Here is a 72,089-nt window from a genome sequence, read left to right as displayed (position 1 = left end):
ATAGAAAACTATTCCATTGACTCCACAGGAAAATGGAGTGGTTGAACGCATGAACAAGACTATAATGGAGCATACAAGGAGCATGAGGTTTCATGTTGGGTTTTCCTTAAACATGTGGGTGGAGGCTATCAATAATACTATATATTTGATTAATAGAGGTCCCTCTACTCCTTTGGGTTGAGGTATTCTAGAGGAAGAATGGACTGGTAAGAAGGTGAGTTATTCTCTTCTTAGAACCTTTGTTTGTGAAGAATTTTCTCATATAGATTCTAAAAATAGAACCAAGCTAGAAGCTCAGTCAAAGAACTATTTATTTGTTGGATATGGCATTAATGAATTTGGTTATAAGCTTTGGGATTTTGAAAATTGTAAAATTGTAAGAAGCAGGGATGTCATATTCAATGAGAAAGTATTGTACAAAGATTTGTTGTAGCAACATGAGAAGAAAGAATATGATTATGTAGTGTTGGATGATACACCAAAAGATGATGTTCCAACAATTCTTCATGATGTGCAAAAATCACAACAAAAAATACCACACACACTAGTGAATGTTAGATGATCAACAAGGCTAATTAAACTGCTAGAATAATTTTTTCCCTCTTTGTATTCTATTTTACTTACTAATGGGGGTGAACTTGAATGTTATGATGAAGCTATGTAGGTGGATACTAAGATTCAATGAGAGTCTACAATGAAAGATGAAATAGACTCTTTGTTGAAAAATAAGACATGGGATTTATGCAAGTTACTTGCAAGTAAAATGGCTTTACAAAATAAGTGGGTTTACAAGTTGAAAGAAAAGGAAGATGATAACCAAAGATTTAAAGCTAGGTTAGTTGTAAAAGGATTTGCATAGAAATAAGGCGTTGGTCTAATTTTTTACATAACTAACTTCCCTAAAATAATGGAAGCTATGAATGAGAAGAAACGATTCTTTATTGATTCTTATCTTAATAAGGCCAGAGAGGTCATGAGGAGGTTGGCTTTCACTCCTAATTTAGGAGCTAGTCAGATAATTGTACAAAAGAAGCTTGGTTACACTATAATTCAAAATAAAAGGGCTCCTATAGATAAGAGCAAGCAAATAATGGGATCCACTTGTGCAACCCAAGAGGTAGAAGTTAATGAAAGAAGAGAGGCCTCAAGTTGAGGAATATTCACCCACTCAATCCCCTTTAAGGATTGGAGAAGAACAACTCACTGGTGAGCAGATTGAATAGATGGGATGACAGGGAGGTATATTTATTACTCAAGTGGAATTAGATGAGGGAAATCCTCTAGAACCTCCCTTACCAAGTTTGGATCTAACAATAGCAGACTATAGAGGTAGGGAATTGGACCCTATATTAGAATAGGCAAGTCATCAATTTTTGGCTGATGACTGCTTCGTGAGATCTAGGGCTTTCTAGCAGTTTGCATGGAGGGAAAACGTGGATATTTTTGAAGAGAGATGCAAAGGCTTAAAAATAGAGCATCCATAAATGGATAAAGCTTCCATCCAGAAACAAACAAAAGAAGAAATGATGAAAGAATTTTAGAATATAAGCCCTGAGGAGGGGAGGCAAATGGTAAATGCATCTAACATTTTGTTGTTACCAAATTGGGACATAACATTGATGCCTTAGTTTTCAATTCTATGTCAAATAAATGGAACTTTCAAAATAACAATAAAAAGGATTTCAAGGGTACTACATTTGTTGAGGATCAAGCTACATTGGTTAGTTGGTCATTAACAAGAGGATCTAGAGCCACACCATCAAAATTAGATGAGTCTGGATTAATGGGAAATATAATTGTAAGAAGGGTTGCTGATACCTCACATGTGCAGGCTACACACTAGAATGTGGATTCATCCAAATTTCTTTTGGCCACTGCTAGGAAGGAAGAACAGGCTATGTTTGAGTTATAGAATAAATATGAGACAATTCTTGAGGCCTATAATAAGGATGTAAAAAGGATATTTGAGCTTGAAGACAAGCTAATGGGGAATTCCACTAAGCCAAGAATAACATACCCCCGTCCTCCAGTGGAACCTTTTAAATCCACCCCCATTGTAGAAATACTAGACACACCTCAAAGGCTAGAATATTACACAGCTGAGGATTTTGAGGAAGAGAAAAGCAAGTTATGGTTCTTACATGTAGAGTTAAATATGCAATATGAGGATAAGCTGAGAAAGGCTCTAATGTATTTAGTAGATAAAATTGAATGGCCCTTGTTCTATGATCAGTTGGCAAGAGTGACAAGTATATGGGAGGAACTGAAAACTCACAATGAAACTCTCAAGCCTATTGTTAATAAGTGGGGAAAAAGGAAGAAAGAAATCACCCTTTTATGTTATTCAGTTATAAGGTCTTCCCATGACCCTATTGAAAAAATGTATGATGTTGCTAATGACTTGTCAGATTTTGATAACAGGAGAATTGCCTTGCAATTGAAAATTATTTCTTATTTAAGCAAGTATAAGAATAAAAAATTTGATTTGTTTCCTTGTGCCTTGCATAGAAAGAATAAATTAAAAAATAAGGATGCATGGAGTAAAGAATTAGATGACCTATTCTACACAAGGATAAATAAAGTTGTAAATGAAAAGGGGCATGCCTAGTGGGCCATCACAACAGAGGAATTAGTTAAAGTCCAATTATTTTTTGATTCTTTGAGGCAAGAATTTGTTGGTTTTGAAAATGAGGCTAACTATGTATTAAAGAAGCAAGATGATATCCTAAAATTTAGTTGGCTTGATGATGCACAATTTAACACCTGGATGGTAGATATTGCTTCTCGTGAGCAATTAGAAGAGGGTGGTAAAAATGATGATGAAGAACAGAAATGTGAGGTGCAAATCATTGACACATCAACATCATACATAAAAAATTTAGAGGGTGAAAAATTAATATTGCCTACTCAAGAGGAAAGCAGTAAAAATCCACGGGAAAAATTTGATTTGGAGGCACCACAAGATAGCCCTTCATTGGCTAGTTTGGTAGCCATGTTTCTAAATATCCAGAATAATAAGGCACAAATTAAAAGTTGATGATTTGCATCAGTAACAGAAATGGGCCTACCCAAAGAAATTTGGACGCACTTGGCATTTTGTTGTACTCATTTTTGTCTCTTGTTATGGCATTTTGTTTCTTGTTTTGGAAGGACACTTGTGAATCACAATTTCCCTTTGCTTGTTGCAACTCATATTATATAAATGAGTTTTCAAGGCATTGTGATGGCCTAAAAAAATTGATGTATTTTTTGAAGTATCAAGAAATAGTACAGCCAGTCCTTATTCTCATGTAGTGTTTTTAGATACTTTCAAGCGTAATTGTTGATACAGATATATGACATAACTAGTGATTTTATGAGTTTCGTTAAGACTTTATTTGCTGATGTATTAATCATTTGAAAAAGGACAATGCAAAGGGATGTGTACAATGTTACTGTGTCATTAGTCTCTATCTCCATTTCATGAACTTGTCTATTTTGAGATCATTTGAATTAGGTTCATATGATTGAATGCAGTCTAGATAGACTGTGTATTGATTCTCTTGTTGCTATTAATTCAATGAATTATATAAATGCTTTACTAGAATAGTAGAATTGATAAGTTTATGATAAGGATATTGTGTAAGAATTGAAATGGATGATTGCTATTGATAAAATTCATTCATAAGTTGTTTGAATTAGGTCTCCCACCAATACATAAATCTCAGCCCAAATGGATAAGGCATTGGTAATGAAATTCAGTGGTAATTGAGAGTTGATCTATTTTTGCATGTCAAGTCTATTTTAAATAGGAAAAAACTCATAAAGATTATTTTAAGGTCATAATGCTGGTTAGCACTCACTTACATAATATTCCTGAGCATTAAGTATCTACCAATAGTTGGAATATATGAAAGTTTTAGGAGATTTGAGACCAGATCTGCTTAAAGGGATGTGTATAATTTCGAAAAGATAAGAGAATTGGAAAGAGTGTGCACACATTTGAAAGATAAATGATGAGAATCAGAATGAAACTAAGATGATTTCCACACAATTTTACAATTGGATTATCCCTAGGTACACCCACCTTGGTCTAGCAGAGCCAAAAGAGTAAGAAACCATCATGGGTTTTGTTGAAGTTGGCTCCAAGTGATTTACACATATAATTGTTCATAAAATCTGGCTAATTTTTAGGTTATGTGGGTATTGTCAATTGAGTATTGAGCATTTTTTTGTTCAGTAGTTTCAAACACCAACAAAATGGAGACTCTATTGGAGAACTAGTATTATCATCACCAAGTGTGTCATTTAGGATCTTTATCTCCCTTGGGAAGAGTCTAAGGTAAGTGTTTCATGTTGAATTTACCCGTTGATTTAGAAATTGTGCACATTTTGTCAGAACCTATTAGTTAAGCATTTTTCATTATATCCAATGATTTTTCCATTCAAATAAGAGTGGGTGGCGACTCAAAAGGTTTAACTAGTGTCAATACTTACAAGTTTTTTCTCTCAATGATGACAAATAATAAGAAAAATACACAAGAAAATATGAAGCAAAATCCTGGAAACAAGCTACAAACTGATCTTCCTCCTAGGAGAAGGCAAAAATGGGCTATGAAAGGAGATCAAATACAAAAAGGAAGTTATTCTCAAGAGAAAATAATAAGGAAAGACAACCCTTATCATCTTGTTGCTGATAAGAAACATTTCTAAAAGGTCCTAGATCTCACCCAGGTTTGTCTGATGATGAATTCTATAATACTCTTGAAATGATCCATCAAGAAAAGATTGTACAACCCCATGCACTTGGTTTAGGTGATAGAAATAGTACAAATATGTGCTAACATGGTACAAACCCTTTCATGTCAGATTATTCACCTAAAAAGGTGAGACCCAAATACTTGGAGCTTGAAAGTTTTAATGAAGATAGAATGACTGGTTCTGAATTTACTATTCTTGATCATAATGGGATGCAAATCTTGAGAAAGAGGTGTGCTGAGCAAGAAGCTATTGATATGGGGATTTGGAAGGTAAGGGAAGAAGTGATTACAAAGAACTATGAAGAAAAACAAGAATTACTAAGGTGAATTGCTACTCTAAAAAAGAAAAATGAGATAGCAGCTAGTGTTGGGCAACCTAAGATTGTTGGTCAAGTTAAGCGACTTAGATTACAAGAGAAAAAATTATTATAGAATCAAGACATGAACCACGAGGGTCCTGTAATACAATAGATCAAGAGTTATAAGGCTCTAGAAGCTAGGAGAGATATATGACATGTTGTTGATTTTCAAGATAAAGGAAAATAGAAGGAAGTTGGTATTAGGATCAATGAACTAGTACAAGTTGTCCAAATTCATGATTATGTGTCACCTTCAAATATTGAGCTAGAAAAGAAAAGAAAAGAGAGATGCTTTAGCTAAGAAATTGGAGATTGTAGAAAATGAGGCTGCTATAGCTAAGATGAATAATAAGATCAAGTTCTTAGAAATTACTAAGAAGCAATCTGCAGTTATGCCTAAGGGTAATGTAGATGGCGGATATGATAAGGCAGATCAAGATACCACTCAGGTACCTCTTCCTTTTTTATCTTCTTTTTCACAAAAGATAGATTTGAATAAGCCTCTTGGTGATGCTATTACTAGCAATGCTAATGATAATGTCAAAAGAAATGTTCCCTACCATCCTAGGATTTATATGCAAAGAAGACCTTTCCATTTAGAAGGCTATAGGAAAATATGTTTTTATGGAATTCCTAGTTTCCCTAATCCTATCCCATAAGAGATGAGAAAAAGATTGCCTAAATTTTCTAGAAATGATGAGTGACTATGAGGTTGAAGTAGAAGATGTTATAATGAAGTTGTTTGTTTAGTCATTTACTGAAGATGCTAGGGAATGGTTTAAAAGACTTCCAAAATTGTCTATTATGGATTGGAAGGATATTGAATATTGTTTCAAGGAACAATATGGTGACAAGTTAAATCAGAGTTACATTTTGACTGAATTTAATAACATCAATAGATTTCCAAATGAATCTGTCACTGAGTTCAACAATTGGTTCCGAAAAAGGATGTATAAGCTAATGCAAGCCATGCAAGTTGATGACAAGGTATGCCTGATCACTTATTTGAATGCTTTTGATGGTAAAGTAGCATATCAGCTTAGGGACAAGGAGCTTAGAACTTTAAGAGAATCCTTTCAGGTTTCTGTTAACATTGAAAATAATCTGAGAATTTTAGGTAGATTAGAAAATAAAAGGGATGACCCTAGATTGTTTGGTAATAAGGGAAATAGGAGAGAGGACCATAAAGTTGTAAGTGGGAAGAAACAGGAGCCTAGTGAGATAACTCAAGTTCTTAATCCCATAAATAGTTTAAATCTTCCTCAAGTAAAGAAAGATAGGAATCCCAATGAAAATAGGATCCCTTATCAATCTAACTTCAATAAATAGAATAGATTGTAGAATTTCCCATACAATACTACTTGGAAGGATGTTAGCCTAGTGCTCCCCCTCCTAAGAACAACATAAATAAAGTGACCCCTTATCCTTTATCAAAAAATTCTATGAAGTTGGTAGATGACCCTAAGTGTATTGTTGAGCCTATTTGGTGTTTTGCATGTCAGTTACCTCATTCTCCTAAATCCTGTGTAGTAACTATATCATGTCTAGGGAATCAAAATATAGTGGAAAACTGTCAGGAACAGGAGGAAACTAATGATGATGTAGGATGTAACATGTTTGATTCACATTATTCTAACAATGAAGGTTGTGATAGAGATGTAAATGATCAGAGGCGGTTTCAGAGTGTCAATCAACAAGTAGTATTTTTTGATTAAAGTGATGTTGAGGACAATGTGTGTAACATGGTAGGTTCAAAGAAAGAAGTGACCCTAAGAAAAAGCTCTAGAGAAGAAATTGACCAAATTACTACTAATATGGCAGCTCAGGTTTTGACTAGAAGCATGGTTCAAGGAAATGAGAGGAATAAGATAGCTAGTATTTTCATAAAAGGAACCAACCATAAGAAAGGGGAAATTGTAAAACCTAAAGAATCCCCTGCTATGAAGGTTAAATTTGCAAATAAAAAATGGGAACCAAAGAAAGGGGGCAACCTTGAGGATATAGATCTCTCAAATAATGTCTCCAAGAGAAGAAATGGGAAGATATCACAGAATGTCACTAAGCAAGATAAGAGTCATCATAATGCCTTGAACACCTTGGGTAAGCATGATGAAAAAGGGAATATGAATAATGATAACCTTTCTAATTCTTCTATAGATATGTTTGCTATTTTGTCTCAGATTAATATTAAGGTTCTTCTATCTGAGTTATGGAGAATCCTAGAGCATCAAGATAAAGCCATAGCATGGTTGGGAAATACTAATGTAAAGGTATGTCAAGAATGTAATGAAAATCATGTTCCTAAAAGAGTGAAAAAGGAAAAGGTTAAGGAATAGGAGATTGAAGTGGTTGTGTCTTAGATTCCTCAGATGTATTTGGATAACTCTGTCAATAAATGCTTGGGGAATGTTGAGCCATTTTTCTTAAGTATCCTAGTGAATGGTAAGACATTAAAGAATTGTATGATTGATTTTGGTGCTTCTAGTACTATTATGCCTTTTGAGATAATGAAACAATTAGGTCTGAAGGTTGACACTACTCAAGGAAGATGTTGTGCTATGGATAAAAGGGAAGTCACAGCCATAGGCACTATTTGTGCCCTGCCTTATAGATTGATAGCCTGTCCAAATAAAGAACTCACTATGAGTGTGTTGGTTGTTGACATACCACCTCAATATGGTATGTTATTATCTATAAAATGGAGTGCTACCATGGGAGGAAGTTTTCAATGTGACCTATCATTTTCTACTTCCAATATTGATGGAAATTTTGTAAAGATCAATAGAGAGCCAAAAAGCATATATATGATAGTAGAAGAAGTTGAGGACGATATGGAAAATTTTGTGGATACAAATGTTAATACATTCAGAGCTAAGGTCCTAACTCTGAAGAAAAGCAAGCAAAAATCTTAGATAGAAATGGAGGTCGATACAAAGAAAGATAAAGGTGACTTATGGGCCATGTTCTTTGATGGTGCTTATTGCAAAGATGGAGCAAGTGCAGGTATTTTACTAATTTCTCTTGTTGGGGTAAATTACAAATTTTCTTTCACATTAGATTTCCCCTATACTAATAACATAGTAGAATATGAGGTCTTATTGTTTGGACTTTGACTAGCTCATAAGCATGGGATAAAATGTATACATGTAATCAAGGATTCTAAGTTAGTTGTATCCCAAGTGAGAAATGTTTATGTGTCAAAGAATAAAAGGTTAAAATAGTATAGAAATGTAGTATGGGACATAATTGAGTGCTTTGATGCATTTGGGATAATTTGGAAGGATGGATCTAACAATAACATGGTAGATTTGCTGGCAAATATAGCAGTAAAACCTGATGATATCACATTTGCTGGTATATCTAAAATTGAAACTCAGATCAGGACAATGTCCAAAATTGGCAAGTATTTGAAGATGACATGGACATTTTGAGATTTTTTAATTGTGAAAATATGTTGTCAGGACAAGAAATTGATTGTGCAGCTCATGTGGAGAATATAAATGGAAAAGATACTATTTTTGGGAAAGAAGTTGTGCAATTAAAAACCAATAATATCCCAAAGGTTTTGGTAGCCTTAGAGACTATTTTTTATGATCGAGATAGATCATAAATTGATTTTAGTAAATATGATGCCAAAGAGTTAGAAGAAATGAATCTAGGAACTAAGGAAACACCTAGGAGAGTATATATTGGTAGAAAATTGTCTCCTAAAATTAGGCAAAATTTGATAGATTTGTTAAGGAAATATAGGCATGTATTTGCATGGTCATATGATGACCTAAAAGCTTACAAAGAGGATCTATTCTAGCATGAGATTCCTTTGAAGCCAGATGCAAAGCCTTTTAGGCAAAAACAAAGACCAATAAATCCAACTTTGGCCCCAAAGATGCAAGAAGAATTAATCAAATTAAGGGATGCTGGGATTATAAAACCTATTAAACATTCTTCTTGGGTATTCGACTTGGTCCCTTTCAGAAAGAAAAATGGAGATATAAGGCTATGTGTTGATTTCAGGAATTTAAATATATCTTCATCAAAAGATAATTATGGTTTGCCAAACATGGAGGCTATGTTGCAAAAGGTTACTAGTTTAGAACTCATGTCTATGATGGATGGATTCTTAGGTTACAATCAGGTGGTTGTCAAAGAATTAGAACAATATAAGACTACTTTGACTACTCCTTGGGGGACTTATGTATATGTTAGGATGCATTTTGGGCTTACTAATGCTAGGGCTACTTTTCAACGTGCAATGGATGTGGCATTTGTTGACATTATTGACAAATTTCTTGCTGTGTATCAAGATGATTTAACTGCCTACTCAAAAGATGAGAATGACCATTGCACACATTTGGAGAAGGTATTCATTAGGGCTCTCAAATATGGCATTTCTTTAAACCCCAAAAAGTGTCATTTTGATGTAACTAAAGGAAGATTATTGGGACACTTAGTTGGCAAACATGGAGTGAGGATTGACCCTAAAAGGGTAAAAGCCATAGATAAGATACAGAAACCAAAGAGTGTTAAAGGTATTCAGTAATTCTTTGGCCAAATAAATTTTCTTAGAAGATTTGTAACTAATTTTGCAGAAGTTACCAAGCCTATTTCAAGGATGTTGAAGAAAGGGTCTAAGATAAAGTGGGATGGTGAGCCTAGTACTGCATTCAATAAAATTAAGCAAGCCATCAGGGATGCTCCTGTTCTCAGAGCACCAGATTATGATAAACCAATGCATATTTTTTTCTTTTACTTCTCTTCACACTGTTGCTGCAGTATTTTTACAAAGAAATGAGGAGGATTATGAGTAACTGATTGCATTCTTTAGAAAATCATTGCAAGTAGCTAAGATAAAGTATGATATTAATGAAAAATAGGCATATGCATTGGTCAAAGGAGTGAATGCCTTTAGATGTTATTTAATGGGGGCTATAGTTATTATTTTTGTCCCTACTGCTGTTGTGAAAGACATTTTCTCACAACAAGAGGTATCTAGCAGCAGGTGTAGGTGGATCAACAGAATACAAGAATACAATATTGAAATCCAGATTACTAGATTGGTCAGAGGTCAAGGTTTGGCCAAGTTGATGACAGAAGAAAATCTAGAGGCAAACCAAATTAATCAACTGGATGATAATTGTAGAGAAGATCTATGTGATATGGACACCTCTGATTGGTACAAGGATGTAATCTATTATTTGCAAACTACGAAATCTCCATCAGAGTTAACTGATAACCAAAAGAGATCCCTTAAGTTGCATGCTGTAGGATATGCTATAGTCCAAGGACAGTTGTGGTGGAGAAGCATGGAAGGAGTCCTCTTGAAGTGTGTGGATGAAACTGAGTCTAAAAGAATTTTGAAAGATATGCATGAAGGTGTATGTGGTGGTCACTATATGGCTAAAACTACCACTCATAAGATTCTAAGGGTTGGGTTTTGGTGGCCAATACTCTTTAAAAATTCTCATAACTTTGTGAAATTATGTAATACTTGTCAAAGATTCAGTCAAAAGTTGAAGTTTTCCGGTTGAGGTGCAAGCACCCTTCCAACAATGGGGAATTGATTTTATAGGAAAAATCACAAATAAGTCCAGTGGAGGTCATTCTTGGATCTTGGTGGCTACTAATTATTTCACCAAGTGGGTTGAGGCAATCCCTACTAGGAATGCAACAAGGTGGTGATTAATTTCATCCTGAATAATACTATAATTAGGTTTGGATGTCCTCATAAGATTGTGACTAATAATGCCATGTGCTTTAGATCAGAGGAATATAAAGATTTTCGTAAAAAGTATGGGATTACAGAATATACATCATCACCATATCATCCTCAAGGTAATGGTTAGGCTGAATCTAGTAATAAGAGTATATTGAAAATCATCAAGAGGATTTTAGGGGGAAAAAGGAAGGCTTGGGATTCAAAGTTACTATTAGCCCTATGGGCTGATAGGGTTACTGTGAAAAGGCTATTGGATGTGCCCCATTTGATTTGGTTTATGGCATACAAGCTAGACTCCCTTAGAATAACTTAAAAGAAATGTACAAGTTTATTCAGCTTTATGAAAATGAAATTGTTGATGACATGTAACTTAGAATGGATGACATCTTGCAATTAGAAGAAACAAGGAGAGAATCTTCTATTTAGAATGCAAAGAAGCAGTCACAAATGAAATATTTTTATGATAAAAGGACCACTGATAGAAAATTTGAAGTAGGTGACATGGTACTAATGTGGAATGCTAGAATGGAAGATAAAGGGAAGCATGGTAAATTTGATCCAATTTGGCTGGGTCCATATAGCATTCATGATACAAATGGAGAAGATTCGTATTTCTTGTGAGATTTAACTGGAGACATCCTTGAATTGCTAGTTCATGGATAATTCTTGAAGAGATACTTTTCTTAAAGTATCCTTTTTCCATGAACAATATTTTTGGGGTTCTTATGTTTTCTTGTACATTGTGTATATTTTGTAAATCCCTATAATTTTCTTTGTATAGTTTGGTTCCTTTTTCTATTTTTTATGTTTTGTACTCTCTGAAGAAGTTGTCATTTTTGTATCAAGTTTGTGGTTTGCTTTCCCAAAGATTTTGAATTCTTGCATAGACTCAATTAGTCTATCATCCCCAGACAGAGCCATTGTTGGTCTGAATTTTTTACATAACTAACTTCTCTTGAAATCATGGTATAAAAATTAGATGTGAGTCCTTTTGTTTGATCTTGGGGTTTTAGATTTTGGTCTCATACTTTTGGTACCTTTCAAAATCTGTGTAAAGCCCTAGGTCTTGCCCTTTTATTTTACCTTGGCACAAAATTTTAAAAAAAAGGGAGGAAAATCGAATATTCTTTTCTCGCTTGCTTTGAGGTCATTGTTGAGTCCTTTTGAAAAGTTTATCCCATCGTTGGATTTTATTTGAATCCATGATTATCACATACTCACTATAAAAAGTTGCGAGGTTGTTTCCTATAGTGATGTAGTGACCACTAGAGAACTATATTGTGGTTTCCTAAATAGCTTTATTGAAAACAAGGAAACAACTACAACTACCAAGATTATGTACACACGATGGCCCCAGGCCATCAAACTTCAACCAAACTATTTACCTCTATCATAAACATAATTATCATATGAACTTTCATGAGGTAAACTAAAATTTCTTCTCCTATTAGTTTCACCAATCATATTATCATCATATAACAAATCACTTGGCAAAAAAAAATCATCACTCTTACTTTCATAATGCATATAAAAACTTGCTTCATTCTCAACTGTTAGCTCAATATGAAAATATTGATCAGCATGCTCATGAATATTGGTGTCAAACTGAAACTCATCATTACTGACTGATTCATGCATGTTGAATACCAGAAATGCAAAGTGCTCATTCTCAACTTCATAGAAAAAGTTATAAATATCATGCATTTTTAACTCACCTTGACTTTGCATTTCCTCAAGTTTTGCTGGCTGAATTTCAAATGAGCAATCAGATTTGTATTCACACATAACATCATCATCACAATCTAAAAATATTTCATAACCTTTTGATGTATTCTCATAATTGAAGTGTTGATTGGCTTTTACCTCATTTGAATCATCATAGAACTTACCCTGAGGTGTCAGTTTCTCTTCAAAGACAACTCCATTGGACACTTCATCTTCACACTCACCAAATAAAACATCATTAGAAGATTCGACATCAAAAATAGAAGAACAATAATCTGATATGTTACAGTAGGATGACAGTGTATCACAATTTGCATCTAACCCCGCCAAACCTGAAACCTCCATGTCATCTTCAAACAATGGGTTAATGACTCCATGCAGTGATCCTTTTTGAACATTAGGACAAAACATGGGTTTCTCATCCTCACAAGCATCATCGCATAAAACATTATTATAGACTTGAAATTCACTACCCACCCTATCCTTGTGGAAACTTTCAGCGTATGAAGAAAAGTTAGAACTGTATGAAGACTCCTTTTCTATTTCTTCTACCAAACATGTATTGTTAATAGTTACACTCTCTTCATTAGCTTATTAAGGATAACCATTATGAACAAACTATGATTCATTCCTAAACACCTCACTACATGTTGGATTTTTATTGTCTAATGTAAAATCATTTGACAACCCTTTGCTGTAGTCTTCAAATTCACTATCATTAACTGAACTCAACATTTTTTTATCTTCATAACTTGAGGACAAATCACTCTTAAAATCTTCATTGGCTAACTAATTTGTATGATGCAAAAAATGAGATGCACTTTCCTTTTTAGAATTAGAGGAAGAATTCATACCTTTAGCTTCAGATGAATGTTCACTACCATCATTGCTTTCTTCTTCCCAATCAAAATCAAATTCATATGAAGGTGAACATACAGTGTCTTTTTCCTCACTATGATTCGAGCAACCACTCTCATCATCTCCTTCATATGATGCTTCTTCATTGTACATCAGATAAACAACTTCATTGTCATCATTTGGAAGATGACTTATAGCTTCTTCATACCCACATTGATGTTCATATCTTTCTAATTCATTATTAACATAATGCAATTCAATTCTTGCCTATCTGACTGATTAAAAGAATACATCTTACCATTTACTGCTGAAACATTATCAACATGTGCATTATGTTCTTTTGATTGTGGCTGAGATGACTATGATTCATGCTCTTCACTTTGTGTTAACTCTCCATGGCATGTCGTATCAAAAAAATCAAACTCATGATTAGAGAGATGACTTTCAGCCTTCTCACTTGCACAAGACTAAGATCTAGGTTCATCAACTTCAAAATTGGAAACATTAGTAACATCATCATACACATAACTGTCATGAGAAGAACTTTCTATTGTAGCTAATGTTTGATCTGTAAAATCAACATGTCACTGAAACCTATCAAAGTTTGAAATATTATTCACTACTATAGCATCATGAAAATGTGTGTTTCTATTTGCAACTAGACTAACCTTTCTCATACACACATTCTGATTTGAATTCTCAATCTAATTATAACTTACAACAGGGGTGTTGACATTTTGTTTTGAAACTAAAACATCAACACTATGTTCCACTTTTCTTTCAAACACATTATATCGACAATCATTCAAGGAAAAATGACCTCTAGTCAATCCATACTTCATATTATTCTCAATATCCCTAGCGGTCATAAAAGCCTAATATAATGTCTGTGGTTCTTTATCCCTTAATAGATAATTCATTTTCTTGTCAAATGCATCAAAATACACTGCTAAACACATTTGATCACTGGGTCTATAACTCTCAAGGATTTCATTCAAGACCTTTGCAAATTTGATATTAAATTGAGGAACAAGTTCATCATCTTCAATGTGAATCTTCAAGAACTTATCATAGGAATCAGATATTCTTACCCGTTCCCCAAATTTCTCCATGAAGGCAGAATGAAACTCACTCCAGGATGAAATAGAAAGTGTTGGTAAAAATGAAAACCAATCTCTAGCATCTCCTTCCAAGGTTTGAATAAATAACTTCATGTGAACGTCTTCATGAGAAATCTCATAGTCACCCACCAAATCACTGAATATTTGAATATGATGACTAGCTGAAACAATATGGTCTCCTCTAAACTTAGGCAATTTATTTCAAAAATCATTAGGAATGACATTCAAGAAACCATGAATACCATCAAAGCATAATGGCATATACCTCTTGGTAGAAATAGGTCTCGAAACTTTATTGACAAGCTGCATAGTTGATGAAATGAATCTTGACATCCTTTAAACTTACAAAACTCATTCACACTAATTCTGATTTGTAATTTGCAGTAGATCTATACAACCTTCTACCAAATAAACTTCAAACATACTTCAAAATATGAAAATAATTTCACTGAATCTACCTCTCACAAAGTATATTGAGATGTGTTACACCATTCTCCTATTTAATGTCGAATCCATTTGATGGAGAAACTTTTGTGAATCTTTACTTTCATGTAAATAAAATCACATGAGAATGGAAAATACCTTTTAATATGGATGCCTGCAACTACTTCAATGCTGCAAATAATAGCTGATTCAAATCTTAACCAGATTTATTAACACTTGCATTGCATCTTGTTTGATTCTTTTATCTAGTGTCAAGAACTTGAAATGAATTCTTCAAATCTGCCTTCCCACTATTGTTCCCTTCATAATACCTTCACACTTATGAAGCACTGGTGTAGAGATTTTACTTTGAGTCGCCACTCACTTAGTGAGAAAAGATTAACCAACTTGCAAAACAAAACAAGATGGTCCAAAACTTACAACTGGTATTTGAAAACTGTATTCAACAATAGGGGAATTCCACATTCTTGACAAACTAAAAGAACATAACATTAACTCTAAATTTCGATAGCAACTTATCAAAACTTCAAGTGACTTTGATATTACAAATTGTTCAATTTAGTTAAACTTCTGCTGTCAATGAATAAGAACACTGGGGGACATGAAACTTCAACAAGGAAATAAGAAAAAGCTCTTGCTATATATTTTCTATATCCGATCTATTTCATCCCAGAGATATTTGATTCTTTCTGTATGCACAGCCCCCAGCAGAGTCACCATTTTGTTGGTGTTTGAAAATGTTGGAGGGTTTTCAATTATCCCAATGAGAACATGACATATCTAGGGGTAGCTAACTCCCATTTTCAACATGCCATTTCAGACATTGGGCCAACCATAAGGCATGACCCTTCTTCTACTTCAGGCTTTGCTAAACCTAGGTGGGTGGACCTCAAATTCAATCGATACAGTACCACTGCAAAGACATATCCCTAAATCTATTAAGCAGATTTTACCCTTATTTTTCCTAAAGACTTATGAAATGACATGGACCTATAGTAGCTAAATGCATATTTATGACATTCATAAGTTGAGTGAGGGTTAAACATTTAGGTCCTTCAACATGAAAGGGAAAGAACATTTGATTAATAATGTTGAATTCAGCAAAACCTCAGATATGCAGCAGTAAGACCTAATGAACCTTTAATTGATTAGTGCCTTAACCATTGGAAAAATTCATGAATCATAAACATACATATGAATATCTAAGACATATGTGCATCTTCAGATATTTGATCTATCTATTCAACTTGTAAATAAACATCTATGTTTAGTTTAAATCTCATTCTTACTTGATATCCTCCTTAATAAATTTGCAACGCTGTTGATTTCTATGAAGCATTTACACAATTCCTTGAATTATCAGAAACAATGAAACAACATACAGTCTTAAGGGACTGCAACTATGACCTAGGCTCTTTGTTCAAAGGTCATAAAACATTAGAACTCACTAAGAATGGAGATGAGATTCAACTGAAACTCAATCATCTGTTGTTCTTTGTATTATTCCCTTAAAATTATACAATCATATGCATAAAATGAAAGACATGAAACAACCTAATAGATTTGAACTATCTGTGTATTCCTTCCTACTGCTATTCATACAAGAAAGAAAATGCTAAAGAATGAAGGTGGAATCACAGTTCTGGATCCAAAGAAATGGTCTCACAGTGAAAAAACTAGAACCCCCACAATGAGAAAGAATGAGAGATATATAGGAAGAAGGAAATTTTGGATTGAATTTGTACTTCACATCTATCCACATGAAATTCCCTCTCCTAGCATGAAAAGACTCTCTCTAATCTCTCTCTTCAATTGAAAATCAAATCCCATCATTATGGCTCTACAAGGCAAAAATATTTGAGATATTTGATTCACCATCGTAACTGATTTCTGATGTTAAAGATGAGTTCACGATAAAAGGTGAAAAACCAGTTACAAAGTGACTTCAAGAAGCTCATACAACCTTTTCAGATTGTTTTTCTCCACATTTAGGCTCCAAAAAGTCATCAAATCTACCCTCTAACAAACTTTGATCATTGATGATCAAATTTTCCTATTCTGTTGCCACTGCCCCAAATTTTAAAAATTGACCTGTAGCATGAACCGATAAACACTTGTGCAAGAACTGACCTCAAATTCAAAAAAATTGGATTCTCCTAGTTCCTGTGGTATATTGGAGTGCCCATTTCAGTGAAAAAATGCCCTAGAAATGGCTGTTTGAAAATCAGACCTCCATTCATGGCTCCATGGCATTTTGCAAAAATTTAAACTTTTACCAAAGTTTAAACCATAATAAAGTTCAAATTTTATTTAAAATTTCTACTCTGCACGTGAAAGTCCAAGAAGAATAAAATAAGCTTTTATTTGAGACCTCTGAATTTATCTTGCCTTTTCCATCTGGGTCAAACTTAGTTTGGCTAGCCTATGACATGTGTCAACATGAGATTCATCCACCCTACCACTGTGTTAGTCGCCATGTTATCTTTCCTACATCTTTCTTATAGTGAATTAATGAAAACCCTTAGATCTACCACGTGGCAAGATTTGGTGAATCTTTAGACCTGCTCACCATATCACAACTTGCCTTAGGATCTGTGCCACGTGGCACCTCATGGTTGGTCGGGAACTCCACATCACTGCCACATCATCCCCACCACATCAAGTCACTATCTTGCTATGGCTAACTAGTGAGCATCTTTGCTTGGCGAGATAGCGACAATCATCAGATCGTCCACGTGACACCATCTTGTAGCCTGAATTCCATGTTAGCATCTCAGTCACTGCACATTATCTGGATACCACTTGTCATTCAATAGTTCACTGATGGCACTACAATGGGACACATGCTGCTTATTATTTCCTCGCCATTTTTATGAATTTTTCGGCTAGTCGCTATGTCACTAGCCAAAATTTCTTGGATTTTTCAGCTAGCAACATAGTGACTAGTTGGATCTCTTAACACTTCTGGTGCCATTGTTTTCTTATGAGTTCATTTGTCCAAAACTTATTCATTCCATCCACTTGGCTGGATGAGTGGGCCCTCACCTGTGCAAGGCTTCAAAAGCCTTTTCTTATTAGCACTACCTTTATCTAATGCAAAAGTATTTAAAGACTTCAAAGTTTCTGCCCATGGTGATTGTGGGATAAAGTCCCACTATTACCCTTTTGCTATCTGCACCTTTTATTTTCAAAACTACCCCATATATCTCAATCTACATGGTCAACGATGCTTCAAACACAAATTTGATTATCAGCACATGACACTAAAGCACGCCTGTAACAAAAAAAAATTAGGCCCTACCACTTCACACTCTCTGTATTTGTAAACTCCCATCCTTGCATGGGCCTCTACCCTTATCAGTGATGGGTCTCCTTGTGCTCAATCCACAGTGCTTGTGGCTCTGAGCGTCTAATACTTGCGTGGCTTATTCTTCTTGTTTGCAAGTTTGATTATGCATTTTGGCATGGTCCTCTTTATTGATTCATAGTTTCTTTTGCTTCTTATCTGTACAGGGTTCTTTTATGTCCATGCATGGATGAATTTTGATGTGGAGCTGCCTTCTTTAAATGGCATAAATCTCTTTGGTTTAGGCGTGAATGTTGTCTTCAACAGCAGTTTGGATACATGGAGTTCCTTCCTTTTTTAAAACATTTTCCCTCAAATAGCTTCTTGCCAACATTTCTTTGCAAACTACGATGACCTCTTTATTCTCATTCGCAATCATCTACTCAACATTCTTATTAATATTATTACTTGCTTCATTATTTTTTACTTCCCCCAATTGCTCTTTGGATTCTTTTGCTGATCCATCAGTATTCTCTGGTGTCTTTTCAGCCTCCTGGATGACAATTCTATCATTTCCTTTGATCACCTTATCTATTAGATGTCCTGGGTTGTCTTCAAACATCTGAGAACCATTTAATTTCTCCTTCACTTCTAAGTTGCTACCCATAACAAGCACAATCACTCTCTATGTTGGCACCAAAGATGAGGACATCATCATCTAGACTCCAATTAAACAGAATGCCACAAAAACAACAATTGCTATTGTAGATAAACAAGAAAAATAATATTTTTCCTTCCTTGCATTCTTCCCAAATTCCATTTCTTAGAGATGATAGAAACAAATGGCTTAAACCAATTCTCTTGATGGGCCTTAGATCAAATAGACTTTTGTTTTGCTATCTTGTTCTACCTTTTCTTTGATGTTGGCAACATCAAACCATAGTGTTGTTGCATTCTAACAGACATAAGTTGATTGCCATGAAAATCCACTCACCTTTGTTGCCAAAATTACCTTATTACAAGGTTGAGATTTGAGCCATGTCCCAATAAATTGATCTATTCTTCCTTGTGTGCTTCTGCCCATTGGAACTGGTGGAATTAGTCGGGCCCCAAAGTGGGTCCGACTAAAAAAAATTATTTTCCGAACACCTGAACTTTTAAACTGACCCATTCATCATTTAATATTATCAAAATCAAATTTGATTACTGAATTATCCTTAAAGGCTCATTTTATCACTTTTTGCCAACTATCAAATTTCATGCTAGGAGGTCTATTGGCTGCCTTTAAAAACTGATCCGAACAACTGACCAGGCCTTGAGATTGAACAAACTAATTCTCTATTCCTCATTCTTGCACCCTGTCAAATCTCATCTCATGAAGAATTCCCAGTCAAAAAATATTGATTGTCAAAGTTGCCTTCTCAGATTTTCCTACAAGAAAACATGTCAGAAAACAACAAATTGGGTTCAAGTTTGGCCTTGAAAATTGGGCAAATGGACACTTGGGAAGCCAAAATCTGGGGCGTTGATTCTCTGTCATGAAGATAGTATGAATATGTGATTTGGGCTTATTATGAATAACAAGATGCAAAAGGCAATCAGTCAAAGTGGGCTACTTAGATTTTGCAAACGGGGAATAATGACAGAAAGCAATTTTTGCAAATGGAATGGACCTGGGAAAGTGTGCAAATGGATTCGTCAAGACTTAAAACTTGACACACTTGGAGTATTTTCAAAGGACAGCACAGGGGTACAATCCATTTGATCTTACCAATCATGGATATCAAGATATAACATCACAAACAGGGGTTCCAACAAATCTACAAATGTTGACACCAGTTAAAAGTTATAAATTGTGTTTGGAATCATGTTTGAAAACTGATCAAATGGATTCTTCATAAGCTAAAACTTGAAACATAACAAGTCCCTGACATCTACAATGCAACACAAAAGGAAATTTCTCATTTCGATTAACTGGTCAAAAGTTACAACACTTCAAAAAGGGCTTCCTAGAATTAAGAATCAATTTCAAAGGCATGAAAACAGTAACTAACCAACTTTGAGGGATTCAAAACCTAGTCAAACAGACTTGAAATGACTCAAAATCGGAAACATAAGTTCTCGGGTATGGACACTAAATACTCCCAAAGCAGAAAGTCATGAAACATTTCTAGGTGCGATATATTCAATTGCAAACATGGCCTCCTATCACTATTTAACACTTAAATGAAAATGCAAGATTGACAATTTCTCAAAGCAAGACTTTGCCAAATGACTCGAAATGATGATTTAACTTCATGGAATGCTTAGGAAGATTGAATAAAAGGTGTTAGAAACATTGAACACCTCTAGGGGCTTACAAGTACAGCCGAGAATATTTGTATTTATAGGGCTCAATTTCTTCAATGCTGCTAAAAATTGACCATGCAATTTTTAGCACCAACAGGACCCACCATTGTTCTCTTAAGAGTTGTTTCGAATGTTTGCCACACAATCAAAGAAAAATTAGTGGTTATCACTATCTTTCTATAGAAAGATACTCGAAAGTTACGCATAGCGAGGTAGCGACTTGATGGCATATGTCCCCAGTCATCAATGGGCCCCGATCGAAATGCCAACATTGAAGAAAAGGTATAGATGGAAGCAGTTTATTGGTTTGACTGCCAACATGCTGAGAAGAAATGTGAGTCACCCTAGTTTTCATTCCTAGATTGTACGATTTTTCAAGGATCAACGAAAAAAATTTAAAATGAAGTGTGATGCCACTCTATTTTTCTACTCTACGCATTTATGATGAATGAAAGCTTCACATATAGGAGAAATAGAGTATAATATAGGAGATTTCATTAGTTCCAGTCTCACACAAACAAAGATTTCACATTTTCTAAGCACAAGAGCCTGTTGATCATATTGTGTTTAGCCTGGCATGAACGTGAACCAATTCCTCATATGTTCGAAAGCAATTACAGAGGTTCAAAGAAGAACAAGTCTGGAAAGTCAAGTAAGTACTCATATACAACCTCTGTAGCATTTCAGTTCCTATTATTACAATCAAGATGCCTCATAAGAAAACATTTTCTAGGCAAATTAATTATATGGATATAAATGTCCATGATGATTTGCTAGAATTACTCCCAGAATCCACCACCGAGCCTACACAAGTTAAAAGGTTAATCTCCTTAAACCCTAGGCTTAAGATTGTTGATGGCCTATATGACAAGGGGAACTGGATTAGGGATGTGACAACTACTCAAACTGGTCTTGTCTATTTTAAAAAGTGGTTTTCAGAGAGGAATTTGTTTGCCCTGCATGCTAATGTCTAGAATTTTGATTTGGGGATGCTAGTAGTCCTCATGTCTTGCCTTACCAAGTACCTTTGAAGGTAGGAATGACTGAAGTTTTGTGGCAATTAGGAGGAGTAGAAGAAATGTTTTTGTTGAAAAGGCAACTAGGGTCGATTTTCCCTACCTACACAGTGGCCCATCAATTTGTTATTACCAAAGGGGGTTGGCTCTTTTTGCATAAAAATTTGGATCAGTATATGATGGTTGTCTCCCATCCCCATTTTTGTGATTCTGAGGGATTTCTTAGTCAAACTTCGAGGCATAGAATTAAGCTAGGATAGGTCAAACATGATTCATATTATCCAAAGGACATTATAAGGAATGAATTCTCATTGTAGGAGCAGGAAACTAAAAAAAAATGGAGAGTCTATTCTCGGGTCCTAGAATTCATTCATTGTTTTGATTAGAAATATAGTCTTTTAGATAATGCTAATACAGAGGCTGAAAAAATAAATAAGCTCATGAATAACTTCCCTAAAATAATGGAAGCTATGAATGAGAAGAAACAATTCTTTATTGATTCTTATCTTGATAAGGTCATAGAGGTCAAGAGGAGGTTGGTTTTCACTCCTAATTTAGGAGCTGGTCAGATAATTGTACAAAAGAAGCCTGGTTACACTATAATTCAAAATAAAAGGGCTCCTATAGATAAGGGCAAGAAAATAATGGGATCCACTAGTGCAACCCAAGAGGAGAGACCTAATGAACCTAGTCCCAAGAGGAAAAATGTAATGAAAGAAGAGAGGCCTCAAGTTGAGGACTATTCAGCCACTCAATCCCCTTTGAGGATTGGAGAAGAATAGCGCACTGGCGAGTAGATTGAACAGATGGGATCATAGGGAGGTATATTTATTACTCAAGTGGAATTAGATGAGGGTAATCCTCTAGAACCTCCCCTACCAAGTTTGGATCTAACAATAGCAAACTATAGAGGTAGGGAATTGGACCCTATATTAGAACATGCAAGTCATCAATTTTTGGCTGATGAAAGCTTTGTGAGATCTAGGGATTTCTAGTAGTTATCTTGAAGGGCAATGATGGATATTTTTGAAGAGAGATGCAAAAGCTTAAAAATAGAGCATCCAGAAATGGATTAAGCTTCCCTCTAGAAACAAACAAAAGAAGAAATGATGAAAGAATTTTAGAATATAAGCCCTGAGGAGGGGAGGAAAATGGTAAACGCATCTAACATTTTTTTGTTACCAAATTAGGATATTGTTGATGCCTTAGTTTTCAATTCTATGTCAAATAAATTGAACTTGCAAGATCACAATAAAAAGGATTTCAGGGGCACTGCATTTGTTGAGGATCAAGCTACATTGGTTAGTTGGTCATTAACAAGAGTATCTAGAGCCACACCATCAAAATTAGATGAGTATGCATTGATGGGAAATATAATTGTAAGAAGGGTTGCTGATACCTCACATGTGCAGTCTGCACACTAGAATGTGAATTCATCTAAATTTCTTTTGGCCACTGCTAGGAAGGAAGAATAGGCTATGTTTGAGTTACAGAATAAATATGAGATAATTCTCAAGGCCTATAATAAGGAGATAAAAAGGAGAATTTAGCTTGAAGAAAAGCTAATGGGGAAGTCCACCAAGCCAAGAATAACATACACTCATCCTCCAATGGAACCTTTTAAATCCACCCCCCTTGTAGAAATACTAGACACACCTCAAAGGCCAGAATATTACACAGCTAAGGATTTTGAGGAAGAGAAAAGCAAGTTATGGGCCTTACATGTAGAGTTAAATATGCAATATGAGGATAAGCTTAGAAAGGCTCTAATGTATTTAGTAGTTAAAATTGAATGGCCCTTGTTCTATGATTAGTTGGCAAGAGTGACAAGTGTGTGGGAGGAACTGTAAACCCATGATGGAACCCTCAAGCCTATTGTTAATAAGTGTGGAAAAAGGGAGAAAGAAATCACCCTTTTATGTTATTCAGTTATAAGGTCTTCCCATGACCCTATTAAAAAAATGTATGATGTTGCTAATGACTTGTCAAATTTTGATAATAGGAGAATTGCCTTGCAACTCAAAATTATTTCTTATTTAAGCAAGTATAAGAATCAAAAATTTGATTTGTTTCCTTGTGCCTTGGATAGAAAGAATAAATTGAAAACTAAGGATGAATGGAGTAAAGAATTAGATGACCTATTTTGTACAAGGATAAATAAAGTTGTAAATGAAAAGGGGCATGCCTAGTGGGCCATCACGACAAAGGAATTGGTTAAAGTCCAATTTTTATTTTATTTTTTGAGGCAAGAATTTGTTGGTTTTGAAAATGAGGCTAACTATGTATTAAAGAAGCAAGATGATATCCTGCAATTTAGTTGGCCTGATGATGCACAATTTAACACTTGGATGGTAGATATTGCTTCTGGTGAGTAGTTAGAAGAGGGTGGTATGGATAATAATGAAGAATAGAAAGGTGAGGTGAAGATCATTGACACATCAACATCAGACCTGAAAATTTTAGAGGGTGAAAAAGTAATATTGCCTGCTCAAGAGGAAAGCAGTAAAAATCCATGGGAAAAAAATGATTTGGAGGTACCACATGATAGCCCTTCATTGGCTAGTTTGGTAGATACGTATTCTAAAGATCTGGAATAATCAGGGACAAATTAAAAGTTGTTGATTTGCAGCATTAACAGAAATGGGCCTACACAAAGAAATTTTGATGCACTTGGCATTTTGTTGTACTCATTTTTGTCTCTTGTTATGGTATTTTGTTTCTTGATTTCGAAGGATACTTGTCAATCACAATTGCCCTTTTCTTGTTGCAACTCATATTATATAAATGAGTTTTGAAGGCATTGTGATGGCTCGAAAAGACTAATGTATTTTTTGAAGTGTCAAGAAATAGTACAGTTGGTCCTTATTCTCATGTAGTATTTTTAGATACTTTCAAGTGTAATTATTTATATAGATATATGACATAACCAGTGATTTTATGAGTTTTTTTAAGACTTTATTTGTTGATGTATTAGTGATTTGAAAAAGGAAAATGCAAAGAGATGTTTACAATGTTACTATGTCATCAGTCTCTACCTCCATTTCATGAACTTTTCTATTTTAATATCATTTAAATTAGGTTCATATGATTGAATGCAGACTAGATAGACTGTGTATTGATTCTCTTGTTGCTTTTAATTTGATGAATTATATAAATGCTTTACTAGAGCAATAGAATTGATAATATTATGAGAAGGATATTGTGTAAGAATTGAAATGGATGATTGCTATTGATAAAATCCATCCATAAGTTGTTTGAATTAGGTCTCTCAGCAATACATAAATCTTAGCCCAAATGGATAAGGCATTGGTAATGAAATTTAGTTGTAATTGAGAGTTGATCTATTTCTGCATCTCAAGTCTATTTTAAAAAGGAAAAAAGTCTCAAAGATTATTTTAAGGTCATAATGCTGGTCAACACTCACTTACATAATATTCTTGAGTATTAAGTAGCTTCCAATAGCTAGAATATATATATGAAAGTTTTAGGAGAATTGAGACTAGATATGCTTAAAGGGATGTGTATAATTTTGAAAAGATAAGAGAATTGGAAAGAGTGTGCATGTATTTGAAAGATAAATGATGAGAATCAAAATGAAACTAAGATGATTTCCACATAATTTTACAATTGGATTATCCCTAGGTATACCCACCTTGGTTTGGCAAAACCAAAAGAGTAGGAAATCGTCATGGGTTTTTTTGAAGTTGGGTCCAAGTGATTTACACATATAATTGTTCATAAAATCTAGCTAATTTTTAGGTTATGTGGGTATTATCAATTGAGCATTGAGCATTTTTTGTTCAGTAGTTTCAAACACCAACATAAGGCATTGATTTTGATGAGATATTTTCTCTTGTTGTTAAAATAACTTCTATCCATACTATTTTAAGTATTGTGACTACTGAAGAATTACATTTAGAGTAGCTTGATGTTAAAAAAACCTTCCTTCATGGTGATTTGGATGAAGATATATATTGCACAGCCATAGGTATTTGTGATTAGGGGTAAGGAGAACATAGTGTACAAATTGAAGAAAAGTTTATATGGCTTGAAGCAAGCACCTCCACAATGGTATCTAAAATTTGATAATTTTATGCATGAGCATGGATATAGTAGGTGTCATTTAGATGATTGTGTTTACTTTAAGAGTTTGGATGATGATAGCTACATTATTTTATGTTTATATGTTGACAATATGCTTGTAGTTGGGTAAAACGCTAGTTAGCACATACATTTTCTACAAAGGATTTGGGGGTAGAAAAATAAATCCTTTGTATGAAGATTTGTAAAGATAGGAAGAATAGAAAATTCATGCTATCTCAGGCTAATTATGTTGAGAAGGTGTTGCAACATTTCTCTATGGAGAATGCTAAAGTTGTCAGCACACATTTACATGGTCATTTGAAGTTGACTAAGGAGATGTGTCCCAAGACATAAGAAGAGAAGGATAAGATGTTCAATGTACCCTATTCTTTAGTGTTATGAAGTTTGATGTATGCTATGGTATGTACAAGGCTAGATATTGCACATGTCGTGGGAGTTGTTAGCAGGTATATGAGTCATCCAGGCTTTGAGCATTGGAATGTAATCAAATGGATTCTTAGATATTTGAGAGGAACATCTAGTAAGTGTTTACACTTTGGGTGCTCTACTACTGATTTATAGGGTTATGTTGACCTAGATTTGGTAGGGGATATTGATACTAGGTAGAGTACTATAGGTTATGTATTTACTGTTGGTGGGACAGTAGTGAACTGAGTTTCTAGGTTATAGAAGGTTAATGCATTATCCACTATAGAGGCAGAGTATGTTACTGCTACAAAGGTAGCTAAGGAGATGATAAGTCTTTAGTTCTTCTTGGAAGAATTGGGACACCCTCAGAAGGATAATTATTTGTTTATACATAGTTAGAGTGTCATTCATCTTGCAAATAATTTGGCTCTGCATTCAAAGACAAAACACATACAATTGTGGTACCATTTCATTCGATCCATTTTGGATGATGGACAGTTAAAGCTAGACAAGATACATACAAATGGAAATCCAATAGATATGTTTACAAAGGTCATGACAAGGGAGAATCTAAATTCCTCTTTAGCTTTGGTTGGTCTTCTAGACTGAATAGGAATAAAGAACAACAAAGTCCAATGTGGTTTGATCCAATGGGAGCCCCATGTGGTTGCAATATTGCTAACAAATCAATCTCCAAGTGGGAGATTGTTAGTTTGTGGTGACTGATTAGGGAAGTACTTTATATCATAAATTCTTTGGGGCTCAAGGCATCACCCCATAAATTTTTTTTTTGGGCCCTATTTTATTAGGATTTTGGGCCAACATGTAATTATTAATTATAAACGTAAAGCGGTAAAAATACTTGTATAAAAAGCCTTAGGGTTAGGGATTATTTCAATGTGGGTGATGTGAAAATTGGTTCTTGTAGTGGTATTGAGCTATGAGGGATTACAGATTGTAATCAGGTTGTCATCACTAGATCTTAATAATATTGGACTTGTTGTTTGGTGGACATAGCCCAAGGATTGGGTGAACCATGTTAAATCTTGGTGTCTTGTGTTCTTTTTTGTGTGATCTATTATTTTTTGATATGCTTTATATTTACATGTAATTGTTATTTCTATCCATGATTTAATCCTAATAGAAGGAAGTGTTTAAATTTGTTGAGAAGAAATGGTTAACTCATGTCATAGGTTTCCCCAATGTATTCAAAACAGAGTGGATTAAAATTTTTTTGAGTGGAATTCATGATAACTTTGTATGGTTAGAAAATGGGCTAGTAAAAATTACTAAGAATATTGTTCATAGAATAACAAGATATCCAACCCTAGATCAGCCAAAGACCATGAGAATTGAATCAAAGTAAATAATTGAATAAATAATAGGGGTTGTGTGGAATAAAAGAGGTATAACAATTGATACTATCACATATCCTCTAATAGCTTAATATTAAGGGTCATGCCACACAAGTTTTATCAATCTAATAGATTAAACAATGTACCCTGCATTGTAGTTGATATAGGTTACAAAATTGTGAAGAAGGATCATACTTATGATCTTGCCAAGTTGCAGATACAATAACTAATTAAGAGTTTTGGAGCTATAAGGAAGACCAAGAATTCACAGTGTAAATTTGGATCTATTCTTGTATGTATTTTCTTTTATGTGTAGAATACATTCCCTACATTTGGCAAGGTTGCATGGAAGGTGAACACACCTATTGTAGTTCAAATAGGTTAATTCATTGAGTGATTAGGTAAAAACTTTGAATATATCATGACAAGTTAGTTTGAAGATTTCAAACAAACAATGAATAAAAGACTAAGGATACCAGTCTCACTAGTGGAGAAATATTTTAATGATGTTTGTTTCCTAGTTGATATTAATTTCACATATGTACAAGTAGTGATTCCCAAGGTGAGATGGCTAAGGCCATTTGGATATGAAATAAATGTTGATGAGGCCTTTGTAGCAATCACATTATTACTTGCAAAAGAAATGGACAAAGAAGCAACAACATTTTGAAATTATGACTTGGACAAATCAAAGATCACTATGGAATTGAAGACTGCTTCAGTGATCAAGAAGAAGAAAAAAGTGGTAAAGAAATTAAAAGAAAGATTTGGTGAAGGAGCCAAGGAATAAGAAGAGGAAGATAATGAAGAAGAAGAGGATACACAAGCTCAAGCACCATCAAAATTGACACAAGGTCAAGGAGAAGACCAGTAAGAAGAGGTAGTAGAAATTGTAGAAGAAGTGGACAAAAAAGCAACAACATTTGGAAATTATGACTTGGTCAAATCAAAGATTACTATGGAATTGAAGACTACTTTAGTGATCAAGAAGAAGAAAAAAATGATAAAGAAGACTAGTAAGAAGAGGTAGTACAAATTGTAGAAGGTGTTGAGGAAGAAGAAGCCAATGAAGCACCTACAACTATTGAGAAGAAAAAGAGGAAAGCAAAGACTCCAGCAATGAACAAACCAAAGAAGGTTGTCAAACCTAATCAGCCCAAACCTACAACACCTACCAAAAAGGCTAGTACTAGAGTCACTGCAAAAAAGGCTAAAGAAGTAGCCAAGCTTAAGGAAAAGAAAGTTGAAACCCAGAAAAGATCAAGGAGGAAATATGTAACACAAGATGAGTCTAATGAAGAGAACACTGAATCAGATGACAACATCCAATTTCAAATGGTGAGTCATAGTCCCTCTTCATATTTAGATAGTTTGTGTGAGAACATTAAAAAAAATGTTGATTTATCAGGTTCCTCTCATATTGAGTTTTAAAATCTTGGTAAGATTGAGAAGAACCAAGTTGAAGAGGTAGTATAAGCCATGATGGTTATATTCAAAAAGGCTCATCTAGATCTTGCCAACTCCATACTTAAAATTTTATATGATAGAGTTAAGAAAAATGGCATTATTTTTTAAACACTGAAAGAAAAATTAGGGAGACATCCCTTGCTCAAGTTATGCCAGAACTTAGTAAGGCTGAAATTTCTAAAGCTATTAATAAGTCTATTGTAAGATTTGTGCAAAAATATAGGGCATTCAACATCTTGCAAAATAATAGAGGATTTTGTATAGAAGTCCAAACAAATATGGAAGATAACATATGGACTATCAATATCTAGGGAAGCCAAGTAGACATCTATTGAGGTAGGGGAGGATGAAGAAGATAACAATGAACAAGGAACAATAGAGGGAGGCATAGATATGAATATTGACAACCAGACATCAGCTAAGGAAGAACAACAAATAGAACAGAGTATCCAAGATACACAAATATTGAGTGCCAATCCTCTAGAGGAGACAAGTGTAAACACTAAAATTGTCAAAGTAAAGGATTTTTCTAAGATTATTGCTTAGAACATAAATCCACTTATAGAGGATGATTTAAAAAAGATACTTGTCTAGTCCACTCTCTAGGACAAATTATGTGACAACCCTATACTAGTGAGTGTAGATGAAATTTAAAAGATAGAAACAATAACTATAGGGGAGGAAGTGAAAACACAAGAAACATATTTAATCACTCCTCAAATCATAAGTGAAACCTTCACAACCTTTAGTGGTATATCAAAGGAAGGAGACAAAAAAATTCACTATCAGTACACATATGCAAGACACTCCAATCTTAGAGAATGTCCAAGAAACTAAAAAAGATAAGGATGAGACAATTGTAGAAGACAAGATAGAAACACCAAAAAATAATGGGACTCAAGTCCAAATAGGTTAGGTAGATACACCTACACCTGTAGCACAAGATCAAGATGCAATTGGAACTAAAAAGGAAGAAAAGGACAAGATAGAAGAGACAAGTTTGACACCCAAGCTAAAGGAGCTACTAGTTATCCAAGCACTGGTGACATTACCAGAATTTGGTACTCCTGTTAGTAAATCTCTTCAAAGGCTAAGCATAAATGCTACACCATTGCAATTCTCAAGGCTGATTCCTAGATCATCTAAGGCAGAAGAGGTAACAACTTATGGAGATGTTAGCCTAGATGAAGAGATTGTGTTTCCTAAATTTGATTATGTAGCAATCACAGTTGAGTAGATGGGTATATTATAACTAGCCCTAGAAAAGAAGAAACATCAAGAACTTCTCAAAAGAGAGCATAGGTAGAAGCAAGCTTTGATTGACATCAAAGAGATTTTCCTAGATGCATTTAACTTGCCAACTCCAGATGAAACCAAGCCAATCATTGAACAATTAACAAATATACTGGAAAGAGTTAGTGACATAGACCTAGATACTAATGTAAAATTACTAGAATGGTATGAAAGGAAGTTTCAAAATAAGGTAAATGATAAGATATCAAGTGATATTGCACTAATACAAGTTGATCTAAAAACCAAGATAGATAGTGTGAAGAAGGTACTAGAGAATATTTTGTCTTTGTACACAAAACTATGTAATCCTACACTCTTCACACAAGAAGCAAGGAATCACATTCTAAGTTTGGAGAACCATATGTAGACATCTGGTGCTACTTTTCCCAAGTCTCTAGCTCAAAGTGAGAAACATTTTAGATACCTATTGCAATCCAAGATCTAGTTAGCATCATTATAAGTAGATGAAGCCAACATAAGGGCTAAATTGATCAACATCTAGTTGACATTGACTCCTCAAATGGAGATTTTACATAAGGAACTAGGCTATGTAGAAACACTTATGAAGAAAGACCCCAATCTTTCTAATTTGGATGGCCTAGTCTACCTTGTTGCTAAGTTGGCCATCCAAATCAAGTCTTTGGAGGTTGCTTGTGGTAATTGGGATACCATTCTTAATATTATACTTGAGGTCCATAAACCTTATCTGGACAAATACACTATTAGTGTATAACCCATTGACATAAGTGTCAAAAAGGGGGAGTAAGAGAAATGAGGCAACAAGAAAGCCCAACAAAGAAGATACCTATACTAAAAATGGGAGTAAGAATAGAGTAAGAGAAAAAAAATGCAAACATCAGTTCAGATAAGCACAGAAAAAGAGTACCAGTTAATGCAAATCTACTCAACAGGAGAATTTTTTTGATATAGAATATAGAATAGGACTGAACATTTAACTTAGGCGGAGTTATGAAATTTTGTGGTATAATTTATGTATTGCAAAATTTGATATTTTTAAATTTTGTACAGAGTCTGAATAAATATCTATGTTATTCTTTAAGGATAAGATCATTAATGCATGACCAAGTATTTTTGACACTCATGTCAAAGAAGGAGATTGTTAGTCTCAAATTGGTTTTGATAAGTGAGTGTCTATACACTTAACTCATTTACTTAGTTCATGCTGAGTCACTCATGTGCCAAGCGATTTAAGTGTCAAGCATATAGTATGTGTTGAGTGATTCATTTGATGAGCAAGCAGTGGATACCAAGTCATTCAATTGCCAAGTGACAGCATTGAAGTCACACCTATTGTCAAGCACCAGGGACTTCAGATGCTGAGTAACACAATTTTGACATAGTTGTTTGCATTGGCACAAACTACTGTAAAAACCACTTTTGAGCTGACTTAAGGATTGATTTACAATCTTTTGTTGATAAAGATGAATCTTAAGTGGGAATCCATATGTATTACATGCATCCAATCAAGAAAAGGGAAGGTTTAAGTGGCAATATGGGTGAATCACAATTGTTGTTTCATACCTAACAATAAGTCACCTAATTCTTCTTAAGGAGGAAAAACCCTAAACTTTTTATGAATGATTAGAGAGAGAATGAGAGTTTACTTTCAGAAATAGGACATTCATGGTGACCAAGGTATTATGATTTGAGTTACATTGCAAAATTAGTTAAAAGGAGAATAGAGGAAGGAAATAGTGAACAACAAAGAGACATCTAATAAAAAAGGATCAAGTACACGTTAGTATGGAGGTATTCTGACATCAATCAATAGAGTGCTAATCGCAAGATCATTGTTGAGACATTCTAATAGGTGAATTAGTTAAATCTCTTAATAGAGTAGTCCTAATAGGCTGTATTAAAATCCTCTAACAAGGTGCTTACTTAATTGTGAGTTGAAGTCCTCTAATTAGGCACACTTCTAATAGGGTGTTGAAATCCTTTAATAGGGTAAGACCTAAAAATCTTTGTAAGCTTTTAATAGGCAAAAAATTTCATAGGGTAGGTCATGTTTTATGATAAAAAATTGTACCTTTCATTGGATACACTTTATTACTATGTTAGTGAAGAGTTGTGGGTGTCATCCCCACCCCAATTTTACCTTCCCATTAGAGGGTTTCTAGGTAATCATATCTTGTTTCATACATTTGTGAATACTTACTTGTTTACATACTTTAGATGTATCTACTTTATATGGTATTTTAGTTTAATTGTTAAATGGTGAGATGGATGTATGGTGAATGTGTTAATGGGTAAAAGTTTTGAGCACTAATTCACCCCCACCCCCACCCCCCTCTCAAATTTTACCTTTCCTATTGTAATTCCAACAAATATGATGGAAGGATGTGATCAATCTTACCTAACCCTAAGATCTACAATGATTTTTATGAGGAAAAAGATCAAAATTACCTGTTTAAGGAGGCATAAGAGATGTTTTCAAAGGGGGGTTCATTGTTGATAGGGAATCTTAAGGAGAAGTTATGAAGAGAAGAATAGTATAGGTGAAATCTAAAGAGTTTGGTGAAATATGATTTCTTGAGGAGGTGCCAAGTAGATTAGTGATGGAGATGTGACAGGATGTCAGTCAATGAACCAATAGATAAGCAAATGGAGATCTAAATTTGCAAAGTGAGTTATACTTTATTTGATCAAACCTATTGTCACATTCTAACCATTGTTGTAGTCAAAATCCTTTAATAAAGATTTACCTAATAGTCATTTTGTAAAACCTTTAATCAAGGTGACATCATAATGGAATGATCCAAAGTCCTCTAACAAGGCCACTCCTAACAGGGTGATGAAATCCTTAAACAAGGTCACATTTAATGGTGTGGTGTATAAACTTTAATAGGTTCACATTTAACAGTGTGTTGTAAAACCTTTAATAGGGTTGGATCTTAACCAAGCTCACTTCTGATGAATAAAAAATTGGTAGCATGTTACTTGGTGGTTTTTCCCAAATTGAGTTTCCACATTAATTCCTAGTATCAAAGTTTTATCTACATGTGTGGATGTTTCTTTTAAGCATTTTATTTTATAGTTATTTATTTTAATAGTAGTTGGCACATATAGGAAACAAAGAGTTAAATAATTACATGAAAATTTTATTTCATGATGATGTGCTATATGGCAGAGATGTTTTGTGAGATTAATTAAGTTGTTTGAGATTGCTAAAAGTTAAGTTGATACATCTAGACTGGGGATAATTGATTCACCTCCCACTCCCCCCCATTTATTATAAACCATTATAACAATTGGTATCAGTGCATTTTTGGTTTTAAGGAAAGTTTGAAGGGACTTGTAGCTAAAGATCAAGATGTACAAGAGAGTTATTCCAAAGATGAACTAGGATAACTTCCTAGCATGGAAAATACTTATGAGATTGCACTTATCTAGTATTAGAGGCTCTACATCATATTGCTAGATAATGAATACATTGAGGTTCCTAGACCTATTAGAGTTGAGAAAATAAAAGAGAAGCATGAGCACAATCAAATGATGATTGAACTTGCAGCAACCCTAAGTTATGTTGAGTTTGATGATTTGAAGGAATATACTTCTACAAAGAAAAAGTGGGATAAGTTGGAAAAAATCCATGGAGGAGACAAAAATGTATTAAGGAAAATTGCAAAAAGCTTTAGAGGAAATTTTGATCACATCGAAATGAAAGAAGGTGAAACTATTGCATAGCATTGTCAACAAATCAAAGAAGTGGTGAATTTCATTAGAGGAGCTAAAGGAAATATATCTTATGAGACTATGATAAGCAAGGCACTGAGGACATTAATTTCTATCTATTCAATAGGAGTATCTCTAATTCAAGAACTGAGATGTACACCTGGTAATGATCTAACCTTGGATAGTCTAATTAGTAGACTCATTGCATTTGAATTGTCAAATTTTGATAATTATTCCCCCTACTAGTGTTCCATTTGGATTTAAGGAACAACTGACCCTTGATGAATCTAAGAAAAAGAAATAAGGAAATTATGTAGAAAGTGATAGTGAATCTGACGATGATCTTGATGAGCTTGAAGTTATATTGGCTAGAAGACTTCCTAGAGGAAAAGACAAATTCAAAGATAAAATTCCTCTTATCTATTTTACATGTAAAAAAGTTGGTCATATTAAAACAAGGTTTCCTAAAAGAGATGACAAAGAGGAGAGAAAAAATTTCAAGTATAAGTGAAGGAGAGACTATAGAGATGGTCAAGGTAACAAAGATTACAAATATTACTAGCATAATGGTAAGAAATCTTGTTACATTAGTGAAGAACATGGTTCTGATACTAATTCTAATGATCATAATGAAGAATTTTATGTTGCAATGAAAGATGATTCCAATGAAGATGAGAAAATTGCATTAATTTCACATATAAGTAAGAATGATAAATAGATAATTGATAGTGTTTTCTCACATCATATGACTAGTGGTACAAGTAAATTTGAGAAGCTAGAACATTATAATGGAAGTATTCTTAATTTTAGAAATGTTGCACCATGGTATGTGAAAGGTAAATAATCAATTAAATTGAATGATAAGATCAAATGTGATAGAATATATTGGATTTATGGTTTGAAGTATAACTTGTTGATTGTCACACAAATGATAATTTTGGGCTACAAAATTGATTTCTAAAACAAGAAGGCAAAGATCTATGGTGCTACTAGTGAACTAGTTGGAAGTGGAAAAAAAGCAAGAGGTAACTTGTTCTATCTATTGTTAACATCATAATGTTTTTGACACTTGAGTGCCAACACACTTAATCATATTCCACATTGGATGCTGAGTACATCATGCATGCCGAGTGATCTTCATGTACCGAGTAGTTTTCAGATGCCGAGTGAAAATCAGATACCGAGTAAAGATCAGTTACCGAGTGAAGTATAAGTGTCAAGCAATATAAGGTGTTGAGTAATACAATTTTTTTAAGGTGCCGGGCTATCCAGGAAATAGCATGTGCCGAGTATCATAAATACTTCAGGAGCCGAGTAATTCAGTAGATCAGCATAAAAGTTTGTAATTGTACAAACTATGATGCAAACAGTTTTTACAGCTGACATAAGGTAAATCTTGAAGGATTTAATGATGAGATCGAATCTTTTATTTTTCCTATGTAATTTGCATTTAGACAATAAGAAAAAATGCTAAAGGCATGCAACCAATCAGCAAAAGATAAGTATTAAGCGGAAAATGAAGATTGAATATGGATCGTAGATCCATACCTAACCCTAAATCTTCAAATGTCTTTATAAGGAAGACAAAACTTCATTGTAAAATGCAAGAGATGAGAGGTATGAGAAGATACACAAGGGTTCACAAGGAATTCTATTTTCAGAAGTGAGGATTATCAGATCATAAAAGGATCCAGATCAGAGAAAGCAGAACAAGTGCCTGCAATCAGCAATCAAGGATTGTAATCAGTCAGGTTTATTGTACCTAATACTTTCTAGCAATTGTATTAGAATAAAAATCCTATGGTGATAGGTTAGCTTAACAGCTATTTCGATAAATCCTTTAACTAGGTGATAAAATCCTTTAATAGGGTAACACTTCATGTTAAGTGTTTGAAAGCCTCTAACCAGTTCACTATTGACACAGTGTAAAGCCTTTAATAGGGAAAACCATCAAAAGTGGTTGAACAATATTGCTGCAGTAATTTTTGTGGGTATCATCCCCACCCCAGTTTTACCTTCTTATTCTTGGAGGGTTTCTAGGTTACCAAATTCCAGTGTTAAGTGTTATTGATGCATGTGTTTTGTTACATGTTTATTTGATGTATTTACATGCACGCAACGTACTTTCAGTTAAAAGTTTTATTGGCTAAAGTATGACACTTATGATTAACACCCCCCTCTCATAAGTAGTCTTTCCATATTTGAATATTCCAACATGTATACCTATCTTAAGATACTTCTTTATTTGCAAAAATTGAGTTTTGGTAATGGTATAAGAGGTTATGTCACGTCAATTTTGATAATTTGGTAACCATTAGTAAGATGAAACGAGTCAAAGGGTTACCAAGATTAAGAAAAATTAATAAAGTGATGCGAAAGCAATGTCAAATGGGTAAAATGACAAAGTCTAGTTTCAAGAGCAAGACTTATTCTTCTAATAATATTTTGGAATTGGTTCATACTAACTTGTGTGGCCCTATAAGAGTGAAAAGCTATTTTGGTGAAAAATATTTCATTATGTTTGTTGATGACTTTTCTAGAATGATGACTATGACATTTGATAAAGGAAAATCTAATACATTTCAAATGTTTAAGTTTTATTTGGACAGAGTTGAAAAGGAAATGGGAAAGATTCTAAAATGTTTGAGATCAAATAGAGGAGGTGAATTGATATTAGACAAGTTCAACATATTCTGTGATGACAAAGGAATCAAGAAAAAAATGAGTGCACCAAGGACTCTGTCATAAAATGGTGTAGTTGAAAGTAGAAATAGATCAATAATGGATTGTGCAAGAACTTTGATGATGGTGAAGAGTGTTTCACATAAATATTAGTGAGAAGTTGTAAGTACTACACTCTATACTCTAAATCGAGTACAAGTGAAGAAAGGTACAAAAAAAACACCTTTTGAACTTTGGTATGGATATGCACCTAATGTGAATTATTTTAAAGTCTTTGGAAGCAAGTATTACATATTAAAAGATGCAAGAAAAGGTAAACTTGATGCAAAAAGTGACGAAGGCATATTTATAGGTTATTCCACTAAAAGAAAAGTCTATAAGTGTTTTAATTCTAACACTAACAAGATTGTAAAAATTGCAAATGTTAGAGTTGATGGATTTGTAGAAAATAATGAAGAAGAATGAAAGAAAGAACCTAAAGACTATAGAAATTTTTTCTATATCTATAAATGTGAACCTAGCACCTTACCTAAACTAGAGAAGTTGGTTACTGAGCATAAGCAACCAGGAACTATTGAGGTTCTGTAGAAGAGTTTTTCTGAACATCAACAAACTATTGAGCATCAAGATATAGGAGTTGAGTCATCGACAAACACTGTCGACCATCAAATAGAAGAAGTTGAGTTGTAGCTAGAGATAGTTGAAGAAGAAGAGAAAGTTGAATCTAGTGAACAAAAACAAGAAGAAATAAGACCAAAATCAGTATTGGGCAAGTATGTGAGAATGCATCATGCACCATAATAAATCATTGGAGAAAAATATTCAAGAGTTATGACAAGAAGAAGACTGGAGGATGATACATGCATATTGTATGAATTTGAACCTAAATCAATCAAAGATGCTTTAGAAAATGAAGATTGGATCAAAGAAATGAATGAAGGAATTGAGAAAATTGAAAAGAACAAGACATGGAAATTAGTACCTAGATCAAAGGACAAGAATGTGATTAGAACTAAGTGGGTTTTCATAAAAAAAGGTGAATGAGAAAGGTGAAGTTACAAGGAACAAGGAAATACTAGTTTGTAAGGGATATGGACAAGAAGGAGTTGACTATGGTGAAACTTTTGCCCTAGTTGCAAGGTTGAAAAGACTGAGAACTCTTCTTACATATGTTGCTTACAAAGGATTCAAAGTATATCAAAAGGATGTAAAATCTACATTTCTGAATGGAATTTTGGAAGAAGAAGTTTACATTGAACAATCTAAAGGATTTTTTGATCCAAGAAAAAATAATATGGAATGTAAGTTACATAAAGCTTTATATGGTTTAAAGAAATCCCCTAGAGCATGGTATGAAAGTTTACACAATTATATGGTAAGAATTGGTTTTGCAAGAACTAATGACAATAGCAATTTGTATTTGAAAAATGAATCTAAAAACAAGATATTACTAGCTGAAATTTTTGTTAATGATATCATATTTGGAGGAAAGGATTCATTGTGAAAATCATTTCCTAATTAAATGAAGAAGGAATTTGAGATGTCAATATTTGGAGAAATAAAATTATTTTTTGAATTGCAAGTTTACTAGATGAATAAAGGCATTTACATTAATCAACCCAAATATGTGAAGGAAATATTAAAGAATTTTAGAATGGAAGACTCAAGATTAGTTGGAACACCTATGGTGATTGGACACAAGTTGTCAAAAAAGATGATTCAGCTGAGATGAATCAAATACTATACAAGTCAATACTTGGAAAAGTAGAGTATGTTGTAAAAAGAAGACTTGACATCACAATAGAAGTTGGAATTGTTGATAGATTCTTTGTTAGTCATAGATAAAATTAAATGATAGCACTGAAAAGGATACTAAGATACTTCAAAGGAATAGATGACTATGGGCTATGGTACAAGAAAAGTGACAAGTTTGAATTGAAGGTCTACACAGATGCTAATTGGGAAGGCAATATTGGTGATAGAAAAAGTACAAGTGGAGGAGATTTCTTTTTAGGAAGGAAATTGATTTTGTGGACAAGAAAGAAACACAACTATATTTTACAATCTATAGTGGAGGTTGAAAATTTTATTGCAATAGTAAATTGTTCAAATATTGTGTGGATCAATTAATTGCTGAAAGGTGTGAAGGAGGAGATAACTAAACTTGTGATATATTGTGATAACACAAGTTCTATAACCATATCAAAGAACCCTATGATGCATAAAAAGAATAAGCATATTGAGATTAAGTGTCATTACTTAAGAGAGCTGGTACAAGATGAAGAAGTAAGATTAGATATGTATACACAAAAGAATAGATAGCTATCATATTCAAAAAGGAACTACCTAGGGATTCTTTTGAGTATCTAAGAGGTAAGTTAGGGGTCATCCTCCTACCTAAAGAAAACTGAGAAGAGATCTTGCATTGCATCAATTGTTATATTCAAAATATCTTATAGATTGATGCAGGATATCACACTTTAGGAGCCACCTAAGGGTGTGAAAAGCAAGACACTAAACTATAAGAAAATGAAGCTGCAAAGAGTTAATGTCGGAGTAATATTTTATATCAGTCATAATAGTGGCATAAGGATATTTTGTATGATAGTGAAAAGAGAGAAGATGCATGTGAATAGTTGATGTCTTTGGAATTATTGTCAAAGAGAGATATGTATGACAATTACCATTCATATCTTGAAGAAGATATTAGGGAGATATATAGAAGTTACCATACAAGCTACATATAAAGAGGGAGATATATGATGCTAGAGGTGTTGAAGTTATCAAAGAGAAAGAATGTTCAAATAAAGAGCATGATAAGAGGTATTGTAATATATATATATGATAGAGATGTAGTATGTGCTAAAATAATAGAGGGAGCATCCTGACATTACATGGATGAGAATTAGAATGCAACTAATAAAGAGAGAACAAACATAAAGGGAGATGATAGTACAATTATTGATTTTTTTTGGATTTCATGGTAACTAGAGGTATTTATATCAATTCCAAAAAGGGAGATTGTTAGAAACTACAATTGGAACAATGGTTATATTGTAATCAATGTCAAACCTACAAGTAAGACATTGTTTGACCACTGGAGAAAGATTTACTAACATTGTAGAGTGACATATCTATTGATTGATGAAGAGTATATGAAAAGAAGAGATAACAAGGTGAGCTAGTGATGTTGATGAGTGATGAGAAGTTAAGTATTATGGAATTACAATGGCCACTTGATAAGTTAATCCTTGAAAAGATAATGTGTTGTTTAATCTATACATGAAGTAAAATAGACAATTGAAATTGATGTATAAGTGAAATGACAAGAGTTAAATTTAACTCTAAGCATGATTGGGTATCGATATTGGTTGGCCAATAAAGGAGATGGAACAAAATATTAAGGAACTTATGTAGAATCCAAAAAAAATAGCTCAAACTAAGTGTTAGTTATTGTCGAGAAAGTTGATGAAGAAAGGCTAGTAGCAACTAAGCATGGTAATGGTTGAGTGATTTAGTTGATGTTGAGTCAAACATAATAATGTATGTCGAGCTATACAGTGATGACCAAGTAGAAGAACATAGTTATTTCAAGTGCTATAAATAGTTATTGTTTGTAAAGAATTAATTTTGAGGCCAACACAATTGGAATTTTGAAGTAGTCAAAGCTAGAGAAAGATAAATATTGATGCGCTAGAGTATTTAATGCACAAGGAAAGTTTGTTATATGATCAAATGGAAAGGATTTGATTATAATTTTCTAGAAGTATTAAGAAATGATAAGGAGAACAAAATGATGGAAGGATTTGATGAATATGACCTAACCTTAAGATATATGGTGATGTTTAAGAAGAAAAAAATCAAAATTACATATTTAATGAGGCATAAGAGATGTTTCCAAAATTTGGTTCATTGTTGATTGGTCATCTTAAGGAGAAGTTGTGAAGAAAAGACTAGCAGAGGTGAAGTGTGAAGAGTTTGGTGAAGTATGATTGCTTGAGGAGGTGCCAAGAAAATTAGTGATGGAGATGTGAATGGAGGCCAGTCAATGAACTAGTAGATGAGTGAATGGAGATCTAAATTTTCCAAGTGAGTTGTACTTTATAGATCAAACCTACTATTATATTCTAACCATTGTGGTAGTCAAAATCCTTTAATCAAGGTTGACCTAACAGTCATTTTGTAAACTCTTTGATCAAGGTGACATTCTAATAGAATGATCCAAAGTATTTTAACAAGGCCACTCATAAAATGGTGATAAAATTATTTAACAGGGTCACATTTAACAGTGTTTTATATAACCTTTAACACAATTGGCTCTTAACCAAGCTTACTTCAAAAGAGTGAAAAATTGGTAGCATGTTACTTGGTGGTTTTTCACAAATTGGGTTTCCACATTAAATCCTAGTGTTAAGATGTTATTTATATGCATGGATATTTATTTATGCATACTATTTTTACAATTGTTTATTTTATTGGTAGTCAACACATATAGGAAATTTAGAGAGTTAAGTAATTGCATGAAAATTTTATTTCATAATGATATGTTATATGGACAGAGATGTTTTATGAGATTGATTAAGTTTTTTAAGATTGTTAAAAGTTAAATTGATACATCTAGACCTGAGGATAACTAATTCACCTACCCCCCTCTCAATTATTTTAAATCATTATAACAAGTAGTGGGTCCTAATTAAGGTTAGAATTAGTATTAGGAATTTGCTAAAGTTAGGGTTAGTATTACATTAGATCTAAGGTTAAGGTTAGGCTATGTACATACGTTATTATTTTAGGATAAATCTTGGGGTTATGGTCAAGGCTGAAATAGGGTTAGAGTTAGTATTAGGGTATAACTAGGGCCAGAGTAAGGGTTAGCATTGTAATTAAGGGTTAATATTAGAACCAAGGTTAGTATTGGTATTCTAAATTATTATTAATGTGTGGGGTTAGAAATAGGTTTAGGGTTCTAAATAGGTTAACATTATAGTTCAAAAATTTTGGTTGTAATTATTGTAGGTTTTGATTAGGTTTAGGGTTTCAAGATTCAACTAAGGTTATGGTTAACATTATGTTGAATTTAGGTTAAGGGTTGTAGTCCAATTGATTTTATAATTAGTATTAAGGATGGCTTGATATTTAGGTTGAAAAAATTTAAATTTCAATCAAGGTTATGATTAGTGTGTATTTAGGGTTAAGTTAGAAGAAGGGTTTTTAGTATAATTACTTGGCCATTATTAGAAACATAAAAATGAAGTTATAGTATGGCTACTATTTTAACTATCATGTATAACTATAGATTAACAAAATTAATTTAAAAAAAATTTAAAATTAAATTTTAACATTTATATTAATAAAACTAAATGAAGAAATTAAAAAAAACAAAACAAAATATTAAAATATATATAACCTACCTGAGCTTAACCAAATAACCCTTGTAGACCATCATTGCTCCTCCTCTAGCCCCCTTTGTGCAAAGCAAGGATCTAAAAGGGCCCTTTGCAGATTTATACACCAAGGGATACCTAATTGAGTACCTCCTAACATGAAAGTGCCAATTGGTGCCCATGTGGGCTCAGCCAAGTATTATACAACCATGATCCCAAAGTGTAACAACCATTCATGCATTTACCCAAGAATACTTTAGCCCTTGGGGGCTTGGTATGATTTTCACATTATTTTCAAATCTATGATTTGTTGTTTCATATTCAAACATTGACATACATTCAAGCACATATTTAAATTGCATTTGCATGCTAGGTTTTTACTATCTGGGGTTAGATCTTGGCACATTACATTATATTTAAATAGCCCTTGTATTCACGATCCACATTCTATATTTACAAGGACTGCACACTTAATTTTCCTAATGGTTATTCATGGAGGTGGAAATCACCAAAAAAATGGGTTGACTAAGGAAAACCCTTATATAGTCACTCACATACACACACTTTTCTATATTTATAAGATTTAGGGTATATATTTGAGCAAAAATCCAAGCACACTTTTGTATCTATATTTTATTTGTATTTTTGACACTGTTATGTCTAGGTCCAAGTTGACTTGTACCATGATGCTATAATGTTTGTTTCTATGTTATATCTAGAAGGCCAAATTATTATTTGAAAATACCATCATGAGTTCCCAATCTCAGGTAGAGGTTGATGTCAATATTTACCTAGGGTTAAGGTTGAGATTAACCTTAACTTTATAGATTGTCCTATTTAAATAGTAGAACATATAGTTAACTAGTTCATATTTGCAATTTTTTGATGTCTTATCTCAAGAATTAAGTCATTTTGTGGCTTCGACCAATAAAAAATTAGTCCTTGACATATTTTCTCCACATATTTTTGTAGGCATACACATTATATCCCTATTCTTTGCATCTTCTTTTCTAGATCAAATGTCCATATATCCCTGTTTTGAATTATACCCCTCTGTTGTAGTGGGAATCAATACAAAGTTTATAAACGTGTAAAATTTGAGGTGTTGTGCTTTCATACTATCTTCTTAAGTGGAATTATTTAGATCTAAATTCTGAGTGGGGATTCCTCTTGATTCTATTTCAAGTGCATATGTAGCTCCATTTACACATCACAAAATTATACATTGTTAATTAATGACATATTCTTCTCATTGGAAGAAGGTACGCCCTTGTTCTCTTTTTCTTATGATGTTATTAGAGTCCTATGCTACCATCAGAAGGAGAGGGGAGTATATGTCACCTCCTTACATATTATGCAACTATTTTTTAGTACTTACACTAATTTTATATTGATCCCTTTGGAGGTAATACTTTCCTTAGGACTACTGATTTTTATGGACGAACATAGAAATGCTTTCATAATACTGATCAGATAAGCCACCCCTCTGTATAGAAATTTTTAAGCCACCCCTAAGCATGATATTTTTACAAGTCATCCTTGTGCATAAATATTGCAAGGAAGAATTGACTATCATAACACAACATACTAAACCATTAATTATCCTTGTAATGACCTACCTAGAGATCCTTGGAACAAGGATAAATATAAGCTAAGATACAAAATTCTTGAATAAGTATGAATTTACATGGAATAAAACATATGAGGATAATTAAGATCACAATGGAAGACTAACCAAACATCCTGACACCAACAGATCTCCAAATGCCACTATTGACCAAAATGACTGACATCGAAAGATGCATAACTAAATCTAAATTAGAACATTTAAAATTCAAAATGTGATACCAAAGGATTGAAGAGCACCTAAGAAGGTATCTAAAACACTTCACGAAAAGTTTAAGTCTTACCCAAAGCTTCCTAGTGTCCACCTAGACAGGTTTTTACAAAAACCAAACAATACTTTAAATCAGCACTAGGCAATACTTTCCAGTATCATGCGATATTTCTCAAGAAGGATGGTAACACTCTTAGGGTTTGGGTGACACTTCTCTTAAGGGAATATGATACTTTTCATGTATCCTATGATACTTCTTCAATGGGGTGTGATACTAGAAAGTATTGCACAACATTTCTCTAAGAGACTTGCCACACAATTAAGGAACACATGATAGAATTCTAATGGGTGTGTGATACAATATTGTATCACCCCATGCTAACACATGGTCACCCAAGAAATGCAAGAAAAAATCCTAAGGATAAACAATAGGTTTAAATTAAGTTTAGAACCTCCACACTAGGGAGTACCAGATCAATAATTTGAGGCATAAACACTCAAACACAATTTTGAAAGATGGAAACAACATCCAACCATGTAAAAAGTAGAAAAGGGAAAGTACAAAAGGAAACATACTAAAACAACATCACATAAAAATAAATAACATTGCAATGAATAGTACAACCAAACTAAGTACACGGTTCCTCCTAACCATAATGAAATAATAAGACAATCATGGGCCATAGTCATCCCCCATGCATAATATCCTAAGCAATCAAATAGATCATCGGTACTATTAGAAGAAGGATGTCACTACTAAAACATGCTACAACATAAGCATAAGGAAATCTAACATGCTAAAAGTAAAGCATAAGATAATCCTACGAATATAGATAACATCATCTATTGTATGCTCATCATAAAAATAAGGAAATGCATCAATAAGTAACATCATCTAAACATGATATACAAGCATCCCAATGAAAGCATAAATCACAAGAAAGCGTACTCTGGAACCCAAAGCACCAAGTGAAAACAACTAGCAATGATTGCACTAAGACAAAAGACCATCTCTATACATCGGCCCCTAGTAGTGGTATACATAGCTATGCCTCCCAACCACATGAAACCCACAGGCCCACTCACGGTGTGCTGATGGAGATAATGATCCATCACAAACACACACAAAACATCCATGGCTAATACACATGCCAGGTAGTATGATGATTGAGACTAAGACATAAACAATGCATAAACTATAGGTCTTGGTCAAACACTCAATCAGCTACTAAGTATGGGTTAACATCATGGAGAGTCGCTTGGCATCAAAAAGCCCAAGCTCAGATCGTGTGTCCTCAAACTTAAATGGGTTCTCACACTGTGTCAAACTTAATCGAGTGTTCACACATTTTATTATGTTAAGGTTTATTACCACCTAGTGTTTTCTTTAGTTATCACTTAATTAAAACTTCAGCATGCCAACCCTTGAGAAATAGGTAGTGGGTTATAGAAAAGAAGCCCCCTCCATATGCTACCCTACCCTACCCATGGTCATCCAATGATGAGTACCTGTACACATGTAAATTCCCAACCTAACCCCATCAATCATAACTTCTAGAAGTACCATAGAAGATTGGGACTTGCAAGTCACCCGAAAAATGTACTTGTGTGAGCACACCACCATCATGAAGATCATAACACAAGGAATGGATGAGAACACAAAGAAAAAATTCACTCAACTGAAAATAGACTCAAGAGGATAGATGCAACACACATTCCAATGCAACATAAAAGTGCAATAACGGTTTGACTGAGATCCAAATGAATAATCTTGGTCTACGACCAAGCTTATGAAAAGTAAACCTAAGAAAATAGGGTGACACAAAATGATGTAAAAACCCTTAAAATTGGAAAACTTTGAAATTAAAACCCATTTGACCTTTGGGTACAAAAACACTGAAAATCTAAAAATAATTGAGTTCAGACACTGTATGTGAAAATAGCTGACATAACGATGCAGAACCCCAAACCCCCTTTCCAAAAATAGGGAAAATGTTCATGCCTAACCAATTGGGTAAAACCAACAAACAAACCTAAGAAAATAGGGTGACACACAAAATGATGTAAAAACGCTTAAAATTGGAAAACTTTGAAATTAAAACCCATTTGACCTTTGGGTACAAAAACACTAAAAATCTAAAAATAATTGAGTTCAGACACCGTATATGAAAATTGCCGGCATAACGATGCAGAACCCCAAACCCCCTTTCCAAAAATAGGGAAAATGTTCATGCCTAACCAATTGGGCAAAACCAACAAACAGAAATGAAGGGGAACACTAGTTCTCAGCCTCTTAATAAATGACTACTAAAAATAGAAGTTCAAATAGAGTAGAAACAATAAAATGGGAAGGCCCTATCTGACAGCAAAAGGGGTAGAATCTAAAACCTACACAATAAAATAAATAACTTGTTGATACTATCGAAGATCACAAAAAAGAAAGGTCTCCCCAAGCTAGATCCAACAAGATTAATCTCGTAAAAATCTTGCAGCTCCTAGAATGAACAAAAATCAAATCCTTCAGAAGAGGACTTTTGAAAATCTCTCCAAATTTCTATTTTGAAAAAGTGAGAAGTGAATAATAAAATCACTTTTCCAATACTTATTCACTTTTTGAGTGAATAGTCAATTAGGGCAAATAGCTAGTTAGACTAGCTAGACTTCAAATCAACTCAAATGAAAATAGGCTATTCCTCGTAAAGGAAATTCACCTAAGGAAAAGTTGCCAGAAATTAAACTTGAGAAGATTTAAAGCCCAATAACCCAAAATCACATAAATCACTAAACAACTTTCACGACAATGCAAACCTCTAAATGCACAGACATGCTCATTGGTCTAATCACATAATGCAGTTGAGTTCAAATTTACTAATCATTGAAAGATTTTAATTTAAACAATAAAAATAAGGATACGTTGACCATAAAGGGATGACATTAGTAAAATATGAATAGTTGAATCACTAACTCCATGTGTCACTGCCATGGATATAATTCCTGCACACTAAAACACACAATCAAGTGCAATTGCATATAAAATCATAGCTGAAGAAAAAAGCATTAAATACTTAATTAATCCATTTACATCACTCACATTCACATAAAGCAAAAAGAGACAAGAATGACATAAATCACCATAGCATAAAACCCATCACATAACATAATTAGAAAGTATGTCCAAATACTAGATAATCAGATATCATCATAGATCTACTATCATCTTAAAATGAAATCAACATGAAAATATGATAAACTAAACAACATAGCAATAAAGCATCTATGGTACTAAACCAAAGTATAACATTTGACCCTTGGGTCATCTCAAAGTACATAAAATAAGAGTATCAAGTATCTCTCAAATCAAAATAGACAAGATATAGACTAAAAACATGAGAGGCACCACAATCCTTCCCTTTTTCTTTTGGAGGAGTGAAACTATCATAAGAAAAATTGATAGACTTTTTACTCTTCTCCTCTTGTTCTTCTTTTCCATGAATCATGAAGCACAACACAACTTTATAGGCTCTTGGATTCATGGTCTCTCTCTTCCCTTTGACGCTCTCATAGCTTTGATAGTGGGTAAAATCATCGAGTGTTATTCCTTTTGGATAATCTTTCTTTTCCATATAATCATTTATTCTCTTTCAATAGCTTTCTAAACATGATACTATTTATTGATATGGTTTCTTGATTGAGTTCTCATCTACTGATTGATTTGGAGATTTATTTTTTATTCCAATCCCTTTTATTTGTGTCTTTTGTCTATTTGATGATTGTTTTTGTTAGAATGTGTGAGGAAGTGTTTGAATTGGTTCTCATTGATGTCAAAACCCTTCATAATAATACCATATGATACTAGTGAGTGCTATGTTTTTAGGAGAATAAAGAAGATTTAGGAAAGAAGAGGTCTCACACTTCTTGGTATGTCGAAGGTGGACCAATGTATTTGTCACACAACATTCATGATAGTATCCTACCAGTAGAAATAGTTAAATTTTTGTATCAATATTTTGGTCTTAGTTGTGATGTTCAAATGACTTCAAAAAATGCAACATGAATTGTAATATCTTAAGTCCAACCTATTTAAGGGTTTTATTGTAGCCTGGTCTCTTATGTATATCATAGATTTAGGACCACATATATGAATTAGATGTAATTGTAATATAAGTTGCATTAATGTTATCACACATTTTGTGTAAAGATAACATATGTAAGATTGGATATGAATATAAATAAAGAAGAAAATTTTATGTTTGAATTAAGGGAGCATGGTGAAATGTTCTAATGTGTGTCATAGTGAGAAATCAAGGTGGATCAATGATATGCATGATAGTTTTCGTATCTTGTGTGCAAAGTTTTTATAGTGGTATTAGTGTGATGTGATTCGTGATAGTAGAGAATAACTTTTGGAATATGTGTGCATGTTCAAATGCAATCTCAATATTTCATTTATTATTTATATCTATTTTAAAAAGGGCAGTTATCCCAGCTAGCAATGAGTTTTATTGTACAAGAAGTAAGACATTTGCAATGAGAATTTATCTAGTAGTGAGCCTATTGTATTAAATCACCTTTTAGTGTCACTTTAATAGGTTTTTTCACATTTTATAAGAATTACCTATCTATGGTTTTACACTTAAAATCTAGTCTTCTCTATATTTTTATTCCTATGCATTTTTTGATTACACTTATTATGAATGTTTGATGTGCTAATTGATTCAAGTGTTTACTTAAGTGTTGACTTAAGTGCTAGTTATTAGAATTGTTTATGTGTTGACTTAAAAAGATCAAGAAGTTTTAAATAGATATGTGGGAATAATTGATTCAACCCCCTCTTAGTTATTCAGTGTTCTCAATTGTTTCCATTTTTCATTCCCTTTGTGCATGATGTCTAAGTTTAGACACATTATTTTGGGAGTTGTGTCCTTAAACTTAGTGATGTCTTATTTCATTTCCTTTTTCCCATGGTCATCTCTCTCATTTATTCCTCTTCTCCTTATCTCTCATCTTTTGTATCACAAGTTCATGATATTTCTTATACTCCCACTAAAGTTTGGATTAAATATATTGCCCTAAATTATTAACACTTAATTAGTGCATTATTTTAGGATAATTTAGCACCCAGTTTATGGTATTTTGTATAACATGACTTCATCCAATACTTAATAGACACATAAATTCAAGTAAGGGTCATTTATCATTTTAATATTGTTTAAAATAAAGATAAGCCCTTATTTCTTAGTGTGCTCCTCTAGTATTTCCTCCAATCACATTATTCATATCATCACCCATATCTTATAGTACTATTTATTGCCTTTGTTTTTTGTCCAAACCTCATAACTGATTGTATCTTATAATCCTACATCGTCTAATTTCCTAGAACCCATGGTCTTAATTTGATCCCTAATTGAGTGATACATAACATTCAAAACATTATGTACCTAAGAAAATAGCATTCCAAATGTTACATATCTCAAAGATTGAGCCAAAATTTAAATACATTATTATCTTAGTGATTTAGTGGGGATTATGGTTATAGTTGGCATTCTTGCAATATAACCTTTGAGATATTGCAAGAGTTGTATAAATAATCCAATTCTCATTTGTTAATTAATCGACCAAAATTATCATCAAGTATCCATTATCAAGAATTCATAGCCAAGCTATCAAGCAAAAGAAAATAATATCAAGCTCAAGAGAAACCAAAAAATCCAATATAGGGAAAAAATTCATTTGGAACATTTTGAGCATGTGTACAAGTCATTTCTAGAACTTCTTATACTTAGAATTTTTGGCCCATTTTTATCATAGGTCATTTATGTTGTTAAGTTCTTATGTTGAGTCATTTCTAGTTCTTTGTTATTCTCTATATGCCAGTATTTCCTAATTTATAAATATTTTCTATTTATCCATATATCTTTCATACTTGTTTCAAGATGCACTTTTTTATTCCCCCTTGCACATTTATAGTAAAGGATTATTGACCAATTCAATGCTTAGAACATACCTATATTATAGGGGCATCTTCCTTCTAAATGTGTAAATTTGAAAAGCACGGGTAATCTACCTCTTTTTAGTGCTCTTCATTTCATAATGTACAATTATAATGAAAATACATTAATTGAATATCAATATCAAGTATAGGATAAGAAATATGAGAATTCAAATTCTTAAATATACTATCATGTGGTAAACCTATAATGATGGGTAACATCTTTTTTTTCCTAAACATACACTAAATTGTGCATTTTAAGAAAAAAAATCCACTTTTGTATGCATATTATCATTAAATGGTTACAAATTTGAAGAGGAAGTAAATTAAAGTCGTTTGGCAGTTTCTATGTAGATTCTAAATTATTTATTTATTTTTAATTGATTTGATTCATTTTTTCCCCCTCAAAAATTAGCATGTTACTGAAAACCTAATTTTTAAAGAGTGACATTGTTTATGACATGCATAATTTTCTCTCTCAAATAGATATCAATTTGATTTATTTGAATTTAGTTTTCTAACATCCATATCAAAATCATGGAATTGGTTTTATGTCTTTATCCTTAGTATTTCATATTTTAGTAATGTTTGAATTTGACATAAACATTGTTTTTTAACAATGCAACCTATTGTGCATTTTTTCGATTTCAAAATTTATTTTTTGTACAAAAAGAGTACTCTAATATAGAGATTTTGGTTATTTTTTAGAATTTGTATTCTCTTATTTATCATATTTTCATGAATGTCCAATACAAAGGTTATTTTAAATAGTAAACTTATATTCAATTGATGTTTGTGTGTGTGTGTGTGTGTGTAATTCAAAATTTATCAAACCTATTATAATTAGAAATCTCATTCTAAATACTTAAATCATGCAAAATGACTTGTCTTCATTGTTCCATCTAAACATGCTAATTGAGCCTGATATTTTTGAAAACAAGAGAAAGTTTCTATCCTTTGAGAAAAAGGCCAAATCAATTACTTTTGATTGAAAGTATCAACTATAAAAATTACTTTCAATTGAAAGTATCCATTTTAAACAAAAAGTAGTTTCTATAATAAATCCAAGGATAAATATACCGAAGTTAATAAATTTACCTAGGTACTTTCAATCAAAAGTGGTGCAAAGGCACCTAAGTAGGCTCATGGAAAGACCTAGGGATCCTATGATATTTTTTCTTGTACTTATTCTAGCCACGCCACTAGTTCAATAATAGGGATGGTCTATTCATAGGGTGAGGTAGGTTAAGGCGAGAAAGCCTTTTAAGGAATAAGTTGCTCACAGTTGCTCAATGAGGTCAAATTGAGAATATTTTTGTTTAGTAGGGTAGAGTAGTCACATGAGTATTTATAGAACCTTCTTACATTTTTTTCATCCATTTGATGCTCTTGGAAAGGTTTGGCAACCTTTGGATCAACTTTGAGGGTCAAACACTAAAAAATGCAAAAAATTCTCAAAAATTGTCAATGTTGTCATTGACAACTTTTTGTTGCATTCGATAAATTTTTTAGTTAGAGCCTTGTAACTATCTAAAATAGTTAGGGGATACTTGGGATGGGTTTATAAGGCCATCCTCTACCTTATTTTAGGGTTGGAATTTTGAGCAAATTGTAGGTGTAGGGACTGAATAGCAAGTTCATAGTTATAGTTTTATGCTTTTGAGATTTTTTGGCACTTTAATGGATTAGATTTGGAACTACTATGTTTGGAAGTGTTAGAAGAGGTTGATTTTTTATTCTATATAGATTTATTTTGTGATTTTATAAAGTTTTAGGTTCTTGAATAAATCATTTTGTATTCTATTTATTTATTGTCCTAAAGCAACTGACTGAGAAAAATGGGTCATAACTCCCTCTACACCGTAGGATCTATACAACCTCTTGGGATTAGACATATTGTACAATAAAGGAGGGCCCTTGGTAAGAAAAAAATTAATTGTATGGTGATTCAAAAGGAGAGCTAGAGAGCATAACTAGGGGTCACAATCGAGTGGAGAGGTGTTAGAGTGATTGAAGTTTGATGGTACTTCAATAAAAACTTGGTAAGTTTTAGGAGGATGTGTAATGAATCCTCAATTTCAACGGGAGGCATTGGTGGAAGCTCTATGGAAGGAAACACATTTTTCTCATTAGGCAGCTAGCTAAACCCTTAAAACCCTTAGTTGTAAGTTAAATTTGTGGCCATGCTATACAAACAGGTTGAGAACCCTAGACCACCGAAATCTTTGAGTTCTCTAAAAATGGTGTCTGGATCAATGGTTCAGTTGACCCCTTGTTAAGGAGTTTTATCAAGATATTTGGGATTTTTTTCATTAGGAGGGATAATTTTTTGTAGCCCTATTTCATTCAATTTGTGAAATCTTGCATGATTTTTGGAACTTGATTAGGGTTTCAAGTTTGTTTGTGGTTGTGAACCTTGAAGGAAATCAAAATGCCTTCTTAGGTGACCATTCATCCATTTGGTAAGTCATATGAGTACTTGGGGTTGGTTGTAATGTTGAAGAGTTAATGTTCTTACATTAGCATGCACTAGTTGAAAAGACTAGGACCTCCTTGTTAGGATCCTAAGGAGAATAGAGTAACTAGTAACCCTATTAGGTCTAGAGAAAGACCTAAGGTATCCTTAGAAGTAGCTAGCATGGGAGCAAGAATAGTTTTCACATTAGAGTGGTATCATTGAAAATAAAGACTTGGGAAGGAGGTGTATGTCTACATCTACTAGAGAGTTAGTGGGTGAGTCAAGTATTGTGACTAATACAAAGCTAGCTAAGGAAGTTGATGAACAAAAAGAGAAGAATAGACTCCTTAAAGTATCCCTGGAATAGATGAAGACAAATTTGGATTAAGTTGTTGATGTAACTAAAGGAAGAAGAGGATAATGATAAGTGTAAGGATATAGTAGAAGAAGATGTTGTCCTTGAACTAGACTATGTCTTGAATGAGGAACATTTCTTGAAAGCTATAACAATCCTAGGTGGAAAAGCTTTGGAAGGTGTGCCACTATTTAGTGGAAATATGCACATAGATGTAGTGATGGATTGGTTTGATAGCATGGAGAACCATTTTGAGTGTGAAGGGGTGTCAGAGGCACAAAAGGTAAAAGTGGCTAAGTCAAGACTCAAAGGCTCAGTTTTACCTTGGTGGAAATATTTCCAAGATGAGAGGATTAGCATGGGCAAGAAGCCTATAGACAATTGGAATTCCATGGTCACCAAATTGAAGGATAATTTCCTACCTAAGGATTTTGAAATCCAAATTCACAAGAGAAGACAAGGACTAAAACAAAAAGAATTAGACGTGGCCTCTTATACAGAGGAGTTTCAGAGGTTATGCCTTAGATCCAAGAAACAAGAGGAAGAGCCAATAAAGGTGGCTACGTATTTGGGTGGTTTGAAGTGGAATGTTTGAGAGGAGCTTAGCTTGTGGACACCTACTACTTTTCAAAGGTTTCATTAGCTAGACCTAAAGGTGGAGGAGAAGAATAAGAAGAAAGGAGATTCCAACTTCAAAGATAGAAGCAAGGGCAGAAATTAGAGAGGACAAATAGGAGGTTACCAAGGTAGAGGTAATGAGCAAAGAAACTACTGATAGAGAAAGCCATTGAAATAATTTCTAGATGAGGTTGTAGTGGAGGGAGAGGAAACCAAGGAGGTTCTAATAAAGGTAGAGGATCAAGTAGAATAAACTACTTTTCTAGCATGAAGTGCTATAACTGTGGTCAACTAGTCCATCCAACATATAGATTCCCTGAGAAGCCCTCTTTTTCAAACCATGAAAAAAGAGTGGCATATGCACAAGAGGATAAATCTAGCTACAAGGAGAATGAAGTGGATCACATAGAGTCTAAGAAAGGTGAGAACCTCATGTTCAGGAGGATACTAATCAAGCAACCTACTCCCGATGAACCTAAGCATAGGAGGGCTCTATTTAGGATTTGCAAGGTAGTGGTAGATTTAGGCTCTACTGATAATATAGTATCAAAGGAGGAAGTTGAGAAGCTTAAGCTAGCTAAAATACCCCATGTGAATCCATAAAAGGTAACTTGGCTCAACAAAGGTCAAAGTATACTAGTGAATGAGCAAACTTGGGTTGACTTCTCCATAGCAGGGTACAGGGATAGGCTATTGAGTGACATCTTACCTATGGATTTTTTCCATCTACTATTAGGTATACCTTATAAATATGATAGAGAGGTAGTAAATAATCAACTCAATAGCATTCAAGAAAGGATGCAAAACTTTAAAAATCTAATCTTTGTTGAAGGGAGTAGAACCATAGTCAAAGGTGTGTAGTCAATTGCTATGTAGTGGGAAAGGATTTGTTAAGGATATTAAGAATGGAGAGATCCAAGGCTATTTAGTGATACTAAATTTCAAGAGAGAATACAAGATATTCAAGGACCCTTTTCCTACAGAGGTTCAAGAATTGCTTGAAAAATACAAAGATATCATGAGTTATGGCACTCCTTCTACCCTACCTTGTAGAAGAGTCATAAGCCATCAAATAGAATATGTTCCTAGTGTATCCTTACCAAAAAAAGAAGTATACAAACCCGCTCCAGGCCAAAATCTAGAAGTGGCAAGATAGGTGCAAGAATTGATGGACAAAGATATGATGAAGAAGAGCATAAGCCCATGTGTGGTCCCTATTGTACTAGCATCCAAAAGGGGAAGAAAATGGAGACTATGTACAAACTCAAGGGCCATAAATAGGATCACAATCAGGTATAGATTTCCCATACCTAGGATTGAGGATCTCATGGATTATCTTGGAGGGGTAATGTACTTCACAAAGTTAGACTTGAAGAGTGGACACCACCAAATCAATATTAAGGAGGGAGATGAATGGAAGATAGAATTTAAAATAATAGATAGGTTATATAAATGGCTTGTGAATCTATTTGGTCTCTATAATGGTCCTAGCACATTCATGAGGTTCATGAATGAAGTTCTTAAAGATTTCACTAGAAGGTTTTTCATGGTGTATGTGGATGACATACTCATTTTTAGAAAGACCAAGGAAGTACACATCAAACATGTGGAAGTAGTATTATAGAGACTTCATGAGGATAAGCTTGTTATAAACCTTGAGAAGTGTGACTTCTTTAAGCAAGAGTTGATGTACTTGGGTTTTGTGGTGTCTAAGGGATCCTTGAAGATGGATCAAGACATAGTTGCTACTATCCTCCATTGGACACCACCTACTACATGTACTTAGGTAATAATTTTTCATGGTCTAGCTCAATTATATAGGAAATTTATTAGGGATTTTAGTGGCATATGTGCACCTTTTCTAGATGTCATAAAGGGTGGGATCTAGTATAAGTTCAAGTGGACTTTAGAAGAAGAGAAGTCTTTTGAAATGTTAAAGAAGCAAGTAGCTACCCAACCTATTTTGTAACTACCTAGTTTTGATAAAATTTTCACCATAGAGTGTGACACAAGTGGCCTAGCAGTAGGTGGATTTTTGAGTCAATAAGGTAGGCCAATAGCCTTCTTTAGTGAAAAGCTAAATGAAGCCAAAAATATGTATTCATCCTATTCTATAGGATTATATGCCCTAGTTTAGTCTCTTAGGAAGTGGAGACACTACCTTTTTCCAAAAGAATTTTTTGTATTACAGATAATCAAGCTCTTAGTTACATCAAGACTCAAGAAAATTTTAATAATAGGCACTTGAAGTGGATGGAGCACTTGCAAGCTTTCACCATCACAATTAAGCATAAGAAAGGGCAGATGAACAAGGTGGAAGATGTATTGAGTAGGAGATTGTTGATAATCCATGAGGTTCAATTGCATAGCATTGGAATAGAGAGCTTCAGGAGTCTCTATACAAAGGATGAAGACTTTGTAGAGGCATTTAAGGTATGTTTTGATTTTGAGAACCATTTCCATAGTAAGTTCTTTGAATTTACCTTGCAAAATGATTTACTATTTAATGGTAATCAATTATGTGTACTAAGGGGATCAATAAGGGAGAACTTAATACAAGAAAAACACAATGGAAGATTAGGTAGACACTTTGGTGTGAGCAAAACCCTAGAACTAGTCCAAAGGTTCTATTATTGGCCTGAACTAGTCAAAGATGTGACTAGGTATATAGAGCAATGCATGGTATGTATGAAAGAGAAAGGAGGAATGAGTTATGTAGGTATTTATCAACACTTACCAGTCCCAAATAGGCCATTGGAGTGTGTGATCATGGACTTCATAGTAGGTATGCCTAAGATAAAATAGGGCTATGGTAGTATCTATGTAGTTGTTGAAAAATTGAGCAAGATGGGGCACTTCATTCCATGCAAAACTACTAATGATGTAAGCCATATTGTCCATGTATTCTTCAAAAATGTTGTGAGGATTCATGGACTTCCATTAAGCATAGTTTCAGATGGGGATGTAAAATTCATGAGTCATTTTTGGAAGACTTTGTGGAGAAGACTTCGTACTAATCTTTCTTTTGGATCAGCCTACCATCCCCAAATAGATGGTCAAACTAAAGTGGTCAATAGGGTACTAGGTAATCTCTTAAGGTTCCTAACTAAGGAGTATGGGAAAACATTGGATGTCATTATTCCCCAGGAAGAATATGCTTACAATGATAGTAGGAATAGAACCATAGGAAAATTTCCATTTGAAATTGTGTATGGAATGCATCCAAGGGGTATGTGAGAGTTTAGGGATCTTAGAGGAATAGAACATAGAAGTGGACATGCTAAAAAATTTGCACAAACAATGAAATAAATCCAAGAACAAGCCAAGAAGACTATCCAAGACAATACATAGAAATTGAAGGCCAAGGTGGATGAAAGAAGGAAATACTTCAATTTTTTATTGGTGAATATGTTATGGTGCATTTGAAAAAATCTAGATTGCAAAAAGGTATACCAACCAAGCTACAAATGAAAAATTGTGGGACCTTGCAAAATCTTGGCCAAATATGGAACCAATGCCTATAAAATTAATTTACCATAAAATTTGGGCACATCTCCTATTTTTAATATACAATATTTGGTTGAATTCAAGGGTACACTACCTCAGAGCAGTCATGGGGTCAAAATTGATCTAGAGCCTATAGTAGTGCCTTCCTCTAGCAAGTTAGAAGCTGAACAAGTGTTGGATTCCATAGTTAAGAAGGAAACCAAGAATCAAGTGTATATGGAGCACCTCATAAAATGGAAGGGTAAACCTGATCTAGACGAAACTTGGTTTGCTAAGGTAGATTTCATCAAATCTAGCATTCCCCAAGACCTATTGTCCACATGAGTAACATAATTTTCTTTTGTGGGGGAGTATGGTATAAGAGCACCTAGGTAGGCTCATGGAAAGACCTAGGGCTCCTAGGATATTTTGGCTTGTATTGGTTCTAGCCACACCACTCATTCAATAATATGGATATTCTAGTCCTAGAGTGAGGTAGGTTAATGTGAGAAAGCCTCTTAAGGTCTAAGTTGCTCACAGTTGCTCGATGAGATCAAATTGAGCATTTTTTTATCAATAAGGTAGAGTGGTCACATGAGTATTTTTAGGACCTTATTAGATGTTTTTAATCCATTTTATTCTCTTGGAAAGGTTTGAAAACCTTTAGAGAAAGTTTGAGGGTCAAACACTTAAAAATGCAAAAATTGCTCAAAAGTTGTCAATGTTGTCATTGACAACATTGACAACTTTTTGTTGCATTCAAGAATTTTTTTAGTTAGATCCTTGTAACTATATGAAATATTTAGGGGGATACTTGGGATTTTTTTATAATTTCATCCTTGACCTTAATGTAGGATTGGAATTTTGAGAAAATTTTGGGTGTACAGACTGAACAACAAGTTCATAGTTACAATTTTATGCTTTTGAGGTTTTTGGTACTTTAATGGATTATATTTGGAATTTTTGTGTTTGTAAGTGTTAGAAGAGGTTGATTTTTTATTATATATAGTTTTATTTTGTGATTTTATAAGGGTTTGTTGCTTGAATAAATTGTTTTATATTTTGTTCATTTATTGTCCTAAAGCAAGTGACTAAGCAAAATGGGGTCATAACTCCCTCTCCCACCGTAGGATCTGTATGACCTCTTGGGATTTCCCAGATCAATATTTTTACATATTTTATAGTAAACAAGGGGCCTTGGAAAGAAAATAAATTAATCTTAGGGTGATGCCCTAGGCGAGCCAGAGATGCATGGCTACGGGTCACAGTCAAGTGGAGAGATGTTAGAGTGATTGAAGGTTGATGATACTTCAATCAAGGCTTGATAAGTGTTAGGAGGATGTGTTATGAAGCCCCAATTTCAATGGGAGGCATTGGTGGAAGTTATATGGAAGGAAAAACATGTTTCTCATTAGGCAACTTGCTAAACCCTTAAAACCCTTAGTTTTAGGCTAAATTTGTGACTATAATATACAGATAGGTTGAGAACCCTAGACCACCAAAATATTTTAGTTCTCTAAAAAGGGTGTCTAGATTAGTGGTTTATATGACCCCTTGTTAAGGACTTTTGCAAGATATTTTGGATTTTCTTCATTAGGAGGGCTAATTGCTTATAACCCTATTTTAGGCAATTTTGTGAAATCTTGCATGATTTTTGGAACTCGATTAGGGTTTCAAGTTTTTTTGTGGTTGTTAACCTTAAAGGGAATATAAATTTCTTATTACGTGACCATTCATCCTTTTAGGGATTCATATGAGTATTTGGGGTTGGTTGTAATGTTGGAGAGTTATTGTTCTTACATTAGTGTGCACTAGTTAAAAAGCCGAGGACCTCCTTGTTAGGATCCTAAGGAGAATAGGGTACCTAGTAACCCTATTATGTCAAGAGAAATACCTAAGGTATCCTTACAAGTATCTAGGGTGGGAGAAATACTAGTTGTCAAATCAAAAAGTACTTAACTACTTTTGATCAGAACTCAGGTTGACCTTTTTGTGTTATTTTTGGCAACTTGGGTTCTTGTATAAATAAAAATTTGTTTTTTAATTTAAATTTGCATTTTTTAGAAGGAAAATTTTTATAATGTATTGTTTTATTTTGTCAAAATTTTAAAATTAACTTACAATGGGAAATAATAACAAAAGATCAAATAGGATTGCACAAAGAAGATCAAATAAAAAAGAACAAAAAACATCAACTATTAGATAACTGAGAGGAGGGGTTTGAATCAATTATAACCAGGTATCACCTTAAATATAATTTTTTACTAACTTAAACTTCATAAACTTTCAAATCAATAACTTGGTAACCACATCAGACATCATGATTCAAACTTATAACAACTTCACATAAAATTGTTATCTTATTATTTCTTAATATGTCAAGTATCAAAGTAATCATCTAGCTTATACTAAGTTGTGACATTAAATAGTTAACATGAAATAAGATTTGCAACACAATAAGAAATCATGCATTTGAAACAATTATTTAATGTGTAAATCCCATAAATGGAAAAACCACCTAGGAACTAGCCACCCAAATAATTTCACTCTTCTAAAGTGAACTTTGTTAGGAGCTAACCTTGTTAAAGGTTACATGCATATATTTTTAGTGTGACCTTGTTAGAGGATTTTCACCAAATATCATATAGATCTTATCACTCCTTGAAATTTCTAAGGAGTAGTCTACTCTAAAGGACTTACAAATATTACTATTGAATGTTACCATATAGGATTTCAAAGATTTATTAGGTCCACTCGGTTAAGAGATTATTTCTACTACAATGGTAAGAAAGTAGCAGTCAAGTGATTTGTTATGTTTTAGCACTACCTTTCTTGTTTAGATCTCTTATTTTCTCTATCTCTTCCTTCTGATCATTTTCAAGTTAATTCACACACTCACACTTACACTTTCACTTCACACTTCCTCTACTTGATCTTCACACTTCTGTTATACTCACTTCACCTTTTTTCTTCTTCTTCCATTTTAATTTTCATCAAAAATGATCTGAAACATCAACATCATTAGACACAAGACACATCTTGTTCATCCCTTTAAATAGCTAACTTTTTCCTTTCCAAAATCTTCTAGATTTTAACGCTTAATTAAAATCATAGATCTCAGATTCAATGAATTTAGACACTTAGAAAATAGACTTTCTTCTTTAACTTTGTGCTTCATTTCAAATTGTCAAATCTTTTCCATTATATCTTCTTTGAATTATTACAAGCATTGATCTCATAACTAATTTCATCCTTATCTTTTAGACTTCTTGAGCATTCTTAGTTTTTACCAAATGTCAACCCCAAATTAATCTTTTACAAACTATTCCTTCATGTTAATTCTTGGTGAACACTACAACTTGCTTAGTCAATACATAATTTGGTTAACACTGAAATTTCTTGACTAACACTAGAATTTAACACTTCTTCCTCAAGTGCTCGATGAAAACTATAGTAGCTTGGGTAATACTATATTCCTTCATTCACCATGTAGTTCAATCAGTGTAACTTAAAAGTACATATTTTTTAAGATCATGTAATGCAGTCAAACCAACATTATATTGTCAAATTATAACTCATTCAAATGCCCTCTGAATACCATACACTTATCAATACTTATATCATCATGCTATCTTCAAATCCTCTTCATCAATCAAATTATATGGCACTATACTAAATTAGCACAATGTCCAACCAACTAAGGCTTGACATCAATGACATCATAAAAATTGATATGACTCTTACATATACATTAATCAACATTATCAGTTGGGACTAGCATCAAGATATTATAGTAGGAAGAAAAGTATCTCTCTCTCTCTCTCTCTCTCTCTCTCTCTCTCTCTCTCTCTCTCTCTCTCTCTCTCTCTCTCTCTCTCTCTCTCTCTCTCTCTCTCTCTCTCTCTACTACTTTAAATTAGGTCAGTATAGAATTTTCTAATTTGTTATGTATGAAAGTTATAATATAGTTAGGATAAGTTATCAAATCGTATTTAAGGACCTCTTATTACAACTAAAAATCCTTTAAGATACTTAGCACCCCTTAAAACACAGGACATATTAGTAGGAGTTGTTACAATATATTAAGTTCCTTGACAACTTATTTTGAAATTTTGAAATTGTATACGATATAATATTTTGTTAAAAAATTATATTATATGACATAGTATGATTTAATATTTTGACATAATAATGTAGTTAGGATTGCATATTACTACATTTAATAATGTATATTACATTAAAAATATATTTAATATGGTCTATTATGACCTAATAAAACCATTTTGACATAATTCTCATTAATATTGTATATTATCTCACAAAATAATATATTATGCATAATAGGGTGTATGATGGATAACATAGTCTATTATGCCTACTAGGATCTATTATAAAGATAATTTAGGGTCTATTATGACATGATATGTCTCATTTTGTATGAAGACCCTTTAATAAGTTGTATATTAAATGACAACACATGACCACTATTATGATGTACATAATAGGGTAGATGTATAATTTTGACTAAAGAACCCTTAGTTTTATATTATGTTACATAGTAAGGCTATTATGCATAATAGATTCTATTATGACATAATAGGATTTTCTATGATATAATGGTTCATCAAGGACACATAGAATGGTTCAAGCTTATCCCTAATAGGGATGGAAGAGGATAAATTTTCTAATTGAATTGTTTGACTTTCAATGTCCAGTTGGCTCGCTCTGTACATTTTACTAGAGCATATATTATTAACTTGTTGAGAGGCCATTATAGTAGGGGAACCCTTTATATAATCAACCAATTTATTTAGTTCTTGAGGTTTCATTTTCAAATACTCAACAAGAGAAATTTGGATCTTAGAAGACTTATATAATTCTACAATATTAAAAAGAGGTTTAGGATCAAACCTTTTTAGGATTTGAACCTTTGGAGTCATTTATAATTGTATTTTTTTATTCTCATGGATTCAAGCCCCTGCAACTTTTTCCTTTGTTGCAACTGTAAGAGACATTACCTGGCTACTCATCTTCCCTCCATGTTGACCTCTACTCAAAACTAAATAGGATGGATCCTCCAAAGTCACCAATATGTTACCACCTCTTTCAGAGTCAAATTCATACTCCATGTGATAACTTATAGATTTACTAGGCATTCCAAAGGACTCATCTTGAATTGTTCCTCCTTGTGTAGATGCTTTCTTGACTTCCAACCGATCATAGTATACATTTTTTGGACATGTGGTCCCATCATAGTCATCACTTAGGTGGAGAATGCACCTATTATTCTTGTTTGGAGCAGGTGGTTCAATTTGTAGCCTTTTTTGTACAAGGGGAAGATTAAACTATTTTCCCATATTTTTTGTTCCTTGGTTTGGATATTTGTGTGGAATGTCCTAGTATCGAGTTATAGTTTTAGGTAATTGCCTCTTTATGGTTATCACATCATTTGCTAATATTTACAAAGAGGACCAATAGTGCTCGAGGTAGATTCTTATGTATTCAAGACTTTTACTTCTCACTTCCACTTTCCTACCATGATAAGATCATCTTCCATCTCGATAGCTAGCCTTTGAATTATGGCTAGGTCTACCACCCTACCTCTTATGAGGGGTAAATTGAGATCAGGAGGCATGGAAATTAGAAATATACCTTTTTATTCTTGTCAGTTGGCCTAGACACTATAGGAATTTGGTGTAAGCCCATGTTGAACTTGCCAAAAAATTCCCTCATAGGCATGTGTACCTCTTCCTTTAATTGACTTAATTGGAGCCATAAAGTGTGTTCATTAGTAATAGCTTTGAACCTAGCCTCAAAGGTTGTTGTCATTTCATTCATTTTATTATAAAGACATGCATAAAGTGCTAGACCAAATCAATAATGGACTCAATAAGGTCCTATGCAAAGTGGCTTGCTGCTACATCCTCTATAGGGACATCTAAGATGCTACAAGTAGAATGGGAATGGGAGGCATTCATGTGATCCCTAGATGACATCTTACCATCTTTTTAAAACTTGGGAAAAATGTCTTGAGCACCTTTTGGTAGGGCACCAAGATTTCTACTAAGGTTCAAAGGACCTATAGTTTATCCCTAGGTTTGATTCAAAGCCATGTTTGGCAAGATGAAGTTCAATGGCCTGATGATAATATAAATAGTTGCTACAATTCTAGGGATAGTTAAGGTATAAAAATCAGTAGAGGAGATTGAGGCTGGTGGTGGAGAAGAGGGTCTTTTACTGGATCTAATTTTCCCTTTCCTCCTCAAAGTGTGATCAAGGGACAAATTAAATCCTTTCAACACCTCAAAATAATTTCTACTAACCCCTTATTCTTTTTTAGTCATGGTATACCTTTTTCATTTAGTTTAATAATTAATCAATTTAATCAATTTCTTGCTAGGGGATGAGAAATTCAATTTACTGCAACAACTTCTTGAACTACAACTACTCCTCTCAACCTTTCTCCTATCTCTTCCTCTTCTTTAAGAAGCTTCATCACCTACCAATATTCCTAATTTTTCCTCCTTAACTTTCATGCTACTAATTTAAAGTTTGAGGTAAAATCTTGTTGTGTATCAAGGAATCCTAAATTTAGCTAAAACATAGGAAAGACATCATGATGTGGAAAAACCATGACTTTTCATTACTCAAGACAAAATTTTGAAACACTAGGTCATAAACTCTAATGAACCCCTAGAAAAGTCACCAAAAACTATTAGTGAACAATTTCTTCTTCTTTTAGAGTTTTAAACAACTCAATGACTCTATGTCCCTAATCATGAAAAGACAAATACACTAACACTTGAGCTTCTATCTTAGCAAGCTCTTTGCATTTACAAGGTGCAACTTCCTTTTTTGAAAAATAATTCAGTTAACTCTTACTATAAAAGATTATTTTCAATGGTGCTTTTAATGAGAAAGAATAAGGCAATAACATTTGGTTCACTCAAAGAATGTGCAAATCAAATAACTATATGATGTCACCATAATAATGAGCCACATGACCAATTATCACAATGATTATAAAATAAACTACCATAATGGATTCTCTCTATCACTTTGGATGTTGGTACCTTTATAATGAAATAAGAATTATCTTCACATATCATTCATTCCCATGCAAAAATAAATTGCATGCATTAATGAATGAAAAGATCCAATATTTAGACAATCGATATATAAAACCACATGATTTCATATACATCACATTATATAATGTCTAAAAGATCCATAGAAAAACATCAAAACATGCATCATTTTGAAACCACAAAGAGTTGACCCTTCCATAGTCTTACAAATGTACTTAAATAGCCTCACAAGCCCAAGATTTAGTTTTTAGTTGAGCAACTAACTCACACAAGAGTCAAAAAACTACTAACTATTCTATAACTAAAACAAAACTATCTCAAAAGAAAACTACCCTATTTGCTATTGAACCCTTAAGTCCCTATCTAATTATCTATTGGGGTAGCAAAGTTAACAAGCAGTTCCTGGTCAATAGTAAGGCCTCCAATTGATTCTTTCCATTCTTTGTATACAGACACGAACTCAATTAACTCCTTTTGTTGTGGCACTCTTATGTGTTCCAGCCATAATCTCCATATCTCTTTCACTTTGCAGGTATGTTCTACCATTCTCTCTTCCACCTCAAGATGATCCATACAAACAACCAATATTGAATCAACCCTAGATATATTGGTGAAATATTTAACTAAAACCTCCTTGACTTCCTTTATGACCTTCACCATATCTTGGAAAGTAGTTATTATTTCATTGGCTTCACAATTAGAATTTTCTTCATTCTTCATTAATCTGATATCAAGTTGATATCAATTAACTTGATATCATTATCCATGATGTGTTTTAGGTAGTCCAACTCCCTAAGGATCTCTATTGATTCATCCATACCTTGCTCAATGATGACATTCCTCCATTCAATATTATCACTTTCTAAAAACAAGAAATGTTCATCTATAACAACAGTAGGTTTTCTAGTCAACAACTTTACCACACCATAAGCACATACTTTGCTAATCTACATGATGTATTCATCCCATTTGACCTTTCCTACCTCCTAAACATTGAGCTCAGATTCTACCTCATTGGTTACCTTATCTTCTTGTAGCTTGGCCTTAGAAAAAATTGTAATACAATTCACTCCATTAGACATTACTAAATCAATTAAGTTATTAAACATCTTGGAAATCACTTTCTCTCTCTTCATTTGTTCTAGGAAATTTTTATAAGCAGGGAAGGTAATGTCTAGTACTAAAGTTGTATCTGACAATGCTAGGGCATATGGGTTTTGTAAAGTATGAATGTATCCCTCCATTAGCCTCATAGATTATTTCATTTCTAATTTTTCTTTCTAGTCCTTCCAAATTTGATTGGTAATTTGCTAAGTGCTAGCATTGAAATCATCATGTCACTCACCTTTATGGATAATCCAAGGTTGGTTCTTTTAATAACATAATCTTGAGGCATAATTTCATTTGACAAGGTTTATCACCAAATTAGTTATACACATTAGCTTCTACTTTCATTTTCTTATTTTTGGGTGTCTTTCCCATATTTTTTCTAACCATGTCTACCATAGGGACAATTATAGGCATGATGCTACCTTTATTTCTAACATAAAGGTTAAACTACTTTGGGTCATTCGGGTTACCTTGGTTCTTTGAGGTTTGAAGGTCTATAGGATTTTCATTGGCTAGAGAATTAGAAGTGTTAGTGCTATCCATCACCTTCTTTTGTCCCTATCCCATAGATTTTGCTACATGTTTTCCAACCTCTTACTCTATGTCTAGGTTCACTACAACTAGTTCCCTTGCCTTCTTCTTTTGGCTGACTAATTCTTCTGCCTTCTTTCTCTAGATCCTTGAGTAGGTTGTCCTTGATGATGATTTAATTTTAGCCCAAAATTTCTTATGCAGAAGAGCTTCAACTTCAATTTTAGGTTCTAGGTTACTTGCAAGAGGATATTACATGATTTCATCAGTATGCTCATGAGGTAAAGCTAGACTAGAAGTTATTGAGTCTATTTGGGGATTTTGACCTATTTCTTTCATTTTTAATATCTTCTTTTCTATTATCCATTTTTCTATCCTTCTCATAGCACTAATGATCCTTCTCTGGAAGTCATCCTATTTTCTAAAATCAATTTTAGATATGGGAAAATCCTCAATTTTCTTTATAAATTTAGGGTCAATCACTTCTTCACCTTCATCTTCTTCGACTCTAGAGATAAACATAAGTAGGTTGAGGTCCAAAAATTTCTTCAAGGTAAACCTTTCCTATAATAAATTTCTCACTTTGTAGTTGTCTTCACAATTAGCCCAATAATCCTCAATTTGGGGCCCATGTGTAAATGTGGGATCTAGTTCAAACTAGGTTTAGGAAAACATTTACTATCAAATTTGGGTCTGGCTTGATAAGGCCTTAATTTCATGGCTTTTATTTTAGGTTGTAACCATAAGGGATCTTGAATTCTCTTACAATAATAGTGACCCAAAGCAATAGGAAAAACATACCCATAACCTCTTTTGGCCTTGCAACTTTTGTCTACATCAGCAATCTCTCTATCTATTTCAATTAGTACAAACATGTCTAAGAAATACCTAGATAACTTCAAAGGTTCACCCTAAAATCCAACAATTCTCTTGTATGTAAACTTAGGAAATTGGATGAAAAAGATTCCATAAATGGTGGCTAATTAGATGGCTTCCTCAAAGATGATTTTGTTTTCTTTTCCTTGCAACTCAAAAATGAGCCTTGCCAAGAATGTGTCCTATAGTCTCTCAAAATTTACATAACTCTTCTCTTTATGTAATAGATAATAAAAGTCATAAATTACCATGATTTCAAACCAAAACTAGTTTTCCAACCCATCCCATTCTTTGCAACAAGCTATGATATAGAACAAATATGAGGACATGTAGAAACTAGCATCCCCATAAACTTGTGAGATTTTTTTGTGAAGCTTGTCTAGAATAATTTCTTCCCAATAAATATACTTTTCTTCATCTATGATGGTCTAGATAAAAAAAATTCATCCAATTATACCATAAGAATGTTTATTGCTTTCCTTTCACCCTATTTAGAAAATGATAATATCTCTTACTTATAGGATCATATGCTCTCTGTTTAGAGGATGTGGTAGGTTAGAACCTCCTTACTCAAGTTTTAATAGTGATTCTTAGAAATAGTAGTATTCAAACCCTTGGTATTGGTATTGAATTGAGAATAAGAGAGGTTTATATTCTAGTCTTCATAGACCTCCTTCAATGGAATCAAATGGGCACCCATGACATCAACATAAACCAAGATATCACTATTGTGAGTTCTAATACATTTTTCTATGGAATTGTACTTGTCTCAAAACTCAAGAAATAGCTTTGAACATAATATGGATTTATGGAAACCACTAGCTTGTATTAAACCACTCGTAGCCACTCGGTCTACCATGGACCCAAGTTTAGCATTCTCAAACCTTGCAACCACCTTTTCAATATTTTCATCCACTAATGTCGTATCCCCTATTTCTAGATGAAAACTCATTAAAGCCATAAGTTTATTTTCCTTAGGAATTTCAGGTGGGTAGAAGCCATGGGCACATTACAAGGAATAAACTTGTATTTTAAAAAAAGGCACAGAGAGGAGGAACCAAAAAAGATTCTAAATACTTAAAAGAGAAAACAAAAAAATAGGAAATTCAAAAATGAATTTTAAACTCACCCATGCTTTAGCTTTCAAAACCTCTAAAAACAAAATTTACTTTTCCACCTTCCCTTTACACTAGAAAAATTATAGCCTCTTTTTTCCCACATAGGCAATCAAGGCTATTTAAAAGAAAAAGGATTTATTTAAAATTAAACCTATGTGGAAAGCTATGTTGAATGATAAGGAAAGTATCAATTTAATGGAATTATGTTATCTTTAATAAATAGCTTAAAATTTTGCACGTAGAGAATTTATTGTAGTGCCACATTTTCTAATCAGCATTTAATGCATGTCCTTACATCTTTTGCAAAATGCATTCTAGACTGTCATGTCAACGTGTGTATGTCAAAATTTTTGTCTATCTTGAAAATGGTGAATCATGAACCATGAAGTTTACATTCAAAGGTTAAATTTCTCTCACCATAAAATATAGGATGGAATATTTTGATGGATAATAAGGCACACACACTTAATGAACCTTGAACTCTGAACCATGAAAAATGAGGTTTGAGGTTCAAGCTCGTTGAGGGATATTTCCATCTATTGCACCATAATAGAAAATGAATGATGCGATCTAATTATAAATTTATTACACAACATGAAATGACCTTGGAACCTTGAACTTCAGAGTTTGATGACTCAAGTTCATAAGGCAAACATGGTGAGTGTATTGCACAATACAAGAAAGATATAAAAGGGAGGACATAATAATCTTTATGTGACTTTGGACTTTGAACTTTGAAATGATGAGGTTCAAGTTCAAGGTTTAATGACTTAGTAGAAAAATAGAAATTTGGACATTTGAGAAAAAAATTACAAGGCTACGCCATGAGGAACAACTAGCTTTGACTACAGACTAGGACTATAAAAGGACATAGTTGGAACTTAGCATCTCTTATTTCACATACTAACACAACAAAACTAAACTAAATGAATAGAAAATTACACACAAAATCTAACTAAAGAACAACAAAAACTTATAGGACTGACTAATCTTTATATTTGGTAGAGTTTTAGATATTTTCCATTGTAGGAAAAAGGAAGTTCATTTTCATCTGCACATTTGAGCTTCAAGGAATTTGAACCTGGAGTTTGACTAATTTCAAATGGATGGTTCTACAAGAATATGAACTTTCCATGAGCCCCCTTAGGTTCCTTTCACTTTTCCTATAAGTGTACCTTGTAACCTTCCATGAACTTACTTTTCTTAGCTTTATGCTAAAATTTTTACATCACTCTAGCTTGGTGACTGGTTATACGATCTACCAAATTAACTTGCTCTTCTTCTATATTGGACAAGTAGATTATTACTTTCTCTAGTAAACTTTGATAAACTTCATCCTCTATAGCCTTATACAATTTAGAGGAAGCCAATTTTGATGGGAGGGATAATTGCACTTCTAATTTATATACCAACTCAAAAGGGAGAGTCCCAATGACCCTTTTCAATGAATTTATATCCACCCATAGTGCTCTACAGACATGTTTATTCCAATCTCCCCCCTTTCATTAACCTACTTTTTCATGATGTTGATCAAGTTTTTGTTTGTGAATTTCACTTGTCCCTTTCAATTCCTTGAGGGAAATAATTTGAGGAATGTGATAAATAGATCCCATTATCATAATAAACTAGTTTCATTTCTTGGGATGAAATTTTTTGGGCATTATCAGTTACTAAATTCAATGAAACTTCAAACTTAGCAATTATATTGTTCTTCAATAATTGGCATACCACTTTTGAAGTTGTTTTCTTAACCAGTACTGCTTCTACCATTTTGTGAAATAGTTTGTAGTCGTAAGGATGTGGCTATGACCAACACTATAGGATGGATCAAGTGGAACAATAAAATCAAGTCCCCAAGACATGAAAGGCTCTTCTATGTCCATTGGCTTTAGAGGTAGGGTAGTTGGGGCTTACCCATATATAATTTACACTTATCGCAATTAGATACCCACTTATAGGAATATCTGAATATGCCTAACCAATCATAACAATTCCTAATTATTTTGAAGGTAGTGAAAGTTTATGAATAATGTCCATCACATGCTTCATTATGAAATGTTTGTAGAAAATTTTCTATTAATCTATATCTACACACTGGGGGAACATCTCATCCAACCCCTTTTTATACAACACACGGTCCACTATAAAACATTTGGCTGCCTTGGTCCTCAACTTCCTCTTCCTATTACCTGTCAAAGGTTCTAGAAAATTCAAAATGAGTCAAGCAATATGAAATATCTGAAAACTAAGAATCTTTCATGCCAACAAACAAGAAAATAGGGAGGGATTCTTCCTCTTTGTTTTTAGCTATTAATTTGCCTAGTCCCTGGCCTCTAACAAACTTGGTGGGTTTAATTTCAAGATCAAACTCCTAAACTCTTTCCACCCAACTAGCCCTATTATTTACAACTACTTATTATTGTGTTAACATACTCTTTACCATAGAGCCTGAGACATATACCACATAATGGGAATGAAAAATGTAATGTCAAAATTGTTTCACAACTTTCACAACAACAACTATTTTTCAACTAGAGAATAATGTAATTCATGTTTCTTCAAAGGGATACTCATGAAAGCTATTGGGACTTCTTTGTTTATTTCTTTTTATTGTAATAATGATACCAACAATTTATGTTTAGATGCATATCAATATATGATAAAATTCTTTTTAAAATCAAGATGAAAAGTGGGGGTTTGGGCTATCTCCTTCTTCACCTCATCAAATGATTTCATAGTGTCTTCTTTCCATTTGAAAGTCTATTTTTCACTCAGGAGGTAACCATAGGCCTTGTAGTTGTTAGATAACTAGGGGGGTTGGTGTGTGAATTAGTTGTTTCCATTTATCCTACAAGCCTTTCAAATACTTGTGTACCAATTCAACATCATAAACATCAATAGCAATAACTTAGTTAATCTCATTCAACTTCACAATTCAATCTTGTAATCAATTTAATTCAAATTGTTATCTCAGTATTCCTATTATTACTAAGTATCAAAAAAATAAGTTATCTTTTACTTTACTATTATCTAGCATTTATTGACATGGTATTAATTTAATACCATGAAAAACAACTTGCAACATAAAAACATTTACACATTTAATACCATGAAAAGCAACTTGTAACATAAAAACATTTACAAATTTAACACCATGATTTAATGTGGAAACCTTGTAAAGGGAAAAAAACACCTAGGACCAACAACCCAAATAATTCTCACTCTTCTAAAGTAAGTTCTTCTAGGAGACAACAATGTTAAAGGTTACATGCATATTTTGAGTGTGATTTGGTTAGAGGGTTTTAACAAAAAGATCATCTAGACCTTATCACTCCTTGATCTTGTCTAAAGAGCTCCCTACTCTAAAGGACTTACAAAATATCACTAATCGATGTTTTTTAGAATTCTTTATAGAATAACTAAGAAGGGGTGGGGCAAATAAAACTTTTCACAATTCAGTGAACCCTTCAAACTTTCTTAACCATGCATGTATTCATTGTGTATAAACCAAAATTGATATGTTATAGTTAAATGAACATGTAGAAATATAAAGCATAAGACACAACATATCCATCAGTACACTTAACACAATTATTTAACATGGAAACCCAATTTGGGAAAAACCACCAGTAACATGCTACTCCTTTTTCACTCTTTTGAAGTGATGCCCTGTTAAAGGCCAACCCTATTAAAGGTTACAACACACACTATTAAATGTGACCTAGTTAAAGAATTTCAATCACCCTATTAAAAGTGGGCCTTGTTAGAGGAATTTAGGTCATTCACTTGAAATGCCTCCCTTTTAAAGGATTTTCCAATGACTATTAAGTCAATCTTTCTCCAAAGGATTTACCCTAATTTGATACAATTGTTAGAGAGTAATAGTAGAGTTTGATCTGATACAACTTACAACCTTACTTGCAAATTATAGATCACTATTCAGTCCCCAACTCTGCTTGGCTTCCAATCTTTGCAGTTTTTGATAGCTTGTTTACCCTTCAAGCATTCATCCTTCTCTAGCCTTCTTTCTTAATTTTCCATTGTAGACTTCTCCTCTTGGATCATTTGATGAAGCAAACCCTCTTCCTTCACCTTGTTAGATTTTCGCATCCAAAAACTTTTTGACCTCTATCCAATTTTGCTTCATGACCAGACATTCCTACATATATGGAATTAGAACTCTTTTTACCACTCATTATCCATCTCAAGAACTAGGGGTTTTGATGGATTAGGTAGGATACAATATATCTACCCTATATCTTGTCTTCTCTAGAAAATTCTAATAAAATTCATTTGAATTTGCCTCCAAAATGGTTTACAAAAGATTCTGTGCCTCCAGCTCATCAATCTTATCTTCCTCCTAATTTACAAGTTCCAAGATAATAAACTTGTTAGTTTTTATTTGGTGATTCTTTCATCTTTTTCATAATTCAATAGCTTGGCATTATCAATTTACTAATGTTTGGCATATACTGTGTTACTTGGCATCTATTGAAAAATCACTCAACATCAACTGGATTTTACTGGTGCTCGGCATCAACTAAAAATAACTTGACATCCATTAGAAATTGCTTTCACTCAGCTTCAATCAACTTTTTGCTCAGCTTGCACTAACTTTGCT

The sequence above is a fragment of the Cupressus sempervirens genome, chromosome 7 (assembly GCF_028749045.1).
Source record: "Cupressus sempervirens isolate cs-2001-9-10 chromosome 7, ASM2874904v1, whole genome shotgun sequence".
Taxonomy (NCBI): domain Eukaryota; kingdom Viridiplantae; phylum Streptophyta; class Pinopsida; order Cupressales; family Cupressaceae; genus Cupressus; species Cupressus sempervirens.
Note: the sequence above shows the minus strand (reverse complement) of the source record.